Source organism: Rhamphochromis sp. 'chilingali' (genome assembly GCF_963969265.1).
Source record: "Rhamphochromis sp. 'chilingali' genome assembly, chromosome: 8".
Taxonomy (NCBI): domain Eukaryota; kingdom Metazoa; phylum Chordata; class Actinopteri; order Cichliformes; family Cichlidae; genus Rhamphochromis; species Rhamphochromis sp. 'chilingali'.
In genome coordinates this window covers 9,168,927-9,241,015 of record NC_137935.1, presented here as the reverse complement: position 1 = coordinate 9,241,015, position 72,089 = coordinate 9,168,927, and the positions used below count along the sequence as shown (strand labels likewise).

Here is a 72,089-nt window from a genome sequence, read left to right as displayed (position 1 = left end):
AACGTTCCTCCTAGCTAGCAAAGAGTGATAACTTCAATCGGCAACCTGAGTAAATAAACTAGACTTCGCTGCTGGACGACTCCCTAAAGTAAAGGAGAGCCTAGTGGTGTCATGAGGTCATTACTGACCTTTCAAAGCAAAAGTTCCACGACCGACCCGACGTGCCCAATACGATCACATGTCAGCCCCCTTTTAAAAAAATAGATACCGGAAGTAGTGAAACGCCACCTAAACTTGACAATTTTTGTAGTTCGTCACCATAACCACAAGAGGTCACTAAGCACCCATTCAAATAGCTTCTACTGATAAATGAACCATTTGAATAAGGGGACACTTCCATCTATTGGTCATAGTGAGCAACTGCAACAATTTATTTTCCATTAAATCAAATTTCAGTTCCATTAATATCAAGCAGAAATTATGCACTTATACACACTTCCATATAGATTCAAAAACGGTGACTGAATGATGCGGTGGCAGTGTAAATATATTTCTTAATATTAATAAAGAGACACCTTTTAGGACTTCTCATCAATAATGCAAACTAGCTGAACTTATGATAAAAAGCAAGTTCACAATGCAGCATTTTCAACAGTCTCAAGCCATGCTAAGGTTTTTGTTTTGTTTGTTTGTTTTTAAAAAATATATTTATAATTTTTTTCTTTGAAGCTATTAACCAAATTTTGGGGAAATCTTGGATGATTCACTATGAATGCAGAAAATTCTAATTTTGATCTGACATGCAATGCCATCAGGTAAGCATGTGGCTGACAATATGTTGATTTTTCAGCATCGCAGTATCCCAGACATGCTGCCATTACAGTGATATTTTACTGTTGCAAAGGTAAGCCAAGAAGGAGACACAGATCTCTAGTTTGACCTGGAGACCCTGTGTTTCTTACACTTTTCAACAACCAGTATGTATCTGTTGATTGCATCACCCTAAATCACAACAGTGGTCATTAACTGGTACAGCAGTCTTAGTCATGGTGGCCATTGCTGGCCACAATCAATACAGAAAACAGCTGCAATAATGTTAAACATTAACAATAACAACAACAACAACAGATCAAGATAACTGGAATAGCTGTTATAACTCTGTAACTTAACACGTGAATGTCAGATGAACAGACCCATGAGTCTTTAAGCTAGTGGCTCCTCCCCTTAGCCGGCTACAATACTTGTTTAGAAAAATGCACAATGGAGCACTATCGGTCATGGATTGGCCTCCCTGTAGCCTGGACCTTACAAGAAATCACAAGAACATTTGCCTGAGAGAGTTTGGGCTGTGCTGAAGAAGGTGGTCATGACCCTTGTGCTTGATGCCCAAACTCAAACTATGCACTGAAGATTGCATGCTATTCCTGTGTCTGCAGCTTACTCAAACTTGCTTCCATAATCCAAAGACATGCATGGGTTAGTTTAATAGGTGATCACCAATTAAAGTAACAAAATGGATATGTTTTCATTAATGTAACTCAAATGAATGTATTCAACAAAAAATTGAAAACAGATTCCCGAAAGCCTCTGTTATACCTCAGAGGTCTGAGCTGACCTCGGGTCACCCAGCTGTTGAGAAAGCTGAAACATTAATCTGCTCAGTGACCGTATCCTGTTTACTGAACACTCACAGCAGCTGTGAAACTGAGGATTCTGTTTACCGGTGCTAAATCATTTTAATGTTCAGACGAACCGTTGACCGACTAGACAGAAAATTATGCTGGTTCATCAAAATGTTGATACAATTGTTGTAAAATATTTCCAGAGGAGAAGAAAGTGAGTCAGGCAGGACATGCCCACTTCTTGTTCGTTGTTCTTCTTTCAACACTCTGCAAATGGCTCATTGAAATTGCTAACACATGTTATTGAGCCCCCAAGGACAATAAGAAAATATCTACAAATCTACTGACGAAAAGAGAAGATTTGCTATGGATTTTAAAAACATGTCACGTTGGCCATAGACACCTTCAGTTACTAGATTTCTGATTTTTGAGACTGCACACCAGAGGGAGTCAAATCCTACCTCAAACATAGATTTTGAGTATGAGGTGGTGAAAACGGCACAGTTTTTATGTTGCTCTGAGTTCAATCTAATCAAAAACCTTTAGCATCCTTCATAGTTGAAACATTTTGTCTAATCATGGGAATGATTAGACATGCAGCTTGGTTCAAATGCGCCTCTAATGACTATGAAATTACCTAGCATGTCGCCATCAAACAGCAGAAACCTACAGGCATTTTAAAAGCAATAAGAACAAATCAACATGCATAATTTACTAAGAATGAACTTTTTCTGAATCACTTGTGTTTTTGTTTTACTAGTCTGACTCTCATCAGTTTCTTAGCTGCTGTGACCCTGGAAAATAGCTCAACAAGTCTAATCTCCAGTTTGACAGATTCCCAGTATTCACTGAGCACAGATGCCAAAACACTGGGACCAGACTGGACATGCTCTTCACACATGTTGCGGTGTTAATCCAGTGCAGCTTTAGCTCACTATTTTGAACTCTGTCATGCCCGAGGGCAAGCTGATGTTCAAAGGATCTGAGCTCCAGTCCTTAACATATGAAGGTCATATTTTTTTTTTTTTTTTTGATCAAGGTCTTTTTATTGAACAAAGAATTGCTTCCAACAACAATTATGGCAAAATTAACAAACAGTTGTGCCCCCACCCCCCCAGAACAGTGTAACTAAAACCCAGCCAGAGAGGAAAGGTACGGAGCCCCCCAGGGGACATGGGAGAAAAAAAAAATTAGGGAGGAAAAAAAAAAAATTAGGGAGAAAAAAAAAAATTAAGACGGACTTTTGCGAGATCTCGCAAAAGTATTGCGAGCGCTCGCAAAAGTATTGCGAGATCTCGCAATAAGTATTGCGAGCGCTCGCAAAAGTATTGCGAGATCTCGCAATAAGTATTGCGAGCGCTCGCAATACTTATTGCGAGATCTCGCAATACTTTTGCGAGCGCTCGCAATACTTTTGCGAGATCTCGCAAAAGTCCGTCTTAATTTTTTTTTTTCTCCGTAATTTTTTTTTTTTCCTCCGTAATTTTTTTTTCTCCCATGTCCCCTGGGGGGCTCCGTAGAAAGGAGAGACAAAATAACATAAAATAAAATAAAGTTACAGATACAAAGTAAATAATAAAATAAATGAACAACAGCAAGAGGAAAAAAAAAAAACCCACTCACACGCACATTAAGCAATAGTATCCGGACTTAATCTTTCAAAGTAAGTAAGAAAAGGTTGCCATGTGTCATAGAACCGCCGAACCGAACCTTTTACAGTGTAGCGGATCTTTTCCAGCTGAGTATAGTAAGATAAGATAAGATAAGATAACCTTTATTAGTCCCACACGTGGGAAATTTGTTTTGTCACAGCAGGAAGTGGACAGTGCAAAAGTTATGACGCAAAAATTAGAATACAATAAGAATAAATACATGACATCCTTAACCCATTGCCCATATACAGGTGGAAGTGGCTCTTTCCATTTCAATAATATCATTCTACGGGCCAAAAGAGTGCAGAAGGCCAGAAGATCAGAGTGTGATTTGGAAAGACTGGCATCACAAGGCGTCACTCCAAAAATAGCTATAAACGGGCAGGGTGCAATTGGAACACCAAATATGTTGGATATGGTTTCAAATATGCTTTTCCAAAAGCTACCCAGTTTTGGACACGCCCAGAACATGTGAAATAGGGAAGCAGGCTCTCGTTTGCACCGGTCACATGTGGGGTCAAACCCATCCTTGATTTTGCTCAGTCTAGTTTTAGACCAATGGAGACGGTGAACAACTTTGAACTGAATCACCACATGTTTAAGGCAAATAGATGATGAAGAAATGCTATTGATTATCTTGTGCCAAGTCTCATCTGTAATCCGTTGGCCAAGATCACTTCCCCATCGTTCCCTAAGTGATTGCAATGTGGACAGCCTAAAATTACTCAACAGCTCATAAACATCACTTATAACCCGCTTAGCATTTGGCTTAAAATCAAAAATATCATCCAAAAGGGATGGTGGTGGACAGGACGGAAAGCAGTCAGTATTAGAAGCAACAAAATTCCTGAGTTGTAGATACCTGAAAAAGTGTGACTGAGGGATCTTGAACTTGTTCACCAGCTGTTCAAATGAGGAAAAGATATTGTCCGCGAAAAGAGCAGCCATTGACGTTATTCCCAGCTTTGTCCATATGTTAAATGCCTCGTCCGTCAAGGATGGGGAGAACATGCAACGTCTATGCGGTGGTGCATTAAGAGAGAGTTCAGTCTGTTTAAAGTGCCGTCTGAGCTGATACCATAACTTCAGTGAGTGGACAACAAGAGGATTCGTGGTGAAGCTGGAGATCGGTCTCGCCAGAGGTAATCTGGCACACAGCAAAGACACCAGGGAGGATTGACTCACCGATAGCCGCTCCAGTGTTACCCATGATGATGATAAATTATCATGGTCTTTCATCCAGTACAATAATGCTCTTATATTAGCTGCCCAGTAATAAAACAGAAAATTTGGGAGTGCCAAGCCTCCTGCGCTCCGCGGTCTTTGTAATACACTCTGTTTCAGCCTAGGTGGTTTTTTGTTCCAAATGAAGGAGGAGATTTGACTATTTAGATTATTAAAAAAAGACTTGGTTAAAAAAATTGGAAGACACTGAAAAAGATTGAAGGTCATATTTAATAAGAACTTTGTTCCTGTGTTTCTGTAAATTGTGCTCAAAGTGAATAAAAAAGAAATCTGTTTTTCATTCTCTTATTACCGAATTTGTTTTCTGAAGTTAGTTATAGTTTATTATTCATCTCATTGAATTGTACGTGCATCATACTCTGCTTCACTGTAGTTTTTGTCCAGTTGTGCTGAGTGCACTACAAACAGGTTGCCTGTCTTTACTTTGATTATATTACCAGATGGGGAAATTTTGAATTTGTTCTGCTTCACCGAGAGGTCGACTAATGTCTGTAGCTGGAACAGGCTGGTAATAACATGTCTTCTGTTGTTAAGGTTGGCCCACATATGAGCAACATATGTATGGGTCACCATTTTGGAAGAGTGATTTGCTTTAGAGCTATAGATTATGGATTTAGTTTGGTCACAGCAATGTTTTTTCTATGTGGACATCAGAATTGTCTTAATAATTCATTTTTGAACAGTTAAGAATTATCAAATGATAATGATAATTATTAAATTATCATTAGTGCAGCACAAACTAAAAGTTAGAGGTGGCATAACAGAGAGAGTATGACTGTTAGTCTTGCTGTTTATTCGCTGTTTTCGTGAAGAGTTGCAACATTAAGATTGGTTTTAACCAGAAACAGGTTATTTGAATTCTTTGTGTAAACAGACTTCAACATTTCAATACTCATGGAGCTACTGAAACACATGCACAATGATTAATGAGGAATTACATCCCAGCCAACACTCAAATGATATGCATGTGGGTTTCTGGCTTTGCTGATCCTCAATTATTCAAGTAACTTACATTCAGTAACCTGCTTTTTTGTGGAGTTTCAGTTTCGAGTTTATAAGATAAAAGTCAGATTAAGCAGCTATAAAATGAGTTATTTAAGAAGTTATTTGGAAGAACCAGACACAAGGCTGTAATGAATGTACAACTCTTTTACAGGCAGCTCTGTGGGTTTTTTCCACATGACTACTATATAATGTTCATAATGCCCCTTAAAAAAAACCTTAATAAAACTGTTTTGTCCAGATTCCCCCTGCCTGACCTCGTATTTTCCTAGACTGCTAGTCTTCAGTTTAATCACAGTGCGGATCAAAACATACCATTACTTTAATGATTAGTCATTTAAATCGCATGTAGTTGTTCTCATATTTATCTATTTTTATCCTTTGGCCAGACTTTCATTTTAGCTGTAGATGCAGTTATGTCAGTAATTTATTGCTGCCTTTTTGTCAGTGTCACTTTGTTCCAGATACACACTTTGTTTTCCATAACTTTTTGAGCATATATGCGATTGTCGGTGTTCATAAAAACAATTATAATCAGAAGAGAGTAATGGTCACGTCCACTATTTAGTATTTCTTTTATATTGGTTTAGGAGAAAGATCGGAAGAAAAATGAGGGATTGAGCAGGAATTATGGCACTGAGGGGCTTCTCAGGCATTGTGTAAACAAATTTATGCCTGTGTGCCAAAAAGAAGAGCCTTTCTAAATGGAAGCACAAATGCAATCAATCATGGACTGTTCCAGGCTCAGATTTTTGCTATGCAGGTCTAATGTTAGGTTTTTATAGCGTTTGTGTGTATAATAGATAAATAATTCTCTCAATCAACATTATTCCAAACAGTACTATGATCTGTTCAAAATGAAGACATTCATCTTGAGTAAATGATTAACATTTGTATCTACTTATTTATATGTCCTTGTGCAAGCCCGCTAAATAAGCATTCACCATAACAAGGCAACTATGTCACTGCAGTGGCGTAAGATGGCAATTAACTTGAGACTAGAACTTGATATACATAAACAATAGTATATATGTTGTTATCCAGTGCACATCTCCTATGAACCAGTAACAAAATGGGTAGTGGTATCCCATGTGTTTCATGTTTTCATATTATGACCATGAAATAAACAGGTTTGTTAAAGAGCTAATTGTGCATGAATGAGCTATAACTATAAGCAGAAACAAATGGAAATTGTGCAACCACAACAAATGCGAAAAAATGAACAACAAATGATTCCAATTAATGCAAGCGTCAAAACGAATTGCCTTTTTTTCCTGGTGAAGCTGTAAAAGACACATTAAAATATGGTGCAGCTGTGTCCTCTGCACTGCATTTTTGAGCCACAAATACACGCCGCTTGTCCACATGTCATAAAACCCCCATATAAATTAATGGTTTTCCTAACAGACATCAGGATCTTAAGTCACAGTTTCCCCTCAGCCCTCCACTGAGGTCCGTATTATAGAAAGTTAGTGTCCCTGAAGTGGCTGCAAAAAGTCAGTAAAAGAAGAAAAAGTTCCGCTTCAGCAAAGCCCTGTTCTCTAAAAAATGTGAGTATTTAAAAATAATCTTGATTAAAAGAAAGCTGATAAAAAAGTTTGGGCAACAAGCTGATTAAATTAGAGGAAACTAAAATACCTTTTCTTTATGAAAAACTAAATGTGTGCATCCTGACCTCTTTTTTTAATCAAATGCTTATTGTCCTCAGTTGAAATCCACATAAGCTGCACAGGGCTGTCTGAAAAAAGAAAACTGGATCACGGTCGCTAGTAAACCTGTCTCAGGCTTTGTGATTTATGGACAGAGAGATCATGTTCTTTTCTGACTCCAGCAAGCTCTTGCACTATCATCCCCAAGGTGAAACAATGCTTCAATATTTGGGAAAGCTCGCTGTTCCTACTTTAACATCTGGTTCAAAGGGTGCTAAATATTGAACAGCGTACTACTAATCTGAAACACTGCTTTGATAGGAGTCATCAAGAATGACATGAAGTTAACTTAAGCGCTCACTCACAGATTTTAATTTTTTTTTTAAAAAGGGTCTCCTGCATGAATCACCCAGCTATTGAAAAAGTTATTATCTGTACCAGGGGCTGCAGTTACTCCTTCCAGCAGTCTGACAGTCTTACATGCATGAACGCTTTAGCTCAGGAAAAATGCAGGGAAAACTGAGGTAACAGAGGTTTGCACTAGACTAAAGTAATTTACCTATAAACTTCATCTCTGGGGTGTTATGGGGCCTTTACATAGTTTACAGTTAGTACATTCCCCTTATAAAATGACTAAAAATCCAAGCTTATAGTCCAGATGATGATCTGTTGCTTCTTCTTTATGTGTTCTTACATGTTTAATTACATTAATAAGTGAAGGGAGTGTTTCAGTGTTGGCTAGTGAATCATATTCATGTGGTTAAAATGCTGTCAGACTAAAACATTTTGTAAAATTGCAATTGCATTATATTTACATAAGATGTACGACTTTGTTTATATGCTCAATCTTATGGAGGCAAATTTAACTTTTGAAGTACAATCTTCTTCCCTCACTAATGCTCATCATATGTAGTGCATAATTATTTTTTGGCAGAACTCAGACAACAAACACAGACATGTAATGGCTTTGCTTTCAGCTATCCTTCTGAGCCATGTTTCCATCTGAAAAACAAAAAGCTGCCTGAAGCGACTATAAATGATATTCTTACTGCACATACAGCGTCTTGAGCCGCCACTCTTCCTAATATGTTGCTAAGAAAATAGAAGTAAAACATATAGGACAAACACAGATACAGTTCTAATGAGCTTGAAAGTTATTTACACCTTATTCTTTAACACACCCTGAACTTTCTTGGGAAAACTTTCTGGTCGTTTCTTTAAGTAGTCACTCGGAATAGTTTCTTGAAGGACATTCAAAGCTCCTCTTTGGATTTTGGCTTTCTTTTGTTCCGTTCTAAGTCAGGACAATCCAGGAATGCTTTTACTGCATTGGCAGTGTGTTTGGGATCACTGACATGCTGAAAAAGAGTTCTCACCAATCAGATGATTTCCATACGGTATTGCCTGGTGACAAGATCTCTAATACCACAGGCTGGTATTATGTCAGGTTTTTGGTTAATAGCTCTTTGGAAATCACCTCATCAGTACAAAAATAATATTTTATGCCAATCAAATTGTGTTATATTTGCCCTTTATTTATAGATTCAACTAAAGAAATGGTAACAAATTATGTGTTTTTGGAACAGGCTGCTAGTAACAAATTGCTGAAAGATACAATTTAAATGGGTCATATAAGTTTTCTGTTTTGTGCAGACACATCCTTTAAGTTAGGAGCCTTTTTATGCTTGACTGATTCATAGGTCAGCATTAAGTGGCTTAATAAACAAAACAAACAAACAAACAACAAACAAATATTCTTCTAAAGATGATCAGACTGGAGGACTGGACTGAAAATGAGTGAAAAAGCAGCCAATGTCTAAAGAAAACCCCTGAAAGACCTTCCAAAAGCCTGGAGAACAAGTGGTAAGGATTATTTCATGGATCAGATTTTAAAGAGTTAAGAATTAAGTCTGTTTCATTGGAAGCAAAATATAAAGAAATGAGGGGTGAAGCCAGAAATCTGCACACAGCTGTATGTTGAATGTTTTGTGTGAACGTAAAGTCACTGACCATATACGAAGAATACCATGTGGATGAGCCATAGTAATGACAAAGCCAGCAACGGAAGATTCACAAACGCACGCAGACATCAGTGGAGCAGTTTCCTAAAACAGTAAAATATCTCTGGCAGGAAAGTGTGCAAGGAAGGCCAAACATATTGGGTCCGGTACATCAACATCAAAACAGCCAAAGGCTGATCTAAGAGACATAAAAATGAGAAACACATAACGTTTTTTGTTTCTTCTAGAGACTGAGTTTTAAAATGTATTAAGATGTAAAGAGCTTTTTGTAACCAGTCAGTATGTGGAGAAAAGAGAAGCTGTGATTTAGGGGAATAACTGGCAAGTCACATGTGGAAAAAGAAGCCTGATTAGTGATGTGTATTTTGGCCACATTCTGTTTCTGACATGAGAAAAAGAATAGTTGAAGTTTAATAATGAATTCACTTGTGTACCATTACTCACATGGCCAGACTCAAATGCAGGACTCAGTTCAGTGAAGGTTTATTTACAGTTCACAAGCCCAATATGTACAAAATCCAGTCGAGGTGGCTCTTCTATGTTGTCTTCTATGATGTTCTATGTTCTCTTCATTGGCTCTCTGTTAAATCCAGAATTGAATTCAAAATCCTGCTCCTCACGTATAAGGTCTTGAATAATCGGGCTTCATCTTATGTTATTGACCTTATAGTACCATATCACCCTATTAGAGCGCTTTGCTCTCAGACTGCTTACTTGTTGTTCCTATAGTATTTAAAAGTAAATTAGGAACCAGAGCATTCAGTTTTAAGACCTTTCTTCTGTGGAACCAGGTTCTAATTTGGATTCAACAAACAGACACCATCTAACTTTAAGATTAGGCTTAAAAAAAAACTTTCCTTTTTGCTAGAGCATATAGTTAGGGCTGGATCAGGTGACCCTGAATCCTCCCTTAGTTATGCTGCAACAGGTCTAGGCTGCTGGGGGATTCCCATGATGCATTGAGTATTTCTTCTTCAGTCACCTTTCTTACTCATTATGTGTTTGTACTCCTCTCTGCATTGAATCATTACTTATTATTAAACTCTGGCTCTCTTCCACAGCATATCTTTTATCCTGGCTTCCTCCCCTCACCCCAACCAGTCACAGCAGATGGCCCCTCCTCATTGAGTCTAGTTCTACCGCTAGTTTTTCCTTCCAAAGTGCTTGCTCATAGGTCATCATATGATTGTTGTGATTTACTCTGTTGTATTATTGTATGGTCTACCTTAAAATATAAAGCACCTTGAGGCCACTGTTGTTGTGATTTGGCGCTGTATAAATAAAACTGACTTGAAGTATGAGAGTATAAAAGCAAGTATAAAAGTTAAACAAGGTAAAATTAGACTAAGATGGAATCATTATGAAGGGTATGCAATTTTTCATGGTGGGTTTCAAAGAGTAGGTAGCCTACTGGTGTGTGCAAACTACTAACCTTTGTATCTTTTCTGGTGAACCTTATGTTTCTATCCACTAAGTTGATGTGAACAGTGAAGGCTTCGACTTCTTGGGTTTTGATTTTGACCCAGGTGTAATCCACGTATCTGTACCAGTGGCTAGATGCAGTTCCTTTGAAAGAGACAAGAGCTTTACTTTCCACTTCCTCCATGTAAAGGTTGACAACAATGGGTGACACATGAGCCCATGGCACACCAATGTGCCATGGGCTCATGTGTTTTTTAAGGAGCTGACTTGCTGTAGTGATGTTCTCACATACCTACAACTCAGTTGCCTCAGTTGTAGGTATGCAACTGAAGAGAGAAACCACATCAAGGCACACTATGGTTTCATCTGCCATTGCAGTGAAGTCAGTATTTGATGTAATGGCATGTGTTACCCAAAAGGAGAGCTCGGACAGTGGTGAGGTGCTTAGAAATATTGTAGGTGGCTGAGTTTATACTGCTAACAATGGCTCTGAGTGGGACTCTTCTTGTGAATCTTTGGAAGTCCATATATACAGGGTATTGCATCCCCTGGGTACAGACGGTGGTATGCAGTTAATTATTCCTTATTGCTGTTTTCGTGGCTGTGATGACATCCACCATGGGTGGCTGTTATGGAGAAATTGCAAAATTAAGTCATTTGGCTAGTAACTTTTTCTTTTCAGATTCAGTGAAGAAAAGCTGTGATTTAGGGGAATGACTGGCAAGCCTGATTAATAACGTGTATTTTGGCCACTTTCTGTTTCTGACATTGTTGACATAATAAAAAGAATAGTCAAATTTTAGTAATGAATTTACTTGTGTACCATACCTCACATGGCCAGACTCAAATGCAGGACTCAGTTCAGTGAAGGTTTATTTACAGTTCACAAGCCCAATATGTACATTATGTCTGCTAATTTCTTCATCTACTTTTCCTGACTGTCTTCCGTTGTGGTGTCCTCCTGTTTTTGTCTGTACGGTCTACGTATCGACTCGGGATGATACGTTTTTGTTTGCAATGTACGGAATTTATGAAATTGTCTGTCTTTTCGTATAATTTGTTGGGCCTGCTGAGCCTTTCCACAAACTTAGAAACTTCTTCTTAAATCAGGGAGGGTAGGAGTGTTTTGAAGACTTTGGTTGATCTTATTCTGGAGTGTATCGATAGTGAAATGGACCTGTCTTATCCATTCAGTTAGAAGTCGGTGTGTGCTCTCCATAGAATCAACTTTGTTCTTTTTTTTTTTTTTTTCACCTGTCCCGTGTGGTTCTTTGCCATCAGAATTATTGTCTAAAGGCTAAGAAAGATGCCCAATGGATTTACTTTACCAAATGGACCATTTGCAATCAACTTTGTTCTATGTCCCCTGACCATGGATCCAATTTGCAAACTCTTGGGAACAAGTCTGCTTTGTCTTCATCTTAGGTTAAAGCCTTAATGCCCACTCACAACTTGCATCAGTTGATCTCAGTAAGTCACATGATAGGGTGAGGCAAGGTTGCACAATGGTTTCATCTGAAACCTCTGAAGATAATGACCCACACCTTTTTCACACCATGGCTCATATGATGAGGCACATGACCATAGTAGGTCAACAGTCCTCTTAACGGACAAATCCCATTAGGGTTTAAATACCTGGGACTCTCCACCATTTGGTCTAATACTTGAATAAGCTTCTCTGATGAGAGGTGAAGCGTCGTCGAGGAACTTAAAGAAGTCCACTCGCTTTTCTTTCCGAGCTCCTTAGATTACCATGACCTGGATGACTACTAATGTGTTCAGCATGCCAGAGCACATGAAGGTATTCATTAGGTACATCAAGGTGTGGCTCTGGTATTTAGCCTTATCTCAGTTTGAGAACTGAAACAATCCGTTTTCATATCAGGGTTTGGAAAACATAATATTTACAATTAGCAGCAGTGCATGTCTAACCTTCCCGACAATCCTATGAACCACCAGTCATTGTGTAAAGTTCAGTAAAAATATACATATTTTAAGTCAGAAGGCGTAATTTAACCTAAACACACCCACAAGCTGCAGGAACGCACAAACCCATGAAAAGGTTGTAAAATAGTTTTCTTTACCATCAATAATAATAAAGTTTAGTTCAAGATGAACCTTCTAAAATGCAGCATTTACCTAACTCCTAAAACACCAAAGGCAGAATGAAGCTCATCTCTAGGCAAAAAAGAAAAAGTATGTATGTCATCACTTCAATGTTTCACCTTTTCTATATGTGTAGATTGATGAATGTACAGTGTCTGACAGCAGAAAGATGCTTTTATTAATTCTGCCAAAGGGGTAAAGTTTTTCTCTAGTGAGGTTTTCTGCTCACCTTAAATCTGAGTTTGAGGCATGCACTTACAAGTATGATTAATGACACTTGTTTTGCGTGCCAAAATGCAAATTTCTGGAAGGTTGTTATGAAAATGAAAAACTTTCAGGATGTATGCACAACACTGACTAGACTGATGAGTGATGCAGGGAGTGACTTTATTCAGGAGTTAAATATTTTAAAATGCATGAAGCATTTTTTTTAAAGGATTAGGACTCATTTGTGGTTTTAAGATTATTTAACCCCATATTTTGCATTTTCACTGGAATTTTAAGGTACAGTATTGTCTTAAAATGTGCTTTCAAACACTCTTTACATATTTAGTATCTTCTTTTAGCTATTACTGTAATAATTTGTAATATGTAAAACATGTTGATCCTGAACGTAGCTCATTGCTATAATTCAGTATTGGATTTGGATTAGTCCTTTATCCTTTTTGGCAACGGACCCCAGTGCACCATGGGATAAGTCTTGCAGGAAGCGAACCACTGCCCAAGAGTCACTGTAATGACTCCCAACATTGTTAATAAAAGTTAAACCTTGGTACGTCCAGACCCTTAGAGTATACAGCACAAAACAAGGCAGTTAGTACATGAACGGCGCTAATGCGTTAACAAGCTAACTGCGCGCAGCCCCCGCACGGGGTGTTCTGTGTTAACTCGCTAACGGAGGATTGCCGCATTAAGCACATCTGAATGTCTACCTGTGTATGTATGTATGTGTATTTTTTAAAATAAGATATCTGTATGTACCTAAGTTCTGTTTCTCAGTAGTTCTATCAATAGTTCTAACTAGCTAGCTTGATTTGCAAGGTATACCCATAATCCATTAGATGCTAAGTCAGATGCTAATTCAGGCTAGCAAAAACAGGCTTAAACAAAAATTCAGGTTACTTACCAGAAAATCTGAACAGCCAGCTCTTTGGAGCTTCTCTCAGTACAGCTGAAGACTATCCACAAAATAATTCTCAACTGTTTAATATTACTGGCATGTAAATTGATCCTGAAAGGTGAAAAGCAAGCGGCAACTGGTTGCACAGAAGTCTGGAAAAACAGCCTTTGGTTCCCTTGCTCTATAATCTCAATACTGACCAGAAAATCATAAACTACTGCTGACTTTTTTGGTATTAGTCCCTAATATTAAATTTTATTGAAGATATCACAAGTAAAAACAGATGCAGTCAAATTAGCCAACATGATAGCAGCTGCTGCACCATAAACTGTAGTACCAGCAATAACTAGTGACCAGGCCTTACAGTCATAGGAGAGAAGGGTAACATCTCCTGGGTCTAGGAGCGGCTTGCCCCTCTGTTTGGGGAGTGTGACTGTCTGTGCAGTGTCTATTTGTGTCTGTCTACACGTTGGGTGAGTGCCGAGTATTTGGTTGTGTATATGGGGGTGGGAATGCACCCCTGTTCGTCTGTGTCTATATGTCAGGTTGGGTCTTAGACTCAACCTCTCTGGGTACATCTCAGGCCCTCCTAAGTATGGAGGCCTATCTCCCCTCACCACACTCCCTGCCAGCGGCTGATGCCCTCAGACGTTGGTGTGTTGGTGGTTCTTGTCGACTGGGGCTGGGCGCTCATGTATGTACTGGCTCACTCCTGGTGGCCGATTGGCGGGGCCTGGGGCCTGTGGCCCGGCTGGGCCCCTTCCGGGGGTTGGGGTGCCCTCAGGCCTCTGGCCTCTGGGCCTGAAGCTCGGTCCTCTCTGGCACAGCTGGCTGCCGGCAGAGCCCGCGGGCACGCCACTGCAACCCCCTCTGGCCTCTGCTCTGTAGCTGCTAAGTGACCTCTCGTTTGGGGCTCTACTCAGCTCTTCCCGGGAGGGTGGCACGGTTCCCCCCCTTTTGGTGGTCCTCCTCGGGTCCTCGTACTCTGGGGCCTCTGGATGTCTGGGGCCTGGATCTCCTCCATACCTGCTTCATACCCTGGTGGACGGGGCTATGGCTCCCTACACTCCCTAGCAGATCGTTACATGGAGAAACCATTGGAATACAAGCATGCTGATTCACACAGGTATGCACACAGGTGTACACACGGGTGTTCACAGACACGGACTACACCTTTCTTGGCTGCTGCCTCAGAGCACATCGTGCGCTGTTTATCTTTCGTGCTGCACAATAGCGTTTAATATTTAGTATCTACTGTTATACTGCTAGTTAGTTTAGTGATGGTGCTGTATTTATTACGTTGCTCTTTTTTTTTTTGTTTGCTTTCTCTTCTGTTTTTTTTCTCCATACAGGTGATCCAGGTGTTTTGTTTGTTTTTCTTTCTTTCTTCCCCCCTTTCTCACCATCTCTTCTCCCCTCTGTTTTTCTTTCTTTCTCTCCCTCTCTTTCTTTCATTCTTTCTCAATGTCCTATACCCCAGTCATGTCTGTCCCATTTGTAGCAACCAGAAATAAAATAAATACATAATTATAATAAAGGTCAATCAAAAGGTCAATCAAATGGACCAATATGGCAAGGCCATGATGATCCACTTGGTAAAATAAATCCGCTTGGCATCTTTCTTGGCCTTAAGACAACAATTCTGATGGCTAAAGATCCAAACGGGACACAAAAAAAAAAAGAAAAAAAGAAGAAAAAAAGAAGCAATAGCTCACTTCAAAAATAAGGTATTACAGGACATTTATGGTACTGGATTAAAGACCTAAATCACATAATAGAGGTATTTGATGCTTGACAAAATACAGTTGTGTCTGAATGACACGTCTTTCTTTTTTTTTTCTTTTTTTTTTCTTTTTTAAAAATGTTGCCTCTTTACACAACCACAGTGGATTTTAAATGGCAGTCAAGATTAGACTGAAGTGAAAACTTCCAGCTTTATTCAAGGATTTGTATTAACTGATGTGACTGCATATAATAACTGACTGGAAGCGACTTCGCAGTGTAAATGGATAATGACCCACAAATATACTGGAAAAGCGAAAAGTTTCTCAAGGCAAAGAAGGCAATGCCAAAGATTTCAACCCAGCAGGTCATAATCTATAGTTACTCAAGACACAACTGAAGGTAGATGTTGGGTTTAGATTTTATTATTGTCATTTGTATTAGGAAACATTTAATCATATATGCTTAGAGGTGTATAATCAATTGTGTAGTGATAAGTTGTGTGATCTTTAACAGGCTACAGAGGCTCGGTGTGTATTCCACACTGGAATGCACACCTGCATCTTGGGGGCATGGGAAGAGGTCGCATCTTGTTTTATTGTTTTATGGTAGGATTAACGTAGCTACATTTGTTTTAGTCTAAGTGCTTTTCTGTTTAGATGAACTGCTGGACAATAAATTGAAATGAAACTGAAAGTCTGCTTGTCAGGCGCATCTTGGCTGTTTGATTTATAATACACTGTGGTGGCATATGGAGACCAACTGAGAAAATATTGTTGTTGTTAAAAAATGTATGGGCTTAACTATATAAGAAATGGTCTTCAGTTGAGTGGTCTGTAACTATACTACTTTTTCAAAAATCTTTCTAGTTAGCGAGACAGATATTATATTTTATGCACATTTTGGTTGTTTTCATTGTTTTCATTATGCCTTAATCAGTTTCATGTGCGTGACTGAATATTTATAGTAGAATTACTAACTGGGCATGCAAATCATTGTAATGATTAGGTGGCAATTAGACAACCTGAGGATATACAAGTATTTCACACACAAAAACACACACAGTTCCTTGGAATTGCAAATTAAGTGTGTTTATGGGCAGTTCATTTTGTCCTATTCAGAGAAAAATCTGGATTTTTTTTTTCTAAATTTCAATGCAGTTCACTTAATAATGTAATAATGTAATAAATGTTTTTCAGAGATGTTGTTGTGACATTCATAGATTCTTTTAGCACTGAATTGGCATTTAGTATCTACACGTGAAAAAGAAAAAGTAAAACAAAACTTTTTGACTAGTTTGACCAAAGGCAGCTGTAATCTCATGGGGTTTTTTTTTTTCCCCCAAATGTCATAGTTGGCTTTGTGCACAAGGATCAAAAGAATGAACCACTTTCTGCATATTTTATCCAACACAGGAGATCTGGTAAACAAGAACTCTGACATCCGGTGATTAGTTTATTCTCTTCGTTTTACTGAAACATCACTGAAAAACGTTGTCAGTACATTTTGTTTCTGGAGGGGTTTCAGCAGTGCATGAACTCACTATACATTTGACCTTGTTCACTGTTTCTGATTTACAACCTGGCAGCAGACCTGAGGATATTCATCATTCTTCTTCAAAGCAGCTCATCACATTGAAGTCCAGCACCTTTCATTACCTGGGCCAACCCAAATATTGTGAAATGCCCTAGTTTTCATGAGCTTTGGCTTGCAGAAGAGCTTCCATGCATGATAAAATAAGGATATTAACTCTTTCATACTGACTACATTGTGAATGGGATAACACTTTTAGCCTATACTGTACAATAGGAAATTTTACATTTCCCAAAATTAAAAGGAATGGTCTTTCCTCCATGTAACACTAAGCATCGTTTCTGTATTTTTGGAACCTACAAACCTAGGGACAGTGTGAACTTACAAACACATTAAAATGTTTTATATTGCTACTTTAAATACCAAGAACAAATTGTCTTAATAGAAGTTTATAAAATCTGTTATGACTGATGCTACAATTGTGTTTTCCTGTGGAACAGAAGCTCTAAACACTGCACAGCTGTTTAACACTCTTTGTTTTATTTCTCTTGGCGTTAGTGACAGCTTTGAGCTTTAAGCCTTTGCTGCTATGAGGCAAACTCAAAATGCAGACTATAACCCTGACCAGGTTTGCACGGTGATCTTGAGATCTTAAAGTACAACAAATTAAGATACCATTCAACAATAATACAATATCTCCTTCCAGACTGTATTTTGGATTGGATTATATTAGACGCTTGACCAAAAATTCCTGAACCCACTTTGAATGCTATCAGTGCATTGCATGGGCATTTAAGATAAGGATGAAATTTAATGTGTAAAGATGATAATATTTTATTTAGTTCAGATTAGTCCGTGATGTCTCCAAATTTTCTTACTTCGTTTCTATTTTATGCATTTTTTATGATGCAAAATATGCATTTTCTCTGGCATGCTATGATGAGGAATCCTCCCAAAAAATCCTGCATTCAGATCCACATATGAATTTACTCCAAAAGTTAATGACTTCCAAGATCACCATTGAATGCAAATAATGGGATTAAGCATTCCCCAGTGATAACTCAAACCAGTGGAACTTTTTTAGAAATCCATGCTAAACATTAACTGTGTGATGATGCCAGGTTTATCGTGTCTTGGACTTGGTACTTAAAATTCATTAATGAAACTAGGGTTGAAACTTTGATAAAAACTTCATTTAGCATGCCCATAACTGGAGGAAATGCAGGATTCTGTATGCTAGGAGGTTACTTAATTTACAAACATTACATATAGGAGTTATCCTTGTGTGGCCAGTAATAGGAGTGTAAAGGCACTATTTCACTCTTTTCCGTCATTAGCTTTTGACCAACAGCTCTCCCCTCCCCCAGCAGTTCCTGAGAGTCATGAGCGACGTCGATGGGATTCCCTGTGCTTTTGTGGTCCAGATTTTCAGTCTGTTATTTCCTCTCTGCTCAGTGGTAGCGCTCTTAGCATGGTGTGTTTCCTTGCCAAAAGCAGATAAAGTTCACAGTTATACAATATGACCTGTCAGAAATCATAAAGCAAAATCTCAAGTGAGATGTTTTCTTTGGCAGAATGTTGTAAATGAAAAACAAGCTAATTGTTCATATGCACTATAAATTTCATATACAGAAAAAAATATGTTTCATTAAGGCAATGGCTGATCTTACCTCATCTTCCCCGTGGACTGCAGCAAGTACATCATTAGTCATGTTTCTAGGCACGGTTCAAACCCACAGAAGTTTGTTTTGAATTCAAGACAGGGTCTCCAAAGAAGCTCAAAGTGTCAGGCTAAATTAGGAAAATGTGTGTAAAATGATGCCATGATTTTGTTTTTCTCCAGATGATGTAATAGCAAAGTGCAAAATATAACTCTGAAATTAATGTTTCACTCAGCGAAACAAGTGGATGTTACTTTAATGCACAAAATTTCTGCCTGTGTACTTGATTGTTTTTTTGTCCACAAACTCCTTCCGAAAAAATCTGAAGTTCAGCAGTCAAACACAGGTACATCTTAGACCCCCAAAAGTACTTTTCTACACCAGATATGTCATCACATTGCCCAGGACCCATCTAGCAATGGGATAAAAAGACTCATTTTTAGCATTCATTAACCGAAAACACCTTTTGTTGAAGTTGAAATATGCATGATGTATTATGATATTTCCACAAAGGTTTAATAATACACGCCTATAATCTACTTTGCAAGGTGCTAAATTGTCCCCTTTTTTTCATATAAATTAGTGCTGTCACCGTTAATCTCGTTAAAATGACATTAACGCCATAACCGCATTAAGAAAGTGAAACTGGTCAGAGTTGTTTCTTAAAAATATTGCACTTGTGTACCAAAATTTGTATAGAATTAAAAATGAATAGTATTGCACCAGGTTTAGATTGACATAGCGTGTTATTGATTTATTTTGTTTGATGTCAGAGTTCCCAGATGAATTTGGCATAAAAAATATTTCTTGATTGTGTAGTGCTTGCTTTGGACCTAGAACATTTGCCTGAGGGCAAGCATTTAAACAGATGATAGGCATGTTGAGTTGTAGCCTTTAGCTTTCAGTCTACTTTCTGCAGGCAGCTTGATATGTATGCATCATCAAGAGCAGGTAGCTGTGTTTTTGTTAATGTTTTATGCAGTTTTTATGAGTCTCTTTAGATCTCTTTCTTATCCGCAAGAGAGCTATCATCTTACCATATGTCAATGTCCTTTAAAAATGACAACAACGATAACAGCAATCAACACTTTTCAGCCAAACTGCCAAACTCAAAACTGAGTGATACCACAGTGGCGACAATTTTTTATGCCTTTATTGCTTTTTTATGTTTTATTCAAGTTTTCTAAAGTCTTTCTCTTTACTGCAGTGTTTTGCAGTAATAAAATATAAAAGCAGGTATAGTGCGTATATGGTGCATCTGTAGCCAAATTCTAATGTTATTGCCTCTGTGTAAAGAGATTTGTGTAATTATATTCGAGGGGATTTCTTTAACCAAGACATCTGTGAGTGTTCAGTGCCAGATTTTTCCTCATTCAGTTCAAAAGTGCAATGTCTTTGGGCCAAGTGAAAAACTATGTTGCTATTTGGAATGACATTGGCCCATTTTGTATCCAGTTTTAACATTTCAAAGCACACCCTTAGTAACATGAGTAATTCCCCAGAAACAATATTTCCTTGAACTCATGTTATACAATTTAAATAGCTACTGCTTTGCACTTAATAAATATCCCGATTTTGTGGACATTTAGCATTACCATAGCCTTACCTTATAGTTATACATCTGATATTTGATGTAGTTATATCAAACTTTTTTGTGGGCTTTTTCTTATTAACATTATTACTTAGCTCTTAAAATGTATTTAGTTCTTTAAAAAAATCTTTAAGAATCCAATTGTTAAAAGTCTTGTGGTACATATTCAACTATGTTCATTAGTCTGTGCATGTCTGCTATTTAATTATGAGCAGATAAAGCTTTTAGAACTGACTCTTGCAGCTGAATTACATTAAAGTGGGGAGAAAGAAACAAAACAATGGCATTTATGGAAGTTTCAAGTGTTCATTCTATGTGAAATCTGTTCTTTTACAATGTACTATAATGTTATTCTCATGCATCTTTTGGCCAGACAGGGTATTATGTGAAACCTTGGCATTCATCATCAAACACAATCTGCTTGTGAACAGACATGAATATAAGATTGGATTCATCGAAATGTCATTAACACTGATAACTATGTTGTTGTGTAAATTAAAGCTGTTTTTGTTTTTAAATTTATGGATAATTAAAACTATGTTCTAATTAAAGACATGTGGGTTTGGAAGTTCTCAAAAGCATACTTATGTAACATACATTTTGAGAAAAACACTATCTTGTGAAGCAAGAGAGCAAATAAAACTCTTGGAAAAAGATTCTCAAAAAACCGTCTGATTTAAATTTACAGAAAATTATAACTGTGCTCAATTTATGTTGTTTTGGCAATTATTCCTGGTTGTCTGTCAGAGAATGAATGATTATGTAACTTCTGAATCTGCTTTTCTTTATGAAATATACCGCAGAGATGGAAAATAAGTCACTGTGCGCTAAGCCTTAGATGACCTACATTGCTGTTGGGCTTAATAGTCTTAGTTTTGTGACCATACAAGGTAAAAATAAAATAAAATGCAAAACACAATGAAGAAACTATGATTGTATTTTGTACATAATGCTCACCTGTACTCGGAATCTCATGTGAATACCTTTAAATTGTACTTTGTGAGGGCCAAGTCTATACACGATGGGGCTGCAGTTGAACTTCATCAAACACATCCAGTGTTCCAGAAATATGACAGCTTGTTGGAGCCAGTGCTGCTTTCATGCAGCTGCATCCAGGCAACCTCTGATATGCACATTTGCTGGACTGGAGTGTTATTTTGGTAGAGTGGCTGATGGGGATCAGTTAAAACTGAGAGAAACTTTCCATTAGATTCTACATTTATTGGTCAGATAGGGTTTGTCATATACATTTCATTGTATTATTGTTACATCTTAAATACTAATGTCTCTGCAGTTCTGCGATCATTAAAAATCGATAAGCCCTGATTAGTAAAGTAAAATATGATAATAACAGCTAAAGAAAAAACTTTTAAACAACGGAAAAAGAAAAAAGTTTAAAAATGGTGTTCAAAATTTGTAGCCTGATGCACCTTCAAATGCTGGTTTATTTCAAGCACAGATGACCCATGTTATTAGGAGAATCTGATAAAAGTCAACACAACAAAACTAGGTACAAGTGTCTGAAAGCTTATTAAAGGGATGCTGCACATGCATTTGCCGACTCTGTTGTTTTGTTTATAGATGAGAAGACAGTTGCTTTTTGGTGATGAGCAGTGGAAACTGTTGTACTAAGTCAAGTGAAATTGGAGACTATTGTTACGGTCTTATAAATGACCAAATAATTGATTGGTAGATCGCTGCTGAAGAGAGCATGGAAAATCACAAGGCAAATGGAAAAGTAACATGATCCCGCACCAGATGTTTTCAGAAGAAGTTGTAAATGTATAAAATAGTGCCCACTGTGAGTCTGACTGCAGAATGTATTAAACTTTATCTGTAGCTAGGTTTGCATGTTACTGTAGGTTACACTTTCTAGATAAAATAGAAATAGATAAAATGTTTTTTTTAATGTTTTTTATTTTAGATGTAAAAAATAAATGGTTTCTTTTTTATGGCTGAAATCCATGAAGATAATATCAACATAATCCCACACGGTACCTAAAATGTGCTGCAGAGGTATGTTTCAGCACTGCTGAATTTGAGACATTCAGTTTTAATCCCTTTGTAAATAACACAAACTTATCAAACAGAAAATGAAGGTGCTTTGTATTTCTTTCAATATGCTGAAAGAAACAGCATCAACAATGTGAACTAAAAATGTGTTTAATTTCTATTAGGTAAGAAAAATGTAGCAAGCCGACACAAGTGAGCAGCTTCTATAGTGCAAGCAATCCTGTCAAATATTCAGTAATGAAACCTGTCATCTATAATTAGAGGTATAAAAAGTTGCCTCACAGTTCTACTTCAATGCAATTGAGCTTTTGACAGTTCATTACTTGTTAAAACAGCCACAGAGTACAGATGTGAGCAGGTTTTAGGCCATATGGTGCAGGTCTCGCTCTACAGAAAATACTAAGATATTATTTGTGCTTCTTTGCTTGGTAGACAAATATTATTTTTGATTTTCCACAAGCTACTGACTGCATGAGCAGTTGTGATGCGTCACGTGGGCTGTCATTAGGGATGTTTTGGGGAAAACAACATATAAATGGCAAAACACTGATTATTTGTATGATTTCATCATATCAGCCCATGTGAACCAGCTGCCTGGATCACCAAAGCTTGTTGACGATTCCTGTAAATGATTTCTGATGTGAAATAACAGATAAGAAAAAAAACAAAACGTTTTATATTTTGCCATGTCTGTTTTGTGTGTTGCAAAAGTTTCTTGGCTGCTTGAGGTTTTAAACCGTTTTAGTGTATACAAGAAGCCATAAACTGCACTGAGGAATTTTTTGGTGCTGACCCAAATATCTGTACATAACAGCAAACATAATGTCCCTGTAACCTCAGGGAAGTATCTCAGCTGCATTCACACATAAAAAAACACATGTTACATACATATTCTTTTGACAAATGAAATTCGGCAATGCATTTTGAAATGAAATGTAAGTAATTTGCAATTGATGCCAATGTTACAATTTATTTTTTCATCATATTTTGTAGTTTTCATAAATTATTTGTAGTTTTTTAGTTAGACTTTTTTTTTTATGAGTAAAGGCAGTTGACTCTTCTTGAAAATGAGGATAATGCAGTTATTTTTTAAACCAATTTTGATGTTTATTTTGTACAGAATCCAAACTGCCTGGATCCTTTTAAACTGGCAGATGCATGGCTAAACCACTGAAAGGAATGACTGTGGCTACAATGTAGCTTGCCATCACCAGTGTGTGAATGTGTGTGTGAATGGGTGGATGACTGGATATGTAAAGCGCTTTGGGGTCCTTAGGGACTAGTAAAGCGCTATATAAATACAGGCCATTTACCAAAAAAATACTACTATGAATTTATAGTGAGCAAAATATTTTCGAAAAAATACTGGAAAAGTTAAGTAAATATAAAGCACACATCCACAGGCAATCTCACATTTAATAAAGTTAATTTGGCAAAGGGTCAGCAACAGTCACAAATGTGAAAAACGCCATCAAATGGCTATAATTGAGTACATTACATTATGGCATAATTTGTGTAAATATTTTTGAAATCACTGCTTAGTAGCATTTCCAAAATGTATGAAAAGCATTAAAGCTGAACAACAATCAAATTTTGGTAGAAGAAATGCTGCTACCCATACTGCCATAATACAAGCATATAGAGGAGCATGACTCTAATAAAGGTGCTAATCTGTTGGTCCTGTGTCTGGATATGTCACTCATTGAAAACAGCTGGCACATTATAAAATTAAAATAACAAAAGAAGCTTGCAGTTACTCACTAGATAAAATCCTATATCAAGTGGCAAAACATTTTCAAAGCTATACATTTTTCTCTGAGTAGGACCAGAGTAAAATCGACGAGCTCTCAGCACTGGTACGGAGTCAGAGGGAATACCGAGAGTGTAGCCTGATGTGTTTCACCGAATCATGGCTGCACCAGGTCATTCCCGATGAGAATGCTTCCGTGGAAGGCTTCCACACTGTTCGGGCGGACAGGGACAGCATCGCTAGCGGTAAGCGTAAAGGAGGGGGGCTTGCTGTTTTAGTTAACAACCGGTGGTGTAACCCTGCCAACATAACAATCAAAGAAAGGATTTGTTGCCCGGACACTGAACTGTGTGCTGTTGGACTCAGGCTGTATTATTTACCCAGGGAATTCTCTCACGTCATCTTGGTGGCTGTTTATGTTCCCCCCTCTGCTAACCCCACAGCTGCATGTGACACTATCCACTCTGCCATAGCTCGGCTACAGACTCAGCACCCGAGTGCCTTTATTGTGATCTCGGGTGACTTCAACCATGTATCACTGGACAATACACTACCAACATTCAAACAATATGTGGACTGTCCCACCAGGGGAGAGAAAACTTTAGACTTACTGTATGCTAACGTCAAGGATGCATACAGCTCCTCCTCCCTCCCCCCACTTGGTAGGTCAGATCATAACCTGATTCACCTCACCCCCCGCTATGTGCCAATTGTGAGGAGGGAACCTGTGACCACCAGGACTGTTAGGAGGTGGTCAGAGGAGGCAATAGCGGAACTACAGGGCTGTTTCGAGGTGACCGACTGGGAAACACTCTGTGAGCCTCACGCCGAGGACATCAATGGGCTTACTGAGTGTATCACAGACTACATAACTTTCTGCACCGACTCCATTGTTCCAGCTCAGACTGTTCATTGTTACCCAAATAACAAGCCGTGGGTGACTAAGGACATCAAAGCCCTCCTCAACAACAAGAAGAGGGCTTTCAGAGGGGGCAACAAAGAGGAGGTGAGGAAGGTCCAGGTGTTACTAAAGGACAAGATCAAAGAGGCTAAGGACAATTACAGGAGGAAGCTGGAGTGGAAACTCCAGCAGAACAGCATGAGAGAGGTGTGGAGGGGCATGAAGACCATCACTGGATTCAGGCCAACCAACAGCAGGGGAGCTGAGGGAGGTGAGAATAGAGCCGACGAGTTGAATCTGTTTTTCAATAGATTCGACACCACAGTGTCTGCTCCTACCCCCACAACCTCACCTGCAGTCAGCCTGGAATCCAGAGCCACACCACTGTGCCAGCCTCTCTCTTCACATGTTGCCTCCTGTGAGATTCCTGACACCCCTCCCCCACCCATCACCTTCACTCAATACCAGGTTGAGATGCAAATGAGGAGACTTCACTCAGGCAAGTCTGCTGGACCAGACGGAGTGAGTCCCCTTGTCCTCAAGGCCTGTGCCCCCCAGCTGTGTGGAGTCTTTCATAAACTGTTTATGCTGAGTCTGAGTCTGCAGAGGGTCCCGGTGATGTGGAAGACATCATGCCTCGTCCCTGTACCAAAGACGCCTCGTCCCAGTGGCCCCCAGGATTATAGGCCCGTGGCACTGACCTCCCACATCATGAAGACCCTGGAAAGGCTCATCCTGGACCAGCTGCGACCCATAGTAAGACCACATCTGGATCCCCTTCAGTTCGCTTATCAGCCTCGTCTCGGAACAGAGGACGCCATCATCTACCTGCTCAATCGTGTCTACACCCATCTGGACCAGCCGGCGAGCACTGTGAGGGTCATGTTTTTTGACTTTTCCAGTGCTTTCAACACCATCAGGCCGACCCTCCTGGGTGATAAGTTAGCAGCGATGCAGGTGGATGCTTCTCTGGTGTCCTGGATTGTTGATTACCTGACAGGAAGACCACAATATGTACGTCTCCCACAGTGTGTGTCTGACAAGGTGATTAGCAACACAGGGGCACCACAGGGGACTGTCCTCTCCCCCTTCCTCTTCACCCTCTACACCACAGACTTCAGCCACTGCACAGAGACCTGCCATCTTCAGAAGTTTTCTGATGACTCTGCGGTGGTTGGATGCATCAGCAGGGATGATGAGACAGAGTACCGGGCTGTGGTCGACTCCTTTGTCACGTGGTGTGAGCAGAATCATCTGCAGCTCAACGTGGCAAAGACCAAGGAACTGATCGTGGACTTCAGGAAGACCAGGAAACACTTGACCCCTGTTTCAATCCAGGGGGTCAGTGTTGACATTGTGGAGGACTATAAATACCTTGGAGTTCACATTGACAATAAACTGGACTGGGCTAAAAACACCACAGCACTTTACAGGAAGGGCCAGAGTCGTCTCTATTTTTTGAGGCGACTGAGGTCCTTCAACATCTGCCAGAAAATGCTCAGGATTTTCTATGAGTCTGTGGTGGCCAGTGCGATCCTCTATGCTGTTGCATGCTGGGGGAGCAGGCTGAGGGTCGCAGATGCCAACAGACTTAATAAACTGATCCGTAAGGCCAGCAATGTTATGGGGATGGAGCTGGACTCCCTCAAGGTGGTGTCGGAGAGGCGGATGCTGTCCAAGATAAAGACAATGTTGGATAACACCTCCCACCCACTCCATGACATGTTGGTCAGTCACAGGAGCTCGTTCAGTGAGAGACTGAGATTACCGAAAAGCACCACTGAACGACACAGGAAATCATTCCTGCCTGTGGCCATCTCCCTGTACAACGCATCCACTTAACACACTGTTTGCTGCTACAACTACACATGTTTCTTTTCCAAATATTTATTTATAAGTGACTTATGTATGTATGTATGTATATATATGTATATATTGTACTATTCTTAGTTAGCGTATTGTCTGTCTTGTCTTAATGTTGGTTTAAAATGGAGCACTGTAACAAAAAATAATTTCCCCCAGGGATCAATAAAGTATTCTGATTCTGATTCTGATAATGTTAAACATTTAACAGGCTAACAAAAGCAGAATTAGCATACTTAAAAAAAGTTATGTTATTTGTGTACTGTTTTCACTTTAATTTTATGGTCAAACTTTTGTGGAGTAAAGAATTTTTTTCCAAGCACAAATTTAGTTTTAACATCTCAATGAAACAAAACTTACCATTTAAGAATTTTGCAAAGACTTCAAAATGACACAATCTCCACTAATGCCCTGTTCAAACAGGCATATTTATCTCAACAAAAGCTTTTTATTGGAAGATGTTTGGAAAATAGAAGGCAAAGCCAAAAGCATTCAGCTACATCATTCCAAATGATAGAGAGAGAGACAAATTTACATTACAATTTAAACAATATACAGAGAAAAAAAATACAGTTAAAGTCAGAAAACATGTTTTTTTTAAATTTTTTTTTATCTTTATCATGCTTAGATTTTGAAAATTTTCAGGCAGCTTTTAACCTCTTTGCGTTAAGCAAAGTCATAGAGAAGCTCAAAATTGAAGTATTTTATTGTAAATCTAATGAATGAATGCATTCAGACTATCCTATAGCTGCTTTGACTTTCTGTGTATTTAAAATCATGCTGAAATATTCATGTGAACTTGCTTTATATACATTCAAAGCACCATTAAAGTGTTTATGAGAGTAGTTTTTTTTGTCAGGTATACCTATTACAGTATGAATTTTAGGCACAGCCCTTGTATTAAAACACCAACTTTAAAATCTGGGTTTGACGTCTCTTTCGGCTTTTAGCCAGGAGGTGTTCTCATCGGCTTGTGCTCAGTCCCTTCCCCTCCTCCTGCTGCCAGCTGGAAAAAAGAGAACAATAAATATTTGTCAGCCATGTGGATTAGATTGTTGTCGAAGTCTAAAAGATATACTGTGCTGAAGTTTGGCATCCAAACTCTCATCACTGCCCAGATGGAAACATCAAGCACATGGAGCAGGAGTGATGATGATGACTTCCCCTCTTGGGAAGTGTATAGTCTCAGAAACTATACAGATGGATGCTGACTGGATGTGGGTCTCACAAAATGTTGTATAACAGCCACTGAAGCAACACATTTCTGCATAGCTTTTGAGGAGAGCATTGTGGCAGCAAGCATGACAGCAGATGAGCAAAGAGACTGCAGCTGGAATAAAGGAATGTTGATTTTTGGGGAATTGTATTTGCATCTTTCTTGTTGAAAGTTAGATGAGAAGACTGATACCATTACTGTATGCACAAGACAAAAATGAAGCTATAGCAGCTGGCTTAACTAAGCACAAACCCGGAAATAACTAGCCTGGGTCTGTACCAGCACCAGTTAATGATTTGTCATCTGTTTAATCTATAAAAAATCGGTATTCTGAAACAGCACGTGGTTTTACAGAAGGCTTTGTGCAGGACTATATTTTCTTGGCATTACAGTGTGATTGCCAGCCATCTCTTCTGTCTGTGTTAAACTAAGCTAATGGGCTGCTGGCCCTCTCAATCCATAAATGAGAGTGTTATCAGTTTTCTTATCAAACTCTCAACAAAGAGTGAGTAGTGTAAGCAGATTTCCCAAAATGTCAAGCTATTCCTGTAGGTACCAAAGTGATTGCAGGGATGTGTTGGCCATATGGTACAGGAAGAGAATGGAGCATAATTGAAGCCAAAGTCTTAAAGTGACAGTCTAAACTATCTCACACTGTGCTGCATTAATTACAATTCCAGGTCTCATTTCTTTCTGTCTTTCTTTCTATTTCTTTTTCCTTCTTCTTCTTCTTTCTTTCTTTATTTTTTACCTATAACTCTTCTGGGATTATTTCCTCTGGAACTGCCTTCTATAAAGGCAAAACAAACACACAAATCACACATTATTTATGAATTCTTTTCCTGCTTTCCACTTCCTAGAGACTTGGAAAAAAAAACTCACTTTGGATTATTTTGGTAAGCCTTGATGTGTCAAGATCGCTCGCTTCAATGGTGGAAACTTCTGAAAGATCGACTCCTGATGGAAAAATGAAAGTATCTTTAAAGTGATGCTAGAATATTTGGCAAAAAATATCAGATAAGCGTAATAACACATAAATTCTAACTAATATTAGATTATTCTGTTATTATATGTTACCTTATATATGTAATCAAAGTAGTTGAATTAGAATACTGCTGTAGATCACATTATACCCTATAGAGTGTGTGAGCTGTATGTAGTTTAGTTCTCATTATACTTTTGAGTTAACAGAACATATTCACATATTAGTTCATTAGATAAATGTGCATCACTCTGTATCCTTGATCTGCTGGGAATGTGTTACACTGTTTTCTTGACATGCTTAATTGTTGAATCATGAAGAGAAGGTTGTAAGCAGGAGACTCTGTGTCTAAAGACAGGGGAGATAGATAGACCACATTCCACACCCCCACCTTACAGAAAGCAGAGAAACAACTGCCGAGGTCATAACTTAGGCGCTGTAACAGAGAAAAAATGTGATGTTTTGGCTTTTACCACTAGATGGGGGCCACTAGAGACTATAAAAAGCTGAGCAACCCGTCACCATTTTGAGACATGTGCCTGACCCTCTGGTAGCATCTCTCCCGTCCGGACGTTGTAATGCTCTGACTGTTGAATTGTATGGAAATAAATGATTGTTGATTGAGCATTGATACACCGAGTATTGTCCCTCCTTCAGCCCAAAGATTCAAAGAATTGGGAGATTTCAACAACTTGGTGCCGTGTGACCCGGATCTTTGGTGTGCTGAGGAGGTGCAGATTTGACCTTTGGTGAGATCGTGAGGCGAGGTGAACAGAGGACCGGTCCAAAAATAAAAAGGTAAGCACAGCCTGTTGTATTATAAATACCAAATGTGCATATTGGGCTTTCCAAATTAATCTGTTCACTGAGTTACACGTATTTTCACAGTAAATTTGTCGGTGTCTGGTTTTTGGCGCAAGATACTAACAACATAAGTTGAGGCTGAATTCCAGTGTGTTAAATAAACTGCTTCTACCGAGAAACTAATAAGACACTACGTTGAGCTAGTTGCAGTAAACTGCTTCTACCGAGATACTAATAACATACTACGTTGGACTAGTTGCAGCCACTTTACCTTCCACATTTAATTTTGTCTAATACTGGCTTCTGTAGCAATAATACGTTAGAATTTCTTCTGAAGACGCGGCCATTAGTCCAGTACATTGAAGTCGAGGTTTGTTTATTTTGTTTATGGTGTCAGTGACGTCCTGGCTTTTGCCGGCTATGAAATAGAAGTTGATTTAAGGAAAAGCAGATGCTGGCTTCACGGTGCAGTTGAACGCTGGCAACGCGAGAGCGAAACACATCCGTAGGTTTGGTTTATGATACGGCGTGTTCCGGTGGTGCGGCCGTGAAGTGCAGTAGTGGTTGGTGCTAATTTTAGTACATTGAACAGAGGCTTGACGGTGGTTTGTGGCGTCAGTCGAGTTTTAAGGGCTGCGGTCATAATACAAAGTAAAATTTTAAGTACATAGAGCAAAACCTGGTTTATGATGTCAGGTATAACTTCGGGAATGCAAGCATCACTTTTATGATGCGACTTTGCCCCGTTGTGGCGGTCATAAGCGCAGAGAAAGGGGTATTTTGGTCTATGGTGCAGTGTGCTTTAAGAAGATCTAACAGTTGAGCTCAGAAGTTTCTGTGTAATCTTCCACTGATGAGGAACGCTCTCTGTGTGTCTCACTGATGGTGTAACGCGCTGTGTGTGTAAGGCGCGCTCTGGCTGTGTGTGAGGCGCGCGCTGAGTGTGTTTCTGTGTGTGAAGTCTGAACACAGTGACAGTGACGGTTGATGTGTTTGATTAGGAGGACACTAGAGCAAAGACACATTTTAGGATCAAAGGTTGATGTCTAGTGTACCTGTGGAACATTTTGCCTATGGAGTGGCGACCCTCCTGTTCGTGGACGCGCGGCCAGGACCGGCGGCGTCCGGATGCCGAGGTGGTGACTTGGGGAGGTGAGGGCCCCCGCATAGCTACGGAAATAACACTGGAACGGCCGTGTAATCACGGGTTCACATTTATTCCGGACTAGAACAAGACACATTTTGCGAACAAAGGTTGAGTCTAGATTAGTAAAGAAATAAAAAGGTTGAATTCCTCGTTTCAGTGGTTGAAATTGTTGTGTGCCTGTCCCCTGATGAGTGTGAAATTAAAATAAAGAGGGAATTTGGAGCCACATAGAGATAGACGGGCATAATTGGGTGTATTACTCTGTGGTGTAATAAAAATAAAAAGGAGAGATAGTAAGAGGTGTGCAGTGGAGAATTATGGAGAAGTAGAGAGAGGAATGTGTTGGGAGACTGGCGTACAGTTTACGCTGTCAAGGTAGGCGTGTTGCCTGCTTATCGGTTTAAAAGTGATGAAAATGAAATTAAAATAAATCTCTTAGTGTGTTAATACAGGAAGCTGCGGACCTGGACCAACTGCCCCCACAAGCACAGCGGCCGAAGCAAAATTATAGGTAATGGGAACCACACCCAGCACGAATCAGCAGCTGTGAAAAAGACAGCAGCGAGGAGAGAATTAGAGGAGAAATTAAGAGAAGTTTTAACACATAAAATTGGGGCCAACGGACTTGTGGAGGTTGGGAAGGCGTCCGGAGCATCACAACAAAAAGGTGAAACAAAAACACACACAAGCAGAGAAATCTGAGAGAAAGGCTCCTTTTAAGGTAACGCCTAGTTTGAGAAAAGATAAAATTAACCTGCTTTTATACAAATGCACATACACGCAATGAAGAAACAGCTTACACTCATGAACACGTGAAGATTTTCCAGCAAGGTTAAAGAAAAATTAACATACTTAAATGATGAAGTCTATACATTACTGACAAAGAAACCCTCTGGGTTGCAGGACAACAATTTAACTAAAAAAAAAAAAAAAAGGGGACACTGGTCTAACCAACCAGGCAAGACGCAACAAATTTAGTGGTTAAAAGATTCAAATTGTGACATGTTTTCTGTTGATTGATTAATAAAAGTGATTACTGAATGAAAGAAAGTTCCTTTTTTGGGCTTTTAAACATGATCTTAAGAATTTTAACATATACCGGTGTTGTCCTGTCAACTTGGTGGGTTAGGAGTTGATTATATCGGGAGACAAAAAACAAAAAAAAGGGGGAGAGAAGGCTGACACAGGGCCTGGCCCCATTGTCTCCCCTCTGAATAACACAGCCAACACAACAACATTTTCCTGTTCGTTTGTTTTTGTTTTTTGTTTGTTTTTGTTTTGTTTTGTTTTTGTTTTTTCTATACATATTTAATTACAGGCTGCTTTGCCGGCCCTGAAAGCCGAGGCTGACTGGACTCCTGCTCTCCCCCATACGTGACACTGACCAAATGCTGCAACAGCTGGACCCACAACAACGACCTGAGAATGTCAACAGACCTGCAGGAATGTGATCTCATGCAGCCGAGACGGAGAGCACTAAACCTAAGGCCCGTTTCACTACACGGGGGAAAAATTCCCAGACTGCGTCAGCTGACAGAGCTGTGACGAGACGCCCGCCAAGCCCGAATGAAAAGTAAGGCCGAGCGAAAGAATGCTGACCTTGATAACTTTGCATTCACACTGTGCAGGACAGTGATGGACCAACACGGATGATCGGGTGGCGAAAAAGGGCGTGACCGAGACAAGAGGAGTAACTGAGGACAGAAGGCACCTCAGAATGGACAAAAACACAGAAGAAGATGCAGGTTTCACCTGCGGTGAACATCGACACTGGAGAAAGGACTGCCCCAATTGGGGTCAGAACCAGGACGGACTGAATTTTGAGCAGCAGCAGCAGCAATGGTCGCAAACAAACTGAAAAGGAGGGGGGCAGGACCCCAGGGCATGCTTCAGGCCGTGGTTTACCCAGAACACCAGAACAGGAAAGTGATGAACACACACACACACACACACACACACATCTACATGCACTGACTCAGAATGAAGAGAAACACACACACACACACACACACACACACACACACACACACACACACACGTCTCCAAACACACAGATTCAGAATGAAGTGAAATACTCACATGAACACGTGCACTCGTTGAGTGAGTGAGAAATGACACACACACACATACACACACACACACACACGGGAATGCTGATTCACTGAGAAGTGATGCACACACATACACATGCACACGCTTGTGCAATGAAGAGTGATCCACACGCACACACACATACACGCTGATGCAATGAAGAATGCTTTGCTTATGCTGATATGCAAAATGCTGCACACAAACATCCCAATGCATAATTTTTATGAGGAGCCATTGATTACCATTAAATACTTAGAATGTGTTATATGTCACCCAGAGGGCATTTATGTAGATTTTAGGAATAAGGTCTAAAAAAGTTTGGTTATGAAAACAATGTCTGTGCGTGATGTCTGTTTATGGCTCAAGGCCTTGACTGAATTCTTTGCTGTGCTTCACACAGCCCTGATGAGGAACAGTGGCACAGAGTGAAATTGATGAATTAATAGTGTAAGTTTTAGGTCGGAGTACAGCATTTTCTGTGATTGAGTTTTAATTCAAGGAGGAACAAAAGGTGTTACGGCACCTGAGGTTCTCATTCCCACACAATATTGTCCCGGCAGGAAGCAAAATGTTCCTGTGAATTTCTGGTTGATTGTTTGGTTTTGTTTAGCGCTAGCTTGATTTTATCAGTGAGCTTTGGCTTGTGTTCTTTCTCGTAAGCGAGAGAGGGATAGTTTTATGCTTGGACATGTCTGCAACGGGCCCTAGTTTGTGTTATTTTAGTAGTATTTTGTTGGTTATGTCTGTTTTCGTTTTTGTTACAGAGCACTGGAGAAAAAACATCTGAGAGGTGTGATCCACCGGTGGTGATGTGTTGATATTTTGTGAGTTCATGATTTAACAATCAGCTCTTTAAACAAGGCCTGAAAGATTGAAATTTAAAGCGCTATAAAATATTATTACTGTAAACAGTTGCAAAGTGTGCTTCTCCATGATTGTAATTGGCTTGGGAGAAATTCACTTATAGGGAACACTGATCTAAAAGGATTGCACCGAGTCAATCCGGCCCAAAAAACAACAAGGAATTGTTTTCCTTTAAAATGATGACGTCATCTTGCTGGTGATGGAGGCTCGAATAGGTTGCGCGGGAGACTCCATTATCAGCAACATCTGGTATGAATGTGTATGGAGGTATGCATGTGAATGGACTGTGATGGACTGACGACTAAAAGTTTTGACTGACTTGATACTGAGACAATGACTGCACCCACTTTAGGATTAGTAAATGCCAATAAACAATTCATAAACAATTCACCCAACCGACAAGAGAAGGGTGGATGCTTCGCTTTGTTTTGTTTTGTTTTTTCAGGAGCAGGAGGATAAGAGAGACTGGAGGAGGAGACTCTAGCTTCACATAAGTATGAACTGCAGACTTAACACTGTGGTTGCTGATTTTGAGTTACTGATGTTTGCATTAAGAAAACTGTGCTATATTAGCTGTGTTTTGATTAAGGTATCATGTTATATTATTGGGAATGCCAAATGCTACAGTGGAGAAGACTTTTGATACCACTCATGACTGGAATATGTTATTATTAACCATAGCAGGCCACTGTAAAAAGTCAATTAAATTTTATAGAGGAAAATCGCCAAAATTGAACAATACCTATGAATGACTGGCCACATTCAGAATAGAGATATGCAATAATAAACATTGGTCCACGTGATTTAGGTTCTCACTTGAAATAGTAAGTTATTAAATGTAGAATATAATTGACAGGGACATTTGATAGGATGTGGTACTGAAAAAGAACAAGAGCAAAGTAAATAAAGAAAATATTGTGTTTAGTTTGGATAAATTCAAATTAAAATGTACCATTACACTCAGAGGATCAATATGAAATAAAACATATGCAAAATTTGTAGGAAGTACATGACTGATAACTGTTCTGTCCTGAGCGTTTGTTTCTAGAGCACCCACTTGACCACACCAACAGTTTCTAGCCACCGAGGAGGGGTACTTGCAAAAAGAATAAAATAAAAATCTGAGTTTAACAAAACATTTTAAATGTAAATATCAAGATTACCTTTCTTTTTCCATGAAATGTGCTTGTGGGCACGCCAGCCATTTTGAAAAGGTGGGCAAAACAATTGGCAAGGCCACACCCCCACACGTGTGATATAATTTTAAAGGTACTGTTGCCCTCTCTAAGAAACATCAGGAATTAGAGGAGTGGCAAGTAGAGTATGCGAGCTACAAGCAAAAACTAAAATGTGTACTACAGTGTGCAAAAATGAAATACTGGGTCATCAGGGGGACATGAGGGACATTTATAAAACTAAAAGTCCCACTAACCTTAAAGTGCACTTGAAAAGCTCACACAAGAAGGCTAACCTAGCTTACCTAGAAGACCTCATCAGGGGGAGCACACTCCCCCTCCTTGAAGAGCTCACCCACTCAACCCGCATCCCCAGAAAACAGCTAACCCCAGATAAGGCAGCGTGATGTATCCCGAGACAACAGGACTGGGACATCTAAATAAAGGTGTGAAACAATCGCCTTCAAAAGGTTATCAATTCACTTGAACCAAAATTAGGACCACTCGGTGCGGCAAGAGTTAATAGTTATTAGTCTCAACACCCAAGGATAACCAGAAGAGCATGACTGATATGATGGAACTGGGATTTTGTTACACTTAATTTTTGCAAAACACAAATAAAACTAAATTGAAACTAAGGATTTTCAGAAAATAAAAACTACACTAAACTAGCAAAGAATTGGTAAAAACTAATTACAACTGGTAAAAATTGAAAATCTGGAGTCGAAACTAAATAAAAATAACAACTAATGGAAATGGCGAAAAGTTTAAAACCCTGGTGCAGAGATTGGCAAATCTGACCAGGAAACGTTATAAAATGGATTGTCAGGATAGTCAGCGTTAAAGCCACTTTTGACAGTCCATACTAGGATGGCATTGGACATCTTCGGGGCGGAAGAGGGTTGGTGTGACCAAGGTGTGGTTTGGCTTGTTGTATGTACATTTCAAAATGTTACAGCTCTGGATGGACCAGTTACCAGGGCATGGAAGGATGACAGACTTTATTACATGAGGAGAAGGGACATTTTCGGGATCGAAGATCCTCAGGGATGACAAGGCTGGAGCAACGGTACTCGAGAGAAGAATTTCTGATACTTTCTGAGATATGATGTCACCAACCTTCTCTTTTAATTGTCTAGCTCCAATGAATTGACACATGGGAGTGTGTCAAAAAGGGGGAAGTTGAGTCCGAACATCAAACAATGGTTTTATGAACATCTTATGACGTTATTTCTGTGTTTAATAATTTAGCTATGGTAAAACTTAAGCTTATAATGTGTTAGACTTAGAAAGGGTTCACTAATTTTTGATTTCTTTTACACACACATAGATTATGATTAGAATAAGTCCTGAACATAATATTTTGAACCAAATTTGAATCATTAGAAGAACAATGGATAACAATATTAGATTATCAAGGCTAGGGAGAGAGGTGTTTTGGTTTTCTGTCTCTTGCAGAGAAAGGAACAGACACCAGACGGGGACCCGGAGATGTGAGGACCCTTCACAGCAGGGACAGATGTAGGGACTGCCGAGACAGCAACTGGGGTCAAGTGTCATGACGTTTGGGCTCCTGGAGAAGATGGATCCCACAAACACAGCAATAACCATGAAGGGGTTGGCGAAAACCAGGAACACCAGACCAACGAGGTTCAAGAGGCTCTTGGCAAAAAGGGGGACACGCCGGTGACCCCAAAATACACAGATCTTTGTTTGAAATCGGGGCAGAATGGGAGAGTCATCTGTAACTGCTGTTATGGTTGTAAATCTAACTTTGCTTGCATCTGAACTGCGTGAACACAGAGGTCATCCCACATATGGTCCACCCGTTAAAGGGGGACAGAGGGCCTCAGGATCAAGAAAACCTGGACCTTGCGACCCTGGAGTGCATGTTGTAAGTGATCTCTTTCAGAGATCAAAAGGGGGAATTATTAGATTATTCTGTTATTATATGTTACCTTATATATGTAATCAAAGTAGTTGAATTAGAATACTGCTGTAGATCACATTATACCCTTTAATATAGAGTGTGTGAGCTGTATGTAGTTTAGTTCTCATTATACCTTTGAGTTAACAGAACATATTCACATATTAGTTCATTAGATAAATGTGCATCACTCTGTATCCTTGATCTGCTGGGAATGTGTTACACTGTTTTCTTGACATGCTTAATTGTTGAATCATGAAGAGAAGGTTGTAAGCAGGAGACTCTGTGTCTAAAGACAGGGGAGATAGATAGACCACATTCCACACCCCCACCTTACAGAAAGCAGAGAAACAACTGCCGAGGTCATAACTTAGGCGCTGTAACAGAGAAAAAATGTGATGTTTTGGCTTTTACGACTAGCTGGGGGCCACTAGAGACTATAAAAAGCTGAGCAACCCGTCACCATTTTGAGACATGTGCCTGACCCTCTGGTAGCATCTCTCCCGTCCGGACGTTGTAATGCTCTGACTGTTGAATTGTATGGAAATAAATGATTGTTGATTGAGCATTTATACACCGAGTATTGTCCCTCCTTCAGCCCAAAGATTCAAAGAATTGGGAGATTTCAACACTAAATACTGTTTAATAAGATTTAAAGTCTATTATATGTATTTAAAAGTCACCTATGATGTGTGTATAAATTATCTTTATTATATTCTATATTATTTTATTTGTGATAGCTAAATTCAGAGAGCTCTAATCTAATCTAAAATCAAATCTAACAATAATTTATTAATATTATTAATTAATAATCACACAAACAATCCTTATTTTTAAGTTTCCAAAGCATTTCACTGACCTTCCAGATCAATGTTGCTGGTACCAGTGCTGACTGAGTATTGAGGCCCTGGAAACAACAACATTTGTGAGTTCTTAATATCAAGTCATATGATTGTGTTTTACACTTAAGAAATACTTACCAGAGACAACCCTGGTAACCTTTTGGACGGGGTTCTGCCTTTCAATCACCCTGGTAACCTTTTGGACGGGGTTCTGCGTTTCAATCACCCTGGTAACCTTTTGGACGGGGTTCTGCTTTTCAATCACCCTGGTAACCGTTTTTTTGATGGGTTCCCTTTGAATGACCCTTGTCACTTCTTTTACCCCAGGAAGTGTAAAAAAGCAAAGAAGCCATGTTTTACTACACTGAAATCAAGAGTGCACAGCATTGTATACTGATCAACTTCTGTACAGCCAACACACACAAAAAATAGTTTCAGTGAAAAATTTCCATGAAAGAAAAGGCGATTCCTAATCAAAGGATATCTACTAATACAATTGTGTTATAATTTTCTACAGCTTTATGATTTGCTTTAGCACAGCTTTATTTTAAATACATGTGACTATTATGTCAGTGATATCTAAATACTGTGTTTCAAAATTTGTAATTAACTAGCTTTCAGTGCATGACTGCATGTAAACTGACAAGTTTGGCTACATAAAGTGCACTGTGAATTCCTGGTTGGTAATCTCATAAAGATTCCCATAGTTTTTAATGTACACTGTACCCTCCCTGCCCTCACTGTTCACCATCTTGACTACCTTAATGGAAATGGAGTGATACCAAACAATTTATGGCAAGTGGAAAGAAGAAATGTCAATGGATTAATGAATGCTAATCTTAGCTAACTGCCTAATGTTTTTTTTTCTTCTCAGGCATTGACAGGTATTGTGTGAGTGCCTCAGGATGGGGCATTGAACAGTTAGCAGAATGTGGTAGCTAGATCAGCAGTCATAATCAGATATTACGGTTGTCATTAGATGAGGAATATATTGTTTTTATTTTTTTCCACTGGTCTTTTGAAATTCCTCAGTTTTGTGCTTGCAACAGTTTTATTAAATATAACTGGTCATACTTCACTGATTAGGAATCAAATGATGTTGATATTCTTTAATCACCATTACTATACTCTCCTGAATGACACAAGTGACAGTCCTCTATAATAACAACAGGAAATACAGAGTTATTAATGACAGTGAAACATGCAAACTACTTACTCAAAAATGTAAGGGGAATTTCCTGATATCTGAATCCAGAAATGTACTGTAAAAAAGTAAATACAATTGTTAAAGCATATTAAATGTCTATGCTGCATAATAAAGCATATAATTGCTCAGCTCAGCTGAAAAATATAAATAATTAACAACAATAATGTTCAATCAGAACCATTTTACTAAAATAACCACTAGCATAATCTTCATTGTATGTTCTATTTCTTATACTTTACATGGAATTATAACAATTTTGTTACGACTTAAATAAAGAATAAAAAAACTGCAAACTAGACCCAACCCAACATCTCGGGAACTTTAAAAACAAAAAACAAATTAACCTTAAATTGAATATAAGAGATGAGCTTCGTCAGAACCATCTGGAGTTCCTGGGATCCAATAGGGATTTCTACAAGACAGCACAGGGCGTTGACCGCAATTAGGTATTTACAGTTATCACGTTTCTTGGCAGATTTATAAGACAATAACTGGATGAAAGTTTTACCTTCAGGATACAACAGCTTGTTGACAAAGTGAATGACTCCATTTGTGGCCATCATATCAGCCTCAGGGACTTGAACAGAATTAACCTTCACAGTGTTGTTTGCCTAAGGACAACCATTTCAAACAGTTACAGACAAGAAAACCACAAAGTGTTGGGTGTGAATGAAACCACATACTAAAATATGAAGAATAATCTCTGTCCCACATTAAATATCATTAGCTTACTGGAGTCACTGAGTTTCAAAGTGACTTTTAATCAGACAATATTCATGAACACTACCATATAAAACAGTTTTACTGAATACTTAACTCTTTACGATTAAATTTAAAAAAGAAAAAGAAAAAAAGGGATTTATCTGAAGTATAAGGTTTAATAGATTAAGATATATAGTTTCCATCTGGATGCACAAAATACCTACAACTACAATTTTAAGGTTGCTGCCCTGGAGGGACTTGAGAAGGTTTGTCACCCCAGGCTCCAAACCACCGCCAATGAAGATACCATTATTGATGTGATACAGAAGGATGGTTCTGAGTGCATTTATGTCCTCTGAAATAAAGCAAAGACACACACATAAGCTATTATTGTATTTTGCATTTCTAACTAGACTTTTACTGCCCAACAAATAAATAGACAAAAATGTCTTGTAAACTTACTCTTCAACACAGCCATGTCTCTTTCACTTAAACCTGCAAAAGCCTTGTCGCTTGGGGCAAACAGAGTAAAGCCTCCCTCCTGTCGAAGCACGTCAGTCAAGCCAGCAGCTTCCATCAGAGACAAAAAGATCCTAAAGAGCAGAGAAGAAAACTGTAACTTGGCTGTTGTAGACGCCTCTAAGGGATGACATATTGCAGCAACAGCACTTTCCCATTCCCATATGTGCCATGTGGATTTAATGTAATGATTGTCAAGATGTGGTTTGAGTATTATACTGGTTTTTAAGACCACAGTCCATTTATATTACCATTGTACTTACTTGAACCCTCCGTTTTCTGTCAGAATCTCGTACATAGTTTTTTCTGCAGGTTTCAACAGAGTCCTCATGAGATGAAGGGCCCCATTGCTTCCTTCTTTACTGCCTCGTATCAGGCAGGAATTCTCGATGCACACAGCCTGCAGATGTGAAACAAGTTGAATAAAAGAGAATAAACTTGAAATCTCAAAGATCTGAAGATTGATTGAGGCTATTGCCTATAACAAGTCTTTAATGGCCTCCAGCTATAACTACTGGGCAAATCTTTAGAGAAGAGTACTCACTGAACGATAGATGAAGACCCGAAGAAGTTTCCCTCCGATGGTCTCCAGCTGCTGGCCATTGTACAACTGTCCCAGAACAATCTTATTCTTCAAGATGTGGTTCTCCAGGATAATTTTGAGTAAGTCCTGATCCATGGACATTATTTCATCTGCAGAGGAAAGAAACAGTTTTATGATTCTCATTTAAAATTAATTACACCAGGAAAAAAATACATTTACATTTAAAGCACTGGCTTCAAAAAACTGTATTCTTACTACTTTGACTACCATTACCCTAAAGCAGTAACAGACATATTTTGACCAAAGTCGACTCTGTACTCATTGACCTGGCAGTTCTGCAGATAAACCACAAATAGTGTCCTACAAATGACGATAAATGCTCTGTAGGTCCATGTTCACAGACAGACAGAGGGAATGTTTATGGATTGAGCAAGAAATATCATCATCTGTCACAGTTTTCCTGATTTTCTTGGACGTGTCTTATGTCAAGATAGACAATAAATAGATAAATGCACAGAATAAATGTGACAACATTAATTGATAACAGTCACTTTTAGATTTTCTTATTGTGGAATTCTTTACATCCACTGACAAAAGATTATCAATATAAATAAGATACAATTTTTCCCTAGCTGACTACAATTAATTGTTTCTTAAAACATGAGAAGCATAGCGGCTACTTTTTCCACATATGACATTAAGATTTTGCATGAATTCCATGAAGCATTTTTTAAAAATCGACATTGCCACCTGCCGAGTGGATAAGAGAGGAAGTGCAAGCGGTATAATGAGGAGTATATGACTCACCACTAAAGACACTGTTGAATGGAGCCAGTAAAGTGTACTCTGCATCTGATCTCATGCCACTAGAAAGGCCCAGCTCAGACACCATGTCACTGAAGGTTGACTGGGAACTTCCCAACAGTTCCATTACCTGCTTAGCTTAAAGAGGTAAAGGAAATCCTGACGGTTTTAGAATATGAACTATAGAAAAAATATTTACATATTCTTCGATATACATATTGTGTAATAAACAAGGCATGCCTGAATAGGAAGCAAAGAGGTGCTCTAACCTGAGTCTGGAACAAGTGCTTTGTCAATAATGTGGATGACACCATTGGTGGTGACAATGTCCTTCTGACGCACCATTTTAATGCCATTGACTGTCAAGCTTTCGCCATCACAGCCAATTTCAATGTTGTTGCCCTCCAGTGTCTCATAAGAGGTGCCAGCCAGGATACCCTCAGAGCACTGGATTGAGTCCAGGAGGTGGAAAGACAGAAGAGCTGAAACAACAATAAATAAATAAATAAATAAATAACTAAAATATTTGAGTTAATATATGATTTAGTTGTGTAAGTAGATGTTTGTCTGATACACTGGGACATTAATGTTTTTTCCTTTGTTATACCAAAGTCAAGGAGGTTATATCCAAGAAACCTGCATATCCTTTAGATCCCAGTGGTCCTCTAGTGTGGGGAACTGTTCTGATCTGAGCACGGCACAGCAAATATACATGAGGAAATACAGATGAAGTACAACTTTTTACTATCTCTTGGTGCTTAGATTGATAATTACCTTGAAAGCCTTTTAGAAATTCTGAATTCTGATTCTTTAAGAAATCACAATGTATATCTCAACACTTTAAACAACAACAAATATTACTGATAATTATACGAGTATATTTTATGAAGATACATATAGCAGTAAAAAAAAAAAGGCCATAAAAATGTCAAATTATGTGTTACATCATATGTTTTCAAACTCACAATTTAATGCTTGGCTTGAAAGAAGAAAGGTTTTTTTTGGTTCAAGTTAGCTTTTAAAGCTAAATAAGCTCCAGATCTATTGTGGCTTCATCTGTTTTGAATTGGAAGAAGCTCAATGCGCAACCATACTCCCAGCAACCACTACATTTCTTTTCCAGTACTTCCATCAGTAAACATCGTTCTGCTTCAATTAACTTAACACTAAAAATAAGCCTTTGAAGAAGTCTGATTTACCTTTGAGGGCCTGCTTGTCACTCTGAATTCTTTCCAGCACATCGATGCCGAGCTGCTCAAAGGCTTCATTGGTCGGGGCAAAAAGAGTGTAATGTCCTGGCTGACCCAGTTTCTCCAAAAGCTCAGAATTTTGAAATAGATCCTAGAAGATTATTTCACCATCAATATTATATTTAGTGAACTTCATTATACTGCAAAGCAGCATACAAAGAAAATATTCACATTATAATTGTATAATAGTAATTGTAAGTGTCTTGTATTACATCAATAAGTCTTTAACAGCAGGGTTTGCAGTTTTAGTTGTTAATCATTTTTCTCCTACCAAAGCTTGTACTCACACTCAGGGTTGTCAAGTCATCGTTAACTTCAATGACATCTTGAATAGTGTTTCCAATAGTACTGATGACGCGGTCGATGACATGCACGACTCCATTTGTGGCGATCTGGTTGGCGTAGATGATCCTGGCGCAGTTCACAGTCACTATCTGTACACGACATCTGTTTCAGTGTAATACCCCTGACAAATGGTTAATGTAACATGTTAAAATAACACTGAGTACACACCCCATTGGAGTAATGGTTAATATGGAGATCAAGGTCATTGTACATGGAGGTGACTTTTATTCCATTCTTTAAGTCTTTGGTCAGGAGGCGCTTGTTGACCATATGATAATGAAGAGCGTTGTATAGTTCAATATTGACGTTGCTGACCAGCGCATCCCTCACTGTCTGTTAGATGAAAAAAATTAGTTGTTAAAATCTCAAAGATGGAGATCTTCCAGAGCTTTTTGTTTTGTACTGACTCACCGTATCCAAATTATCCCAAGCCTCATTGCTGGGAGCAAAGAAGGTGAAAGATCCTGGTCCCTCAATCTCAGGTCTTAGCTTGGAAATGTCAGCGTAGTTTTGGGTTGATGAGGCCTTCACTATAGACAAACTGCCATACACGTGGTCAATCGGGGCAACTAAGAAAGAAAAAAAAATCACAATAAGGGTCGAGCGTTGTTTTTGAAAACAGAAATAAGACACAATCTTTGAACTGATCGATTGGAAAAAAACGTGTCAACAATATGCTGTGGCACTTGCTTCTAGTTTATTTGGTCTGATCTCAAAGCTAAAACACAGCTGTTCTACAACTGTTCTACAAAACAGTACAGGCCATACCTGCAGGGCAGCCAAGCATGCCATCCATTTTCATATACCCTGGGCAGCACTCATAAATCACAGTCCTGCAGGAAAAAAACACACACATCAAAAATATGGATTTGCACATATGTTTGAGATACCAGTCATAATAATACATGCAAGAAAGTAATTTTTCTTGCTGCTATGTTTTTAGTTGAATCATCATTCTGTGATTTTCTGTTTTCTTCAGTGTTTCCAGATGTAACCCATTATTCTCTGCATTACCCAAACAGACCATGTGATCCAAAGACTTTTGCCAAAACCTAATTGTGTTCATGCTAGCATTACAGTAGTAGATTTATATCACCAAGGCCTCCTCTTTTAAGCTACAGAATTAGTCTGAACTCTATGTGACATTTATATTAAGATGTCTGTCTTGAAAGTCTGATCAGTAATTATATCTGAGATTACAAAATGTTGGTTAACATAAAAAATGGATTTGATGGACTTAGTTTAGCTAATCTGGACGCCAGCATACACGTTTTTGAAACAGACTTTCATACTGAGAGAATAGTCATTTTGATTTATGTTTTGACACATTTTTATTTGCTGTTGGACACACATATGAAGAGCAGCGGCATGTTCTCCAAAATGCCTGAGATCATAGCCTGAAAAGACCAGTAAAATTCAAAGTGCAGCTGCACAACATAAAAGATGTCTTACATCAGCAGGTTCGACCATGCTGAAGCTATAGGATTATCTCTTCCTGTGGGAAAACTGGTCATTTGAATATATCTACTTTACCGCAAATACCTAATGAGTATTCAACAGTAAAAAGACTCCCAAGATGATGAAAACATCAGAGACATAGCTATGAGGAATAAACAATGCCATATGCACCAAGATTGGCAGGGGAGATTATTGAGGTAAACTGCCCAGTTTTAATTGTCAGAAAAAATAAACACTAACAGTAGGAAAACTGCTTCTTTTCCAAGTCATGGCAGTTAGTTTATAGTAACAAGTAGTATTGCTTTTGGCAATGCATATACTGATTCCAAATACAAGAAAAATAAACTAAAGGAAAAAGGATGTTAAAGTGCAAAAGTTTAGCAGTTCATTTCTATCAACAGTATTCCTGTGACAAATGCATGTCAAATCTGCCATTAATAGTTTAGAACAGTTTAGGCAAGTTTAGACAATAAAGACTGAATTTACACAAGTTTTATGGCTTTTAAGGGATACATGTGAGAAACATTATACAACATGGTGACAAGATGAATTGCATGTAAGATGATGATTTATAGTCTGGACTTTACTTTACTGTTGCTCTTATCTGATTATTATGTTTCAGCCAACAGACCCATGCTTCTTGGTCTGCATCAGAGTTGCAGGGATTGGGATGAGATCACACGAGCCCCATTGAGGCAGAGTCAGCAAAACCCTCGTAACATTGCTTTCCCACACTGTGGAAATGTGTCTGGCTACGGAATTGGAAACTTTTGATTTATCAGCATCTCTTCAAAAGTACTGTAAGTACTTCATGGACGACACAAAACTTTGTCGTTTTGTATCGTCCATGAAGCGTAATTTCAATTAAACCCACCAAAATTTTTTAGCCTGGATTCTGAAGGTTTGTTAATATAAAGCTTCTTTAGAGGCGGACCTGCTCTGGCAGAGAATATTCTCTCAGAGGGTGAAGACAAACACTTTGACTGGCTAGATAAAGTTAGGCTGAGCACCAACTGCCATAAATGGAAAAGTTCTATTCAGGTCTCACTGTCTTTGATTATCTTGGTGAGCTAGTTACCCTGAAGTTCTTCAAATGATCACAAAAGGCACTGGTGACATTTTAGCTTAAAACGCACATGTTCTCACCTACAAGCAAAATTTAGAGCTGGTAAACAAAATCATTTTGCAGTTTTAATAAAGCACTTCTGAAAGTTATAACTGACATAAATGTTTTGCTCTAATGCTGGAGGACTACTAACATCTGGGGGATTTATGGAAGACAGGGTAGGAGGAATGATGGGAGGAGCAACAGGCTTGGTTGGAGAAGGTAATAAAATTGGATGCAGTTAATGGATCCAGGAGACTTGGCCTCCTCAAAAGAAGAAGCTCAATTTATTTATATTCGACCAGATTATCTAGTTCTCTTCTATGGGAGAAAAGTCTAACTCAAACTGAAGTTGACTTATTTAATTTAGAAGACTGTAACAGGTTTAAATGAGTAAATCAGTCAGCTTTAACTGCAGCTTTAGCCCATCCAACTTTTCATTGATTATATAGTTTCTTGTCAGACTTCCGCTAAAACACAATATTTTGACTGTTTTCAACCTTATCATTTGCCGATTTCAGTGAGCAGAGGGTATTCATCATGAAGAACTGAGCCTATTTAGAGTGCAAAGCATGACTCAGTCAAGCGCTGAGGGCAAACTCAGTGTGAGTGTTGTATGTATGTATATGTGTGTGACAGGAAGAAAAAGAGTAAAAGGGTCTGTTAATAGCCACAAACTTGATTCATGTTTAAACTAAAACTGCTGAGATTGCTGGAATAAAACCAATAAAGAGGTTTCTTATAATGGCTGAGCTAAACGCTTTTCCATTCAAGAATACAGTCAACATTTTGCAGCCACATCATATCCTGGAATCAGTGGTTCACCACTGTGGCATCCAACATCAACCGACTGCTCAAGTTATGAGAACCCTAACTTTTAGTTTAGGATCAAACTGGACTGTTTTCTAAAGAAAGAGTTTAAAGGCTGGATCTATAAATGTGTTTTTCATTTTAAGTGGTAATGTAATTCAAAGTAAGATAACAGATGTCTATCTCTGTGGAAACATCCGAGTTTCCATGAAAAATGAGGGCAGGGGGTGATGTGTGTGTGTGTGTGTGTGTGTGTGTGTGTGTGTGTGTGTGTGTTTGCATGCGCATGTTGGAGGGGGTGGGGTGAGGGAGTGGGGTGGGGGTGGAGTAGAAGAAATGGGAAAAGAAAATAAAGAGAACAGTAAGCCCACATAACTGCTGAGTGAATGTATTTGTTTGAACTGGAGGTACAGTTTTTCCTGTTGGATACACAAAACAAGCACTCACGCTTTCTTTCCACAGATGGACCCTCTGTACCAGTTACGGCAAGTGCTAAAGTATTTCTTCTTGGTTCCCATGACTTGCTGGAGGGCGCAGACATTGGGTCTAAATGAGAATTTATACCAAAAAATGTGATGAAGAATTAGTCAGCAAGTAAAACATCAGTAGGAATCTATGAAATTATTCACGTGTAAAGGATTATTTAACAGCCCAGATGGATAAGACATCAGGCCGTCAAGCATGAATAATTATTTGGCAAATACTACTGCTGCTTTTGAAGCCAGACAGTTAAATATGAATAGTGATAACGACACATGCTGGATTAAACATGTCCTAAGTGAAATGCAAGATTTTAGATACCCTTCAAAAACAATACACAATTAATATTGTTGAAATAGTTGGAACTTATAGAGTTGTACAATATACAAATGTGCAAAAATGATAACAACTGTTCAATGTTCATTCATGCACAAAAAAGAGCAAAACAATATATATAGATGAGCTTACCCTTCTTTTCTGGCTCTGATTCTGCTGTGGGCAACAATTTTGTCATAAGCTGAGGAGTCAGCATTATCAAATGTACAGAGCACAAAAAGTGCACAGGCAACCACAAAAAGGAGCTTCATCCCTGATTCCTTCGCTAGCCCACCCAGACCCAGAGTAGTGGGAGCAGACGGAGAGCAGGAGTTTATATTCCACAAGTCTCACCCACCCTAGGAGGATGGCAATTTTTTTTGTACATGCATGGACCACCCAGCACTTAAAAAAAAAACCCATATGACTTAAAACATACACTGGGCTTTACCATTTATAATCAAGGATTGCAATCTTTTTTTCTATATTAACTGATCAAGGAAAAGCATTTTTAAAATAGCGAGACAATTTTTGATTGTTAGCAGTTTTACCATTTTTTCAAAATAACCTTTTTGATTCCTTGTCTAAATTTGAATGTGCACATTTGCCACAAAATAATTTCCATAAACATGTTTTAGCCATATAAGAGTGATTCTAAAAGTCCCTTTATGAGTTTATGCTTTCACTTTATGGAAAAAGTTGTATCTAAAAATCTGTTGTGTTGTATTGCATCTGCACACTGATTCAAACGAAGATTTGAAGGCTCAGCACACATTCTCAGTGCACAGATGCAAAATATTTCAGTTTGTGTCTAGTGCTTTGAAGCTGAGTGATGCATGATAGATATAGATATTGAACAGTGTCCTTTATTTGGAGTACAAACAAAGGGACATTACATAATCTCTGCTCTGAACAAATTCCAGAACTAGGATTGTGTAAATCTTTCAGAATGCTATTTGCTCCACCTTGTGGCTGTGAGAGTACAAGCACCGAGGCTCACAGTGCTGTTGGACATGGATAATATTGCCCATGATTACTTTTACATTCGAGGAGGAGTAAATATTGAGATACAGAAGTATCTGAAAGTATCTTCCTGTTTAGCAGAAAACTATTTTTGTAGTCTTTGAAGTTCAGCTCTTGTTTTCAGGTCTTTGCACCTACTATTCACTTGTCAGATGTTTTCATAGTGGAGCCGTGGTATTTTTTAAGGCTACAAAGAATGGAGTCTCGGGGCAACACTTAAGTGCTGTAACACAAGTAGTAACAGGACAACAGGAAACTTGCACTGGCATGTTAACAGAAGCGTCTTAAAAACAACTTCACAACAGAGCACAGGAAACGATTGTCTGGGAAATGTCTCAGATGTGGAAAATGTAAAGTCCCACAACTGTTACAAGGAAATGATAACAGGCTGTATCTTGAAGATGAACAGCAGGAACCCATGTGCTAAGCATATGAAAGCAATGTATATGTCATCTTTTGTTATTTCCAAAAGTTGCAGCTCTCTTGACTATTAATAAGCTAAATGACTCATGGTGCTGGTTAATGATCATTATTTGTTTTCACTTTGCAAATATCAACAGTTCTGGAATTGTAATTGTTATTTGTACCGTAACCAAAGGTTTTAGTTATAGAGTTCTGTTTGGCACATGTTGTGAAACCAATCTGGTTTTAACCAGATGCTCTAAATAGGATAAGGAAAAGATTGTCTTAACCAGCCAAGTCAGCGGATTTTTTTTTTAAAGACCCTAAGACCCAATACCGTGCAGACATTGACTCAGTTTAGTTTTATTTATGTAACATCAGTTCAAAACTGCAGTTATCTTAGTGAGCTTCATATTGTAGGTAAAGATGTAGGTAAATATTAGAGAGAAAAGCTCTCTCTAAAAGTTCCCCTTTTAGCAAGCACTTAGGAAAAAAGAGCTCAGTCTTAACAGAACGAGACCTCTGGAAAAACCCTTGTTCGGGGAGAGGCAGCCATCTGCTGTGACTGGTTGAGGGGTTAGAAAGGGAGGATGGCAAAAAAAAGCAAACAGACAGACATCTGGAGCTGAAAATCAGTGGACTGACTTTGTATTTTCAAGTTGTAAGCCTGAAATGAAAAAATCAGCCAATCACATTTAAAAAGTGACAGTTTGAAGGCCCAAGCTTCTTATCACCTTTATTTAATACATTTAGAAAGCCCCTTAATCCTCTAAAATCCAAAACACTGAAATACAGTTACTATGCAGTCCCATCATCCTATTAAACAGCCAGTGAGAGATAATGGAATCGCCACACACTCGTTGCAGTGATAATCAAATGCAGTGTGGCTTTTGCACTTTGAATCAGAGCACGCTCTCTCTGAATCAGTCCTTGACACACACGCTGGCACCGACACAAACATTTCATGTGCCACAAAGAATAAAGTAAGTCTTGATCCCAAGTACGGGCTCCTCTCGTTTTACTTTTAAGTGGAAATTAAAGGAAAAGGTGCAACAGCAATCTTAACTGAGTGAGCTTTTCAGATATAGTACAAAGACCCAAACACTTTGTTGATTGGTTTCTAAAGATAGCAGGGCTACTATGGTAACAGAAACGGACATCAGTTTCATCCAGCACCTAAGGTTGCCTGCAAGCTTCAATCCATGAAGGTGTGAAACGGTCTGTGAAAATACAAACTATGAGTAACCAAGCACCAGTAGCACTGATTCACAGGCACCTATTAGCTCAGTTAATCAATGTAGTATCTTACCTCTATTAAGCACTGTGTTGTTGACTACAGGTTAAAAGTAGCAACACGATAGGCCTCTGTGTACCTGAAAGGTACCATCATGACATGTTTTTCACAGGTTTTCTACTTTAAATAGTATGATTAGTTACATAGTCATTACACAGAGGTACCATAGTATTGTCATTAGCCAACTACGCTTGTTTTTTTAATATCCTCACAGATCACTAGATGGTGCTTCATCTCCTATTTGGAAATAAACCAGTTTTCTTCTAACCACAGAATCTCTAAATCATGAGAGAGAACCGGAAATATCAGTGCTGAGTGCTAAATTATTAACAGTGGTGAAGCTCTCAAATGTACCAACAGCCTGTAGTTTTACTGCATCAGTTTCAGTGATCAATAGTGTAAAACCATACAGGTTTCTCTTCCATTTAGGTCAAGGTTGGCAAAAGGTATACTGGGCTTAACAGCTAATTAAAAATGACTTTTAATAACCTCTTACAAAGAGTCGTGGATGTAAGAGTTTTATTACTAGAGCAGTCATACTAAAGCACTAACATTCAAACAGTTGTTCTTTTCTGTAGTTCTTCAAGGCAGACCTCATTTTACAAGTCGATTCACAGTTAAATCTACAACATGTCATATTTATAGTTGTGATGAGAAGAAAACATATATGGGTAAAAAAGCCACTTGATTTATCTTAAAATGAATGACTGTTCAGCTCAACTGTTCTTGGTCTTTGGTTAAAATAACAATTACAAAAATGGCCAAAACTACTTTAAAAGGTTTTTTTTATAAGAAGAGCTCCAAATGTAAGAATTTATAGTTCATAACAAAAACAGAATTAGCATTATTTGTCATATATGAGAAAGAAAAATATGCCTTTAGTGTTTTTTTTTCCTCTAACACGTCACACAGTCTGTGAGAAAAGGAAACATATTGAGGACAGCTGTGCAACACTATTCCATAGAAGAAGGACTGTATAAACAAGTAGAGAAAAGGTAAACTATTTACTAAATTCTTTTCTCCAAGCACAAACAAGATTTAAGCAATTAGGTTTGGTTTAGTTTATTAAGATCCTCATTAGCTAAAGCAGCTACTCTTCCTGGGGTCACGGGTCTTTAAACTTTAACAGTGCACTATTACAATCTCCACACAGATGTATAACATCATAATAAAAGCATAAGAGTTAACTGTTTTATAACATTTAGAGAGGTTTTTTAAAAAAGAAATCTCATCAATATTAATTGGCAATAATTAAAATCATGAAATGACCTGGCTGAGCCTGGTCTTTTAAACCCAGAAATCCCATTTCCTATTTTAGCAACTATCTTGATATGTTCTGTCCAGGATAATTTACTAAGATTATACACAGTACAATGGTCTCATGAACTTGGTCAACAAACACACCATTAATAGAAACCTTTAAATTTCGAGTTTTTCAAATAGAAAGGTTAGAACCAAGTATAATGCTATTTGATTTACAGACATTCAAAATCACTTTATTGCTCCTTTTCCACTTAACATTTAACTCTTTCTTAGTGGTAACTAATATATATATTGATGAATAATTTGGATACATAGAAATAATAGCCTTATTAAGGATGACTGTTATGCCATTAGGAAAGATAACATACAACAATGGGCCAAGACATCTTTCTTGGGCCATTACACACTTAAAACCCTGACATCTAAGTATGTCCTATTTCCTGTTACTTAAACAACTCCGTCCTTAATAATACAGAGAGAAGCTGGATGGCTTCTATTCTACTGCTGACTCCAGGCACATGTGGCTAGGCCTACAACACATCGCAGACTACACAAGCACTACCAGCATCACCAGCTCCATAGACAGCGTGTCCAATGACCTCAATACCTTCTACACCTGTTTTGAGACCTCCAGTTATAACACAGAGAGGAAACATACACATAGGACCACCTGCCCCTCATCACCTCGCCTAACAATCTCATGAGCTCAGGTACACACAGCAGTGAGGAAGCTCAACCCCCATAAGGCAGCAGGACTCTCAGAGCATGCCAGCGAGTTAGCTGATGTTCTCTTCTTCATCTTCAACCTTTCCCTCAGCCAGTGTGTCAGGATTAGTGATGGAACTTTAGCCAGCATTACTACAAATATAGGCATTCCACAGTAAAGTAACTAAGTAACATTTTATTTCTATAGCACCTTTCAAGATAAAATCAAAAAGTGTTTCAGAGAGAAGCTAAAACATAAAAACAGAAATCAGCCAAAAGCGAATTTACACATTCCTCACCCTTGCTGAAGATACTGTACCATTGAACCATTCATTCTCAAATGTAAAATCAAGATGTGTCTCTGATTATCTGAGAAAAATTTAGTTTTAGCTGATTTCTAATAAGAAATAAGTTACGTATTCTATTTCTAGAATATGTTTCTATTTCTACAGTATTTATGGGTCCTATCATTAATCCTTTTCTCAGTAGTTTAGAAGGCCCTGACATAGACCAAACACACAGAAATGTCATTGCTTACCAAAAGACAACCAAACAACTGGAGGACTTCTAACTAAAGAGAGGCACATGTGGTAGCAAGACAAGATAACACTTACATTAGCATTTGATTTTATTTATTCAGAGCAATTTAAATACATGTGACAAGTTACTAAACTGAAGAGTTATCACATATTTCTAGAACGCCTTTAACCTTGCAAGCAGTGTTATGAAAATGTAAATCATACTGAAAGAACTGGAAGAAGTACACCTAAATCAACACATGAAGAAATTTGTATAGAGCCCCTTTTAAATATAACTTCAAACAGATTTTTTCTTAAAAAAAGAAGATTAAACTGGCAATCTGCATATGATATGACATTTTAACAAAATATTTAAAAAAAGAATCATTGCACACACTGGCACACTGGCCATCACACAGTTGCCTAGGAACTCCAGGTGGGGATGAAACAGCATGTAAAACTCTTTTGAAAAAAAAAAAAACCATCACTTTTATCACTGACGATGTTGCTTAGTGAACGCTGGGCAATACCACCCTGCTATACCTAGTTTAAAAGCTGGTTGACTGCAATCGTAAAACTGTTTAAATAAATGGGTCAAAGTTATAGCTTTAACAGCTAAGCACCCACAAAAACATACAAATGAAGTGCTTACATTATTGTGGATCAACTGAAAGTTATTGCAAAATAAGTTAAACTATAAATTAAGTTAAATGTAGTTCACTAGTCCGCAACACTGCCTGCAAGGTTACAACAGTTACTACAGGACCAAATCTAGATTACATCATCTAGATTACATCGTCTGCTACAACTGCAAAAATAAGAAAAAAGCTTTCCCTTACACCTCCCAGTGTAGGAGAGAAGGTGCTTGTGTACTTGATAGAATGATTAAATTTCAAATTACCTCCAGTACTGAATACAATATCAGTGTTAAAACTGTTGATTATTTCTTTCGTACAAATAACTGGATAAGATACAGTATTTTTGCATAGCATAGTAAGTAGGCAATAAAAGAGTAGAAGATAGGCAGTGGGTTGTAAGGATTCTTTGGAATGAATTGCTCAGTTTAAAACATAAATTAGTAATATGTTTGGCAATTGCTTGAGCATCAAGTCGGCACTGACGCCTGTCCTCACCACATATTTTTGTGGTTGTATGCATGTCATATAATTTGTGATTGTCTAATACCATTATACACTGGATAGAATTCATGATTAAGCAGAATAGGTAATTTACTACAGTACAGTTTATCACAAGCAAACTTATTTCAATAAACTATTTTAAGTTTTACTTGCTGGCAGATTAATTGTTATATTTTGTCGGCCCATCCTTATCAAGTTCTTTGCAAGAAGGTTTAATGTCCTTGAATTCCTTCTCATCAGTCTGTGAAACGTCCACAATTATGTCCTCAGTCTGATGTTTTCCTTGCATTTCTTCATCAGTACCCAACATTTCTTCCTCTGGCAATGAACATATTTCATCACATTTCAGAGAAGGGAGTTTTTTCCTTTTGTGAAGGGATCCAGGGTTTGAATCTTCTTTGGCAGCCTCTTTTTGAGTCTGTCCTGCAGTAGACAAAATAACTGAACCACTGGTTTGGCTATTAAAGCAAGCAGACCTGGTGATTTTGGCAGGTTGTAGGGTGGTGTTGGTAGTGTTGGTAGTGGCAGTGAACATATCAAAGATGTCCTGGTTCTGTTGAGACTCATCAGTAGGGAATTTAGGAGAATATTTGAATGGATTTCCAGGGTAAGCCAAGGTGGTACTTGCAATATTACCTGCTAGCCCAGGTTTACCTTTCATCATTCCCAGAACTTCAAAGCGAAAGCTGGAGATATCCTGTTTGAGCTCCTATCAATTATTGGGAATCTGAGATTAAACAGTGGAAAAAATATATGGAAAACATAATACAACTGGGTACTTAAGCTTAAATGATAAAGAATTTTATGCTACCTTGAAATTTTCCTCTGTCAACCCCTGCTCTGTCTTGGCATCTCTAATCATTGCAGCCACATATCGTTTCATGAGGTTCTTCAAAACCTCCTAAAACACATTATTTTTAAACAAGCAAAGAGTTATATTTACATTTAACCATTTACATTCAATCAAAATAGGATAGTAAAAAAACAACAAAAATAATAAACAATACAGTGCAATATAATACAAATTATTACCTGATACTCATGGCTTAATTTTACATTTTCAGCTGCACGTCTCTGCAATTACAAGAAAAACAAAAGGCTCATTAAGACAGCACCGGGTTATTTCCATTTTCACTGATTAGGTGATTTTTTTTTCTTACTTGCCCTTTTTCAATAGGTAATCGTTTGACACACATTAACATGGATGAATTCATTTTCGAAGCCACTTAGAGGCTGTAATAGTAGACAGGGTATAAACAGGCATGCATGAAAATGTATAACATGCAGTGGTGACAGTACAGGTCAGAGAAAATCTCTGGAAACACTTTACCCCCAAAGTTTCAAAGGTTTCAAGACGTTTTGTGCTTGGTCTCCTAAACAAATGTGTTTTTATCCATCCAATTAGATAATAAACTGACTTTGGACTGGGTATTAAATTGAATGGAGATGGCAAAGTTCCCCCTTCTTCAAAATAGCTCATCCATAATTTTGTTCGTGCAAATTTCCACTCTATGTCTGCATGATCCTGAAAAGAAACACAAACAATTCATAGAGCAGATTAGGCAGATTATTTTGATAACTCTAATAATCTAACTCTAAAATAAATAATTGTGTAATCTTTATTTTGCTACTTACAGCAATGTGCTGGTATGAGTTGTTCATCATTGCAATTAGCATGTTTAGAAGCACTACCAGGGAGATGATATTATAGGTGCCAAACATGGTAGAGCCGACAAATTCTGTGAATGTATGGTCCGGCTCCACGTTCGTCACGTACAGGTTAATCAGCCCAAAGATAGACCAAAATAATGACTGCAGTGTTTCGAATAGCCTAAAAAGAACACAACCATACATCACAGCATGCACTGTTGGAAAAACAAACATATTAATCAAGTCAGATTTTCAGGGGTAATTTATGTAAGAATTTCAACTTGCGTGGAGAAAGCGTTGTTTTGCTGATTACAGCGGATGCCCTTGCAAGTCCCATTATTTGTTTCATAGTAAAAATAGAGCTGGTTGAGGCCATTGGCAAATGCTAGCAGCACTAGACAGTAGATGAAGAGAAATTTAAGTATGTCCAGAAGCATGCGGCCCAATGAAATCTGTAAAGGCCCCAAATGGGAGTTGGCAGTGAAAAGACTGATGAGACGCAAGGAGCTGAAAATGTTGGCGATGGAAAACAATGCCTCTGCCACCAATGTTGGGTGCCACGTTTCCCAGGTGTCTCTCAACTGGCACTTTGCACTATACTGTTGAAAAAAAAAAGAACAATAGTCAAACATGCTCAATATTGATAGCACACAATGTCAATTTTTCCGGCATGATGGTTGCTCCAGCACAAAGTAATAAATAAAACAGACAGACAGATAGAAGCCTTTAATATAAATTACCTTAATATAGGCAACAATCTTCAGTGAAATTGTTGCAAGATACAAAGAGTTCATTATGAAATCCATCAGGTTCCACCAGTCATCTATGTAGTCCTCAAAACCACTATCCCACATCTGTTTGATCTCAGCCCATAAAAAGCCTTCAAGGAATGAAAATAAGACGTGTCATTGTTGTATTTTTGCTCAGGTATTTGTCCCGAGGCAAACACACATGAGACGCAATGAATGAAATCATGTGACAAACCTCTGCTTAGACTACAGTGTTCATGTACACAGGAGTGCAGTCTAAAAAAGAGTCTGCAATATGTGTGTGTATTATTACCAAGCACCCAGGGCAGGATTATCCATTCCACAATGGTGGGTGGTGGGCCCTGACGGTGTTCCAACCGATCATCACTCTGTAGATGCTGCGAGGCCAAGAAGAGCAGGAAGAGGAAGGTCAGGTAGGAAGCAGTGTGACAGATGAACTTGATGAAAGGCTTACGGATGAATAAGCCATAGCGGCTCTTTGGAGCGATCAGGTAGAAGATGGATAACAGTGGAAACGCAAGGCCAATGAAGATACAAGTGATGAGCTTTACTGCCCAGTGACGCCTCCTCCAGCCTGGGAATTCATCATACCAGCGAGACGCCAGCAGCTGCTGGCAGTTGGGCTGAGCAACAAACTAGGAGACAAAGAGAGAGACAAATAAAGATTACAGATGTTTACATGAAATAAATTGTTTTTTATTTACCCATCTGTCTCTCAGGTCCAACCAAAAACTGACTAAACAGAAAAAACGGTAATTAATGGTACACAAAAGATGTGCAAGTTTTTTGCCACAAAAGATCAAGAACTGCAAAACGACTAGAAACATTCATTCAAAACAAAGAGTTTCAAAAAGGTATTTCTAAAGTGATGTTCAACGCTCTGTTAAGAAATGATTGCCAAATCTTTTCCCCATGCACATTTTCTCTGCTCTATGAGATTTGATATAAAAGTCTGTTGGACATCTGCAGATGGTGATGGAATTCAATTTCAGCGTAACCCAGTTATGGCTAAATGGATCCCAATTATGGTACTAAAAAGCATTTTGTTGCGGGTGATGAGGTCATCTATCAGTGCAGAATCTGCCTTTTCAAAGTTTCCTTCAGTAACTGTCCTGGACAGATTTGAACTTACATAAAATGACTGGAGGCAAATGGTGACATCTGGAAGGAACAGATTGTGTATGGGGACATTTTTTGAAGGTGAAAATGACCCTACACAGATCTCACGCTAGACTCCTACATCAATTAGTGTTCTTACTTCTATTTCACAATATATTGCAAATTGCATCATACAGAACATTGATATTCACTCTACTATCTAAAAATTCACAGATAACACTACCACTATTTTTAATAGTTACTGAGAATCCAAAATTCAAAATCAGTTAAATATATTTTGTACTTTTTAAACACTTAACACTTTGGATTTGGAGTTTGAGCTCAGGTTTAGAGGAAAATGTGCAAAAGCAGAGTGAGCACAGCAAGTAGCAAGAAAAGAAACCTCCAGAGAAATCTCCGAAGAATACAAGAAAGAAGACTTTCATGATCCTAATATTGCTGACATCAAACAAGTTCTAGTTTGTGTAGTCCAATTAATATTTAAGTGAATTTTATTTTTTAAACCCTTGAATCACATGGCTCTGTGTCTGTCTTTTTAATCTGAATTGTTATGATAATTGCTATTATTGTTATTAATAAAGAATGATATTCTACACTCATGAGCCACTCTATTAGGTCCATGTGTACAACATGTTACAACAAAGATTTCTAATGATGGCAAACATGGCAACAACTCATGGCATGCAGACATGGCCAGAACAACTTGCTGAGGTTCAAATGCGCACAAGAATTAGAAATGATTTAAGTGACGTTGAATATTACATGGCTGTAGGTGTCAGACAGGGTGGTCTGAGAAAACTCCTGATCTACTGGGATTTTCCCACACAGACTCTTCTACTGTGCACAGAGACTGATGCAAAAACAAAAAAAAGCTAAATATCCAGTAAGAAGCAATTTTCTGATACAGTTGGCTGAGGAGAATGGCCAAACGGCTTTGAAGTGATAGACTAGACATGGTATGGTCAGAATCTGGCATAAGCAACATGAAACCATAGCTTTTCAACAGTCCAGGTTAGTGATAGTGATGTATGGTGTGGGCGATCAGCATTTAAACACCACAGTGTACTTCAGTGTTGTTGCTGACCATATTCATCCCTTTATGACCACAGTGTACCCATTTTTTGACGATTCCTTCCATCAGGATAAGTCTGCATGTCACAAAGTTAAAATCAAGTCACCAGAATATTGGAAAAATGTTACCTTGTCTCATGACAAGGTATCATAATACAAAATAATACAGAGACCCCCTATGAGCAATAAACAGTGAAAGCAAAAACTACCTTTTAACAGGAAGAAACCTCGGGCAGAACCAGGTTCCAGAGGGAGACACCATGGTTGGGGGTAATGGGAACAGTTTTCTATAAGGCCCATTAAATATAATGCTAATGCTTTTTTTTTTTAATGTGCTGATGTAGAATTTACAAATAATCACATAAGCTGAAAATCAAATGTCAAAAATGTTTTTAAAAAAAGAAAGAAAAAATCTTTTTCTTTTTCTTACCAAGATCATTGTTCTCACTTCAGGCTCACTGGAGTTCATTTAGGCCAAATGATTAGATAAACAAAATTAGTAGGAAGGCCTGTCTAAAGCCTTTTCCATGGAGATAAATTGTAGCACACAGAACTGTTGGCAGTCATACTGATCTTTCTTATTCATGTCACCAACTGTGTCATCAAAATACTCTTAAAGCCTCAATTCTAAGACTACATGGGTGGTATGAGCCATTAACTCTGCAAATACTATACAACTGCTGTACACAAACAAGACCCAAAAGTTCCACACAGCCTCTTTAATGAGTGGAATAAATGAAAGACACCCGCTGAGTGCACGCAATGTGTACTTTATATTCCAGTCTGTTATCCAGGAAACACCAAAACAAACAAAGCAATCCTGAATTTGTAACAGTGTAAGTCGAGTTAAACCATATACCAGAAATAGCTGCACGAGAAAACATGAATGCCAGGTGGATTGAACATTAACTGGTGTTTACTCTAACAGCTTCCTGATATAAACGCCGTGTGATGCACCGATGTGACAATAGCACTGGTCACTGTCAGGTGAATTCACAGGGAGCGGGTGGGGTCAGGTGACCTGCCTCTGCCTCTATACATGCTCTACAGAGACACCACCCGTAGCAAAACAAAACAGAGTCTGAGGGTGACTGGATTCTCCCAACACTATCCGCCGTTTAGGTGTGAAAAAAAGACCTGACACCAAAAGCACCACCTTTTAAAAACTTGTTGTCACCTGCTCTGTGTTAGGTTGATATTCATGCAATGTACCGTTATACTCCAATATAAATTAAATATACATATAATTATGAATGACACAGATCTTTGTGTGAATGCCAAGGTATCTAATTATTAGTAGGTTTTCTTTCATTTGCAGCAAATAATACAAAACTAGTATGCAATTGATAAATATCCAGAGAATATGTTAAAAGACACTAAACGGTCCCCACCCAGTTTAAAATATTATGAGTTTGTATTTCAGGGAAATGGCCATTACTTCTCCCATCATTATCCTCAATTATCCAATTATCATGGGATTCTCTAAGAGGGTTACTGTAATGCATCGCTAAGAGCCAGCCTGGCAATTACATATTGCTCTAAACTCCCACAGGACATCTCCACCCAGGCCATTTACAGCTCATCTTGGCGCATTTCTTGTCATCTTTAAACAGGTTGATTCTTATTACTTGTTGCCAATCTGCATGTGCACTGGTGTAGACAAATTCCTGTATTCAGGTCTTTTTCACCTTAAATATATCCAGAAAAAACCTTTTTGTTCCAGTGTGACAAAGACCACATCAAAATCAAATAAAAGCTCACCTCTTTCTGGGAATATTTGATAGCCAGTTTCAGTCGGGCAAGCTCATTAATGTTCTCATCCAGCAATGGGTTGATGTCGTCACGGTAATTGAGGATTACTTCCAGCTCTCTGGAACTACGAGTCTGGTCCAAGAGGTCCTTTGCAAATTGTTTACATGTACGGGACAGCTCTTCATACTCTGATTTAAATTCGTTCTCCACCGTGCTGAGCTCCTTCAGCTCCCAGCTAAGCTGAAATGCTGTGAGGAAAGGATCCTCACTTGAGAGGGCAATGAGTGACGGGCTGGCAAGGGCCTTGTAGATGTTTAGACGAGAACGGGAGTGACGCAGGACATCCACGTCTGAACTGGACACACACTCCATACAGTTGCAACGTATAGCGTGTGGCTGGGGTATAGAAACCCCTCGCTGCAAGAGCAGTTTGATGATCTCATAGTTGTTAGTTTGAGCTGCCAGGATGATCGGAGTAATGTCTGGGGTGAAGTCTGAAAACTGTTTGTCCAGCAGAGCCGATGGAACCTTTTGAAGAAACCAACAGAGCAACACACAAATGAATAGACATAAAATAACGCATTTATGGTACACAAACATTTTATCACAAAAGTACAATGCTTTTAAACCTCTTGCAGGAACTGAAACAACTCTTTGACTGGATCTAATTTAATTTGTCTTCAGTCTCTAACCATCTTGTCTAACAGCAAGCACACAACTAATGGCTTGTGGTTCAGCTGGCCTCAAAGTGGCTTCCTGGTTGGAAGCAACACCCTGTTTTTCCCTTTTCACAGAATACATAGAGAGAAGCAAGCAGTACTGGAAGACCTCATTTACAAAGATGTCAAGAAGCTGAACACAAGCGGGGCCTTTCTCAAAGAGTCTGATAAACAGACTGTGGAGAATGGCTAATTTGTTGTAAAAGCTGTAGCAGAAAGGCCCACGGAAGTAGGGGTTCGGTAACTTATGAGAGAAGATAATAGCTTTATTCCCTAAATCATCCAGTCGTAGCTAGAATACAAGGGCAAAGAACACACTTATTTGCATCTTATCTCTTTCAGAGTCAGACTAGAAAATAAAATGATTTTTCTCACTGCTCCTACTTAAACATATGAGGAGTTTATATACAAATATTTAACAACATATTTCTGTATACAAATATAACCATATAATAATTAGTAGCTTGTAGTAAGACATTGAGACACTTCTGCTCAAATGTAACCTTGCCACAACATGTCTTTATACAAATACATTACAAAATATAATATAACATAATTTACATTAACCACATGAGGCTCGCAGATTTTCCCAATGCCAGGCTGAACAAATAAATTAATTAAAAAAAAAAAAAATCAGTATGTTCAAAGGTCAGCAATAACTGCAAATCAGATGGTACCTGCTTTTCCCCACGTGGCTTCTTGTGGTTGAGCAGCAGCTCAACGGCCCCCACTACCTCTTTACGGATGGCATGTAGCAGGGCATCACCCACGTGTACATTATAGCTGAGGAGCAGCTCAATAATCTCCAGGTTCTCGTTTTCAATAGCAATGAGCAGAGCTGTGCGTCCCAGGGGGTCCACGCAGTTGATATTGATCCTGAAGTAGATCTCAGCCTCTTCCAGAGCTTGCTTCACGCTGGCGTAGTCCCCCTTCTCTACAGCCCCCAGGTAGGCCCGCTCCAGAGCAGAGAGCTCCGATTCTGCCCGCACGATCCGCAGAGGGATGCGGTCCCTGTACCTGGAGCTGTCAGCTTTCTTATAGTACAGCTGAGACATTGCTGCCCAAACTGTCTCAGTCTTCACGGAGAATTACTGAAAAATAAAGACAAGAAAAAATACCAAGTCAACTACTGACAAAGACTGACCGTGTTATACTTCTATACACGAAAAAGACACATTTCTGCTCACATGACACATTTTGAGATGCCAGTGCGTAACCAAAAACAAATCAAACAAATTAAAAAAACAAATAAAAATACGTATGTTTGCCTTTAAAACATTGTAAAATATATAATTAATCACCCATACTAACACAACGAATAACAATAACATATCATCGTCATCTAAACGATGATTAAAGTTGTTTTTCGCTTAAAAATGCACGAAAACAAGCGACTAAAATCCTTTAGTTTTCGTTTAAAGTACCCTAATACTTGTTTAACTGTGGCTTTAATAATGCACGAAGGAATACAAACTTTACCTCCTGATGTTTTCCAGTTGTAAATCACATGAATCAGTCGACGAAGCTCCGCGCACAGCTGCAGTCGGAAAGGGAAGCTGCGTGCTCTGATTGTTTTTAATCTCTGAAGTCTCCACCAAAGAGTCTGCAACTTAATGGCATGTCAGGTCCCCTGCCCACCCCTTTCCTTCAATTTACCGCATATTTCTCTGTAAAATACACGTAAGAAAACAGCACGTGACGTTCATCCAGGCGCAATTTCTATACACGGTAACTTTCTTTGTAGATTTAAGGACATTAACAGTGGTGTAACAGGTGTCGGGGATAATGCTAAATAAACGAAGGAACAAAACGAGGAATAACGTTGCCTAGAAAACAAAAATCACTAGTCTCCTAAGGGCGGGATTAAAATCATACAAAATAAATAAACTAAAAAAAATAATAACAGTTAAAATTTGTTTATGTGAGCTATACTCTCACACGAACAAATTGTAACTGTTATTATTAGATAACGGCCAAATCATTAGATAAACATTGCTACTCGTTTGGACCCTCTTTTGCCTTCAGAATTGCCTCCCGCAGAGATTTTGTTTTTGGTAGCTGTGGCGACCATTTGAGCAGCGTGAATTGATTGTCATGTGCAAGAAACCAGTTTTAGATGAATTGAGCTTTGTGACTATAGGCGCCTTATCCTACTGGAATTAATCTTCAGAATACGAGTACACTGTGATCATAAATGGATCGATATGGAAAGCAACAACACTAAAGTAGGCTGTGGTTTTTAAATACTGACAATCCCCCACACCACTACACCACCACCACTAGCCTGAACAGTTGGGGGAAAAAAGGCACAATGGATCCATGCTTTCATATTGCTTGTGCCAAATTTAAGACTACCATGTAGTTTTGTTGGAGAAATCAAAAGTCATCAAACCACACAATATTGTTAGGGGTTGGTAAAAACGATCGCCTCAATTTCCTGCTCTTAGCCGACAGAAGTGACAGCCACTGTGGTTTTCTGCTGCTGTAACCCGTCTGCTAATGATGTTTCCTGGAAACCACAAGGAATAGATATACATCACTGCGGAGCAGATACCAAAGATCTTTGATTTCCCTGGAATTACCAACTCATGCAAAATTTGCCCTTTAGTAACATCACACATTTACTTTAAAAAGCAGAGATTTGGATCTGTGCAACACCCTAGCCTCCCACTTTCATCTTTGTAGACTCAAGGGTTTTACAGACATCCAGCAACCACAGACTACTATAAGAGCGTCTTTTTTTGTATTGCAAAGTTTTTGGTTATTTAATAAATGTTCACAAGAATCTACTTTACTAGTAAAAATTGCTGTTCAAGAGATCTTGTAAATTCTCTTTATCCCTGATATCCACTGGGCTGTTAAAGGATTGCTGTTTGAGTTATGTGAACAACAGCCAATTGATGTAAGATGGTTAATATGAGTCTTTAGCTGGCTAATGCAAACACAGAAGTGGCTTAAAAAATTCTTTCAAAACCACCTTTTCTTCCACAGCCATCGTCGGTGCTTCCTCCTTTGAAATACAGCTATGTGGGATGACTTTGCACGAGGTACTTCTGTACTTTTGTGAGGTGCATACTTGTAAATTCCTTTTACTCGTCTTTTTTCAGCCTTTTGGTTTTGCTTCGAAGGTATATTCCTGACATTAATCAGTTGCAGGCATCGTGAGAGGACAGTCTTGAGATGATGGACTTCATCAAGTGATGTTCTATGAATCATGCACTCACATTTAGTATTTCCTCCTTTTCTTTGTAGTTGTTGCAACTTGCATGTGTAAGAGTGTTGTGTGATTTTAACAGATACTGTATGTGTGTGAGAGAACACCGTGTATGATCTGTCAAATTTCCCCTGCTTTGGAATATCTCACTTACAGGACTTGTGATCACTGTTATTGTTATAACTCCAGCTGTTATTACATTGCACCTGCAAGAAATCTGCAAAACAGCCTGCTGTTTTGTGCATTTACTAATGCAATTATAACAGTGCAAAGAAAGATTTATTACAGTATATGCAGATGGTGTAGCTTTCCTTTTTGCGTCCTGTTGCTCTCAAGTAATAAAGAGTGTGGCTGGGGCCGCAGGTGTACAGTTTTTACTGCAAACAGTCTGTGTAGCATGATTTCCAACACTAATGATCAAATATAACCAGGATACAGTTAGACAAAAACAATTTCCGGTTAACTTGCTTGCCATAATAACGTCCTGTATGATCAGCTCATGTCCCATATTTTATTATAATGCACTTTTGGTGGAGATTAGCTGACAGAGAGGGCTGATGCATGGATGCAAGCTGGCCTTCTTTATATTACATCCCTTTATATCCTACAAGCAAACTGTAATGCACTTATATATATATGTTGTTTTGGTACATTTTATTTAAGACAAACTGAGACAGAGGAAGGTGGTTTGCACTGTAGTGTCACAGCAAGAAGGTTCTGAGTTCGAATCTACTTTGCTGGCTATGGTCTGTTTGAGTGGAGTTTGTCTGTATGGGTTCCTTCTGCTTAATCTGGCTTTCTCCCAGAGTCCAAAGACATGCTTGTTAGGTTAACTGGTGATTCTAAATTGGCTCTAGATGTGCATGGTTATCTCTCTCCCTGCGTCAGTCCTGCAACGGACTAGGAACAGCATACCCTGCCTATTACCCTTTGGCAGCTGGTATAGGCTCCAGACCAACCATGACTCTGAAATTGGATAAGTGGAAGAAAATAGATGGGTGGAAGATAAGATTATTGTCTCCCATAGGAGAAAATCATCCTGGATCAGGCAACTGCTGCATTGAAAATCAGACAACAAAAATCAAGACAAAAACCTAAAATGGGCGAACTTTTAGTAAATACAGATCACATAACAAGTAAAAACTTAATAAATAATTAAAAAACTAATATTTCAAAACCTCTTTACACTGTCATTCAGTCATGAGTTGTCCATTCATCAATTTAACCGACAGAAGGAGGAATAAATACTCTAATTTATCAGATACATTTACACAAAAGGATCTCCAACCAGAATTCATCAGCCAAACTGTGGACTGTACACAACTTTCTTGGGGAATGAGAAGTTTTGTGTGCTGTTCTTATGATCTTTCCTTATCTTTTAACCAAGCTAGAAATCTGAACTTTATAATTAGCTGTTATACAACAGATGTAGCAGCACTGCATAACATTTTCTCAGTGGAATATGAAAACCCAGATGGCCTCTGGTATACACACCTTAGTATGAACAAGTATTGGCCCCTTTCTTGATTTCTTAGATGCATATTTGTCATGTGTTTGTTTTAGATTATCAAACAAATCTGACTATTAGACAACGATCAAATGCAGTTGTTAAATGATTGTTTCACTTATTAACAAAGCAATCCAAACCTACTTCACTCTATGTGAAAAAATAATTGCCCTCTAAACTTAATAACTGTTTGTGCCAATATTTGTAGCAAGAGCTACAACAAGCATTAGCAAAGATCTAGCAGTGAGTGTTTTTACATCAGTGCAGAGGAATTTGCAGGACTGGTTATTATTGTTATTGTTGTCATTGATCTGCTCTGTTCCGAAGTGTTTTAAATCAAGCACTTTTCTGGTCGAGAGCAGAATTCATGGTTTTATCAAAGACAGCAAGGCATTCAGGTTGTAAAGCAGCATACAGGGAGTGCAGAATTATTAGGCAAGTTGTATTTTTGAGGAATAATTTTATTATTGAACAACAACAAAATGAACCCAAAAAACTCATTAATATCAAAGCTGAATGTTTTTGGAAGTAGTTTTTAGTTTGTTTTTAGTTTTAGCTGTTTTAGGGGGATATCTGTGTGTGCAGGTGACTATTACTGTGCATAATTATTAGGCAACTTAACAAAAAACAAATATATACCCATTTCAATTATTTATTTTTACCAGTGAAACCAATATAACATCTCCACATTCACAAATATACATTTCTGACATTCAAAAACAAAACAAAAACAAATCAGCGACCAATATAGCCACCTTTCTTTGCAAGGACACTCAAAAGCCTGCCATCCATGGATTCTGTCAGTGTTTTGATCTGTTCACCATCAGCATTGCGTGCAGCAGCAACCACAGCCTCCCAGACACTGTTCAGAGAGGTGTACTGTTTTCCCTCCTTGTAAATCTCACATTTGATGATGGACCACAGGTTCTCAATGGGGTTCAGATCAGGTGAACAAGGAGGCCATGTCATTAGTTTTTCTTCTTTTATACCCTTTCTTGCCAGCCACGCTGTGGAGTACTTGGACGCGTGTGATGGAGCATTGTCCATCCATCCATCCATCCATCCATCCATCCATCTTCATCCGCTTTGTCCGGGGCCGGGTCGCGGGGGCAGCAGCCTTCGGAGGAAGCTCATTTCTGCCGCTTGTATCCGCGATCTCGTTCTTTCGGTCACTACCCACAGCTCGTGGCCATAGGTGAGGGTAGGGACGTAGATCGACCGGTAAATTGAGAGCTTCGCTTTTACACTCAGCTCCCTCTTCACCACGACGGACCGGTGCAGCGTCCGCATTACTGCAGCTGCAGCCCCAATCCGTCTGTCGATCTCCGGCTCCCTTCTCCCATCACTCGTGAACAAGACCCCGAGATACTTGAACTCCTCCACTTGGGGCAGGAACTCATCCCCGACCCGGAGTTGGCACTCCACCCTTTTCCGGCTGAGAACCATGGCCTCAGATTTGGAGGTGCTGATCCTCACTCCCGCTGCTTCACACTCGGCTGCGAACCGTTCCAGAGGCCCTCACCCGATGAAGCCAACAGAACCACATCATCTGCAAAAATCAGAGATGAGATTCTGAGGCCACCAAAGCGAAAGCCCTCCGCCACTTGGCTGCGCCTAGAAATCCTGTCCATAAAAATTATGAACAGAACCGGAGACAAAGGGCAGCCCTGGTGGAGCCCATCACCCACCGGGAACGAGTCCGACTTATTGCCGGCAATGTGAACCAAGCTCTTGCAACGGTTGTATAGGGATCGAATGGCCCGTAGCAATGGGCCAGACACCCCATATTCCCGCAACACCTCCCACAGGACACCCCGAGGGACACGGTCGAATGCCTTCTCCAAGTCCACAAAACACATGTAGACTGGTTGGGCAAACTCCCATGCACCCTCAAGTATCCTGGAGAGGATAAAGAGCTGGTCCAGTGTTCCGCGACCAGGACGAAAACCGCATTGTTCCTCCTGTATCCGAGGTTCGACTAACGGACGAACTCTCCTTTCCAGCACCCTGGCATAGACTTTCCCAGGGAGGCTGAGGAGTGTGATCCCCCTGTAGTTGGAACACACCCTCCGGTCCCCTTTCTTAACCCTTGTATGGTGTTCGGGTCTGTGAGACCCGTGTTCAGTTTTTTTCAAAAGAAAAATTAAACAATTAATTATTTTTTCACGTGTAAATGTGTTGTGTCTTTCCACTCACTCCACTTGATTATAACTGATTTATTTATAACATTTTATATAAAAGAAAAACGAGAAGCACATTAATTCATAAATGTGATCTAACAAAGGTAAAGGGAAAAAATTAACCATGTTTGCTGTTCATATGTCTTGTAATTGGGATGAAGTAAACATCTGTTGAGTAATTTAACATAAAATTGTTTGATAGTGTTAATTTGGAAAGCCAAAACTCTAGCGGGTCCACCAGACCCATGAACACTGGCTGAGTAACAAAAATACGAACACCACACAAGGGTTAAAGATGGGGACCACCACCCCGGTCTGCCAGTCCACAGGTACTGCCCCTGATCTCCACGCAACATTGCAGAGGCGTGTCAACCAGGACAGCCCTACAATGTCCAGAGCCTTCAGGAACTCGGGGCGGACCTCATCAACACCAGGGGCTCTGCCACCAAGGAGTTGTTTAACTGCCTCAGTGACCTCGCCCCCGGAAATTGGCGGGTCATTCCCCTCATCCCCAGACTCTGCTTCCTCCTCGGAAGACGTGTCAGTGGGATTAAGGAGGTCCTCGAAGTATTCCTTCCACCGCCTGACAATTTTCTCAGTCGACGTCAGCAGCACTCCGCCAGCACTATACACAGTGCAGGTAGAGCACCGCTTTCCCCTCCTGAGACGTCTGACGGTTTGCCAGAATCTCTTCGAGGCAGTCCGAAAGTCTTTTTCCATGGCCTCTCCGAACTCCTCCCACACCCGAGTTTTTGCTTCAGCCACTGCCCGAGCCGCATTCCGCTTGGCCTGTCGATACCTGTCAGCTGCCTCCGGAGTCCCACAGGCTAACCAAGCCCGATAGGACTCCTTCTTCAGCCTGGTGGCTCCCTTCACCTCTGGTGTCCACCATTTGGTTCGGGGATTACCACCACGGCAGGCACCAACCACCTTGCGGCCGCAGCTCAATGCAGCAGCATCGGCAATGGAGACGCTGAAAATGGTCCATTCGGACTCAATGTCCCCAGTCTCCCTCGGAATGCTGTTGAAGCTCTGCCGGAGGTGTGCGTTGAAGATCTCGCGGACTGGGGCCTCTGCTAGACGTTCCCAGCACACCCTCACTACGCGTTTAGGTGCACCAGGTCTGTCCAGCGTCCTCCCCCGCCACCTGATCCAACTCACCACCAGGTGGTGATCAGTTGACAGCTCAGCCCCTCTCTTTACCCGAGTGTCCAGAACATATGGTCGCAGGTCTGCTGATACGATTACAAAATCGATCATCGACCTACGGCCTAGAGCGTCCTGGTGCCACGTGCACTTATGGACACTCTTATGTTCGAACAGGGTGTTCGTTATGGCCAAACTGTGATTAGCACAGAAGTCCAATAACAGAGCACCGCTCGGGTTCAGATCAGGGAGGCCGTTCCTCCCAATCACGCCCCTCCAGGTCTCGCTGTCGTTACCCACGTGAGCATTGAAGTCTCCCAGCAGGACAACAGAGTCTCCAGGTGGAGCACCCTCCAGCACCCCCCCCAGGGACTCTAAGAAGGCTGGGTACTCTGAACTGCCACTCGGCGCATAAGCGCAGATGACAGGACCCGTTCCCCGACCCTAAGGCGCAGGGAACAAACCCTCTCGTCCACCGGGAAAAACCCCAACGTACCGGCAGCAAGCCGAGGGGATATTAGGATACCCACCCCAGCCCGCCGCCTCTCACCAGGGGCAACTCCAGACTGAGACAGAGTCCAGCCCCTCTCCAGGAGACTGGTTCCAGAGCCCAAGCCATGTGTAGAGGTGAGCCCGACTATATCTAGCCGGTACCTGTCAACCTCACGCACTAACTCAGGCTCCTTCCCCACCAGAGAGGTGACATTCCATGTCCCTATTGCCAGTCTTGGCAGCCGGGGGTCAGTCCGCCAGGGCCTCCGCTCCTGGCCGCCACCCGACACACAATGCACCCGACCCCTATGGCGCCTCCTGCGGGTGGTGGGCCTGCGGGAGGATGGGCCCAAGTCTCCTCTTCGGGCTGTGCCCGGCAGGCCCCATGGACTAAGGCCCGGCCACCAGACGCTCGCCCTCGGGCACCCTCCCCGGGCCTGGCTCCAGGGCGGGGCCCCGGTAACCCTATCCCAGGCAGGGTAAACTGTTCCCTCGGTGTCCTTTTCATAAGGGTCTTATGAATCGCTCTTTGTCTGGTCCCTCACTCAGGGCCAATTTGCCATGGGAGACCCTACCAGGGGGCAAAAGCCCCCAGACAACATAGCCCCTGGGATCCCTGTGACACACAAACCCCTCCACCATGATAAGGTAGCGATTCAAGGAGGGGATGGATGGAGCATTGTCCTGCATGAAAATCATGTTTTTCTTGAAGGATGCAGACTTCTTCCTGTACCACTGCTTGAAGAAGGTGTCTTCCAGAAACTGGCAGTAGGACTGGGAGTTGAGCTTGACTCCATCCTCAACCCGAAAAGGCCCCACAAGCTCATCTTTGATGATACCAGCCCAAACCAGTACTCCACCTCCACCTTGCTGGCGTCTGAGTCGGACTGGAGCTCTCTGCCCTTTACCAATCCAGCCACGGGCCCATCCATCTGGCCCATCAAGACTCACTCTCATTTCATCAGTCCATAAAACCTTAGAAAAACCAGTCTTGAGATATTTCTTGGCCCAGTCTTGACGTTTCAGCTTGTGTGTCTTGTTCAGTGGTGGTCGTCTTTCAGCCTTTCTTACCTTGGCCATGTCTCTGAGTATTGCACACCTTGTGCTTTTGGGCACTCCAGTGATGTTGCAGCTCTGAAATATGGCCAAACTGGTGGCAAGTGGCATCTTGGCAGCTGCACGCTTGACTTTTCTCAGTTCATGGGCAGTTATTTTGCGCCTTGGTTTTTCCACACGCTGTTGACTATTTTGAATGAAACGCTTGATTGTTCGATGATCACGCTTCAGAAGCTTTGCAATTTTGAGACTGCTGCATCCCTCTGCAAGATATCTCACTATTTTTGACTTTTCTGAGCCTGTCAAGTCCTTCTTTTGACCCATTTTGCCAAAGGAAAGGACGTTGCCTAATAATTATGCACACCTGATATAGGGTGTTGATGTCATTAGACCACACCCCTTCTCATTACAGAGATGCACATCACCTAATATGCTTAATTGGTAGTAGGCTTCCGAGCCTATACAGCTTGGAGTAAGACAACATGCATGAAGAGGATGATGTGGACAAAATACTCATTTGCCTAATAATTCTGCACTCCCTGTACACTACCACTATCATGTATGATTGTGGGTGTGGTTTTCTTTTCATGAAATGCTGCGTTAGTTTTATGCTAGACGTAATAGGACTCAAACCTTCCAAACTCAGTCCACACATTATTTTCCCAGAGGTTTTGGCAACCGTTAAGATGTTTTTTGCCAAATGTGAGATTAGCCTTTGTGTTCTTTTTGGTCAGCAGTTGTTTTTGCCCTGGAACTCTCCCGTGAATCTCATTTTTCTCCAGGTTTTTTTTCTTACTGTTGAATCATGAACATTGACTTTAACTGAGGCAAGTGGGTTCTTGTGATTTCCTACTCATATTTCCTACTCCTACTTCATGGATGGGTTGTCAGTGTTCTTTTGAAGTAATTCTGGTAGGCCAGCCATTCCTGGGAAGGTTCACCACCGTTCCAAGTCTTGTAGATAAGGGGGGTAACCATGTTTTGCTGGAGTCCCAAAGTCTTAGAAATGGCTTTGTCACATTTGCTATACTGAAAAATGTCCCTTACTTTGTTTCTCAGCTGTGTCTTTCGATTGTGGCGTAATGTGCTGCTTTTTGAGCTCTTTCATCCTGCTTCACTTCAGAGGGGTTCTATTTAAGTGATTTCTTGATTCAACAAGTCTGGCAGTAATCAGTGCTGGGTGTGGCTTGTGAGAAATTTGTTTGATGAACAAATTGCAAAAAAACAACTAAGAAATCAGAAGCTAAGAAATGCATTTTCAAGGCACCATATTTGCCAAATAAGTACATTGTCACCGTGTTCCCCTAATATTTCTGCTCGCTAAGTGCATTGGCTTCTCTGGTGGAGAGGTCTGATCTCCACCAGATCTGGGATTACTACAGTAATTTCTTTCATTTTCTGTATATCAGCCTGTCCTGTCCAATCCTGCTTTAAGCTGGGAGCTTTTCAAAAAGCTTGATAAAGTCACAGACCTGGACACCTGGTTTTGAGGGCAAGCTCATAATCAGAGACGTTTAAGAGACATGAGCCCAATACCATATTCAAAGAAAAAACTATCAACATCATAAAAATGTAAAGCTTGGTATTGGAAACTATTATCCCAATTTCTTTTATCACTAACGCTAAACAAAACGGAAGCCTATGAATGTTCTTCTTGGCAGTGTTTGCA

General features: G+C 39.4%; 3 protein-coding genes and 1 long non-coding RNA gene across 9 annotated transcripts in view; all 4 read right to left on the bottom strand.

Moving 5' to 3' along the window:
* spartb (spartin b) overlaps positions 1 to 181 on the bottom strand; it is an 8,958-nt gene extending 8,777 nt beyond the window's left edge. For 2 of the 3 annotated variants that reach the window (XM_080889313.1, XM_080889315.1), the window contains exon 1: positions 1 to 122. This exon is cut by the window's left edge and continues 48 nt beyond it. The gene's annotated coding sequence lies outside the window, so the exon portion shown is untranslated. The other variant, XM_080889314.1, reaches the window with a different exon arrangement.
* A 27,060-nt stretch (positions 182 to 27,241) lies between these two features.
* postnb (periostin, osteoblast specific factor b) lies at positions 27,242 to 47,723 on the bottom strand. Of its 2 annotated transcripts, XM_080888229.1 has the most exons (21): positions 47,554 to 47,723; positions 47,053 to 47,151; positions 44,001 to 44,065; positions 43,644 to 43,801; positions 43,401 to 43,565; positions 43,175 to 43,321; positions 42,837 to 42,978; positions 41,907 to 42,119; positions 41,641 to 41,775; positions 40,834 to 40,982; positions 40,553 to 40,689; positions 40,233 to 40,363; positions 39,995 to 40,125; positions 39,577 to 39,679; positions 39,413 to 39,480; positions 39,078 to 39,123; positions 38,000 to 38,176; positions 37,879 to 37,926; positions 28,912 to 28,986; positions 28,781 to 28,819; positions 27,242 to 27,819 (listed from the first exon to the last, which is right to left on the bottom strand). In XM_080888229.1, the coding sequence occupies exons 1-21, from the start codon at positions 47,670 to 47,672 to the stop codon at positions 27,791 to 27,793; spliced, it is 2,376 nt and encodes a 791-aa protein (XP_080744355.1). In that variant the 5' UTR covers positions 47,673 to 47,723; the 3' UTR covers positions 27,242 to 27,790. The 2 variants fall into 2 exon arrangements, with proteins under 2 accessions (XP_080744355.1, XP_080744356.1); XM_080888230.1 differs by lacking the exon at positions 28,781 to 28,819.
* On the bottom strand, positions 30,440 to 37,866 carry LOC308400492. Of its 2 annotated transcripts, none has more exons than XR_013972381.1 (2): positions 32,959 to 37,866; positions 30,440 to 32,923 (listed from the first exon to the last, which is right to left on the bottom strand). It is a non-coding gene; the product is annotated as an uncharacterized lncRNA (long non-coding RNA). The 2 variants fall into 2 exon arrangements; XR_013972382.1 differs by having other exon boundaries at positions 32,963 to 37,866.
* A 5,067-nt stretch (positions 47,724 to 52,790) lies between the features above and the next one.
* trpc4b (transient receptor potential cation channel, subfamily C, member 4b) lies at positions 52,791 to 62,495 on the bottom strand. 2 transcript variants are annotated; one of them, XM_080889491.1, is made up of 12 exons: positions 62,305 to 62,495; positions 61,503 to 61,916; positions 60,116 to 60,634; positions 56,716 to 56,799; positions 56,457 to 56,541; positions 56,135 to 56,274; positions 55,680 to 55,993; positions 55,380 to 55,575; positions 55,075 to 55,269; positions 54,777 to 54,818; positions 54,556 to 54,645; positions 52,791 to 54,453 (listed from the first exon to the last, which is right to left on the bottom strand). In XM_080889491.1, the coding sequence occupies exons 2-12, from the start codon at positions 61,878 to 61,880 to the stop codon at positions 53,905 to 53,907; spliced, it is 2,592 nt and encodes an 863-aa protein (XP_080745617.1). In that variant the 5' UTR covers positions 61,881 to 61,916; positions 62,305 to 62,495; the 3' UTR covers positions 52,791 to 53,904. The 2 variants fall into 2 exon arrangements, with proteins under 2 accessions (XP_080745617.1, XP_080745616.1); XM_080889490.1 differs by having other exon boundaries at positions 56,457 to 56,799.
* Between the last annotated feature and the right edge of the window lie 9,594 nt (positions 62,496 to 72,089).

Coding starts and splice junctions, on each gene's coding strand:
- postnb (XM_080888229.1), bottom strand. CDS start 47,672: ATGAAGCTCCTTTTTGTGGTTGCCTGTGCACTTTTTGTGCTCTGTACA. Junction 42,120..42,836: donor TGACAAGCAGGCCCTCAAAG/GTAAATCAGACT, acceptor TTGTTGTTTCAG/CTCTTCTGTCTTTCCACCTC. Junction 27,820..28,780: donor TAATCCCAGAAGAGTTATAG/GTAAAAAATAAA, acceptor TCTTTTTTCCAG/CTGGCAGCAGGAGGAGGGGA.
- trpc4b (XM_080889490.1), bottom strand. CDS start 61,880: ATGTCTCAGCTGTACTATAAGAAAGCTGACAGCTCCAGGTACAGGGAC. Junction 60,635..61,502: donor AGCCACGTGGGGAAAAGCAG/GTACCATCTGAT, acceptor TTTCTTCAAAAG/GTTCCATCGGCTCTGCTGGA. Junction 54,819..55,074: donor AAACCTTTGAAACTTTGGGG/GTAAAGTGTTTC, acceptor TTGTAATTGCAG/AGACGTGCAGCTGAAAATGT.